This window comes from Elgaria multicarinata, chromosome 2 (assembly GCF_023053635.1).
Source record: "Elgaria multicarinata webbii isolate HBS135686 ecotype San Diego chromosome 2, rElgMul1.1.pri, whole genome shotgun sequence".
Taxonomy (NCBI): domain Eukaryota; kingdom Metazoa; phylum Chordata; class Lepidosauria; order Squamata; family Anguidae; genus Elgaria; species Elgaria multicarinata.
The window spans coordinates 83,474,423-83,526,554 of NC_086172.1; the positions used below are offsets into that span (position 1 = coordinate 83,474,423).

At 42.2% G+C, this 52,132-nt stretch overlaps 2 protein-coding genes across 3 annotated transcripts; both read right to left on the minus strand.

Annotated features, from left to right (window-relative positions):
• Positions 1-506: 506 nt before the first annotated feature.
• On the minus strand, positions 507-20,702 carry LOC134392593 (NACHT, LRR and PYD domains-containing protein 3-like). 2 transcript variants are annotated; one of them, XM_063117034.1, is made up of 12 exons: positions 20,455-20,702; positions 16,108-17,785; positions 14,904-14,990; positions 11,384-11,554; positions 9,904-10,077; positions 8,054-8,224; positions 5,917-6,087; positions 4,415-4,585; positions 3,480-3,650; positions 3,188-3,358; positions 2,230-2,400; positions 507-872 (listed from the first exon to the last, which is right to left on the minus strand). In XM_063117034.1, exons 1-12 carry the CDS (start codon positions 20,471-20,473, stop codon positions 785-787), a joined length of 3,243 nt encoding a protein of 1,080 aa, XP_062973104.1. In that variant the 5' UTR covers positions 20,474-20,702; the 3' UTR covers positions 507-784. The 2 variants fall into 2 exon arrangements, with proteins under 2 accessions (XP_062973104.1, XP_062973106.1); XM_063117036.1 differs by lacking the exon at positions 14,904-14,990.
• Positions 20,703-24,026: 3,324 nt separating this feature from the next.
• On the minus strand, positions 24,027-45,558 carry LOC134392595 (NACHT, LRR and PYD domains-containing protein 12-like). The gene is made up of 8 exons (XM_063117038.1): positions 43,896-45,558; positions 41,414-41,497; positions 32,601-32,771; positions 28,926-29,096; positions 27,979-28,149; positions 25,237-25,407; positions 24,857-25,027; positions 24,027-24,175 (listed from the first exon to the last, which is right to left on the minus strand). The coding sequence occupies exons 1-8, from the start codon at positions 45,545-45,547 to the stop codon at positions 24,073-24,075; spliced, it is 2,694 nt and encodes an 897-aa protein (XP_062973108.1). The 5' UTR covers positions 45,548-45,558; the 3' UTR covers positions 24,027-24,072.
• Positions 45,559-52,132: the final 6,574 nt, after the last annotated feature.

Consider the following 52,132-nt stretch of genomic DNA (forward strand, 5'->3'; position numbering starts at 1 on the left):
ATAAAGGTTCTGCTTTTTAACACCAGGTCAGTTATTGACAAAATTTAAGTCATCCAGGATTTAATTTTGGATGAAGATGCAGACATGTCATGAAATTCTTCAACTGATATGGACAATATTCAGCAGATCCCGGCAGCTCAAAGGTCATTGTCAGGCCATTTTAGGAGATTTTTAAAGTTTTCTTTAATTTACAAACTAATATACTTCTGCATACAGGGTAGGCAGGAATCACTATCGTATTTTTGTGTCGCCCAATTTTGCTTCCATTTTGCCATGTTCTCTGATCACACAAGGAGGATGTTCAGAACAAAGAGAAAGAGATTTGCACTTTCCATGTTTTGAGTATACACAGAGTTTGTATACTGGTACATGCTAAGGCACTGGGACATGATAAACATGGCAAAAGATGAAACTAGATGCAAAGGAAAATTGGGAGACACACTGAGCAGAGCAGAAGGCACATAACTCTCTCATACACATCAACCAACCAACATAAAACAAGAGATAATTTTATTATTTGTTCAATGAACAAAAGACACTCAGCTTCAAAAACACTGGAGAAAATTGGCTGTTGAAACAGAGCAGGAGGGGGATCTTATATAGGTCGGGACCTATTCCTTGCCATTTGGCTGTTGCTTCCATTATTAACAATAAGAGACGCCCGGATGTTGGTTTCATTGCTCCGTATTGATAGAAGTAGATAACGAGTGGTGGAATCCCAACAGTGTTATCCTGGTACTCTATATTTTTCCATTGCTGCCCTCTGTCATCAGTGTTGCTCCCTCTATGTGTCTAAAATAAGATCAGGCTTTATCTGTTTCAGGCAACTAAGCTCTCTCAGTGTGTCTTCAGTTAAGTTGTCAGTATCCAGCCTGTAAACACAAGAGAAAGAAAAATGCTTCCTGTACATGGTAACAGAGACTTTGCATAACTTAAGGGTGTTTCTATATATTCATATCTATAAATATATCTATACAGACTACAAAAATTACTATCATTGCTTCCCACTCAAGGAACCCTGAAATTTGTTGGTCTATGTGGTGGTACTGAACATTTTCTGATAAGGAACCCCATCTTAATCACCAAGTAAGTTTCCTGCGGTTCTACAGGACAGAAGCTGTGCCATTTGAACCAGTGTACATTACCAAGATAGATTTCTTATGACGCATTGTCCCATTCTATCTCAGCATAACCATTGCCATGTGCATCTGCTGGAACAACGGTCATTTTAGTCTCCTGGTGCTGAGAGTTAAGTTCAAACGTATTTCAATGACATGGGGAAAAGGCAGATCTGCAGAGATGACCAGTGGGCCTAGTCTGGCTACTTGTAATCTTACTGATCAAGCATTTGTTTCCTTGTTTAGTTAAACACCTAGATTTCTTGTTCATGCTCCATGAAACTCTATAGGACTCCTCCATGCTTATCAGAACAAATAAAGACTGTAAAAATCTAGGTCAGGGAATAACATCTAGGTAGAAGCACAACCCCATTGTTCAGTGAAGGAGCCTAGACACAAACACATATATCATGAAGCTGATTGGTGGGAGATTCAGGTCAGATAAAAGGAAGCACTTCTTCACACAGTGCATAGTCAAACTAAGGAATTCACTACCACAAGATGTAGTGATATTTGGAAGGCTTTAAAAGGGGGTTAGATAAATTCCTGGAGGAGAAGGCTATCAGTGGCTACTAGCCCTGATGGCTATGTGTCAGAGGTAGTATGACTATGTACACCAGTTGCTGGGAACATGGGCAGGAGGGTGCTGTTGCACCAAGTCCTGCTTTTGGGTTCCTGGTTCATCTAGTTGGCCTCTGTGTGAACAGAATGCTGGACTAGATGGACCCTCAGTCTGATCCAGCAGGGCTCTTATGTTTTTAGCATGGCAAGGCACTTTTTGAATGTTTAGAAGCTGATGTGATGCATTCTCAAATACACAGGAAATATATTCAGGGTCACTGTGTGTGTTTTCTAGCAATTTGGGAAAGTACAATCCAGTGCTTCAGTAAATATTGCCTGTTATTAATGACAGGATATATTGATGGTCCTTCTGATATATCTAAAGCAACATGATCCTTGTGAAATGGACCATCTATAGGGCTTTCATGATCTCTATATGCAGAATGACAGTACAATACATTTCTCTCTGTAGTTATACTATATGTTCCCTTCAAAGCCATGTCTGCCCCGGGAGGTTTTATTAGTCACAAGGAAACTATCTGGGACTTACCCTATTGTCTTCAGTCTGCAGTCTGGGTGTTTCAGTCCCTCACACAGCAACATCACCCCTGAATCTCCCAGTTCATTGCCCTCCAGCTGCAGTTTCTTCAGACTCTGGCTGGTGCTGAGAACATCACAGAGGTCTCCACAGCAAGCTGCACTGAATTTGCAATTCCACAACCTGTAAAACAAAAGCAACACAGAATGACTGCTTATTGGTCCTTTATTTCTTGTAAATATTTCAGGGTATGATAGCCATTCAGGGGACCGTCCATGGTAAGATCCTCAGTCAAATCTCGTAATTACTCAAATTCTTTGTATTTCCCCCCACTATATTTCCTGCTACGTCCATAGTTTATATTTGTGGAATAGAAAAGATTGGAGAGGCTTCTTCTCTTTCCCTCTGAAACACACTGGCTAGATGGGCTTTTTAGCCTGTCTAGCAAAAATGCAGGGTGGGAGGACAGGGAAGCAAGGATTCCCTCCACCACTACTCCTGCCCTGCATAGGATGATTGTAAGCCTCTATGTTCAGGAGCTAACAATCATGAAGGACACAACTCATAGGATTGCACCATTATTAGGCCAACCCAAAAGTCACAAAAATTTGCAAGCTTTTGATGTCGCCAGATCTCTTCATAAGAAAGTTGTTACAAAAAGCAGGTTTGGCAGGTGGGTGGAAATTGGAGAAAGGAAAAAAAGGTTGACTTGATGTTAAAGTCTTGATGTCAGCATAGTTATACCCCAAAATGGCTGTTGGAATTTTTCTTATGGCCAACATGGCTACCTTTGCTTTTTGTTAAGTAGTTATTATTAATTTGACAACATATCACAAATTAATTGAATCATCTACAATGATTTGCAATACAAAGAAACATCTGCAAAAAAGCATATCCACACAGATGGGTAAAATCAGTGCTGTAAGAATGCTTCACATCTTGAATCTTGAGAGGCAGATTTCATACTTACGACAAAGTGTGAAGCTTACTGTCCGGGTGTTTGAGACCCTCACACAGCAGCCTCATCCCTGCATCTTCCAGTTTGTTGTTCCATAAATCGATATCTTCCAGCACCTGGTTGGTGCTGAGGACTGACGAAAGCGCCCCACAACCAGCTGCTGTGATTTCACACATACACAAGCTGCAGGAGACAATGGGAGAGAGCTTTTCCTCATGAAAATGAGATTGCACACCCATACACAACAGGACACACAATTTCAGTGCCCATGATTAGAACTTGAAGGAACCCAGTTCTCCCTTACCACAACTTCTGTAATGTGCAGTTGGGATGATTCAGTCCCTCACACAGCAGCTTTATGCCCAAATCGCCAAGCGTATTACCTCCCACGAGCACTTCTGTCAGTGTCCGGTTGCCTCTGAGGACAGAGGTGAGATCCCCACAGCAAGCACTGGTGAAATCACAACTGAACAAGCTGCAGGAGACAAGCAGTGGCTGCGTTATGCTCACCCGAAAGCCAGAAAAGGCACTTCAATGTCCCACAGCACCTGCCTTTCACTTCACATGTTGCTGCAGCAATGCTAATTTCTCTGTAAGGTTTAATTCTGACCTGACAGTGTAGAGCTGCCAGAGCATCAATGTTTCACACACAGTATCCCTCGGCTCTCTTCTGACTAAAAGGAATGAAGAATAAAGACTCTCCCCCTGCTTCTTCAGTCACCCCATTATTATTATTCCCCACCCCCCACAAAAGCGAGTCATTCCTGTAATGCAGAGTGATATTCTCCAAAATCAGACAAGAAATAATACAACTGCTTTCTTGGTCACCCCTCAGCTGTTACTAATCCTGCAATTAGAAAAAAACTGGTTTCGTGTTTTGAAAAGAGTTTCTTGGAGGTGGAGAAACTTCCTACCCTGAAACTTTCACAGACAACATTGGGGGTGATGCTGCTACTGCATGGCAGCAGGAAATGAAAGCCTAATTCTGTCAGGGGTGGCGGTGGTGAGAATCTGCTGATCCTATGGAGAATTAATACGACAGAATCAGAGATTTGGAAAGATCATCTGGTCCTTCTGAACTCCCTAGAGCAGGAAACTCAAAAGCAATAGGTCTGATCCAGCTTGCACTTGGGTGTAGCATTTCTAGAACCATCCCTTCATGCTCTTTGGAAGGCCGTGAGGTAGGTGGCTTCAACAGTGCTCTCCACCCCACAGAAATCTACCCAACGTGGTACTTGCTTTAGTTTCTGCAGCCTGCAACGTGGGTGCCTGAGTCCTTCACACAGGAGCTTCACTCCCGAGTCTCCAAGTTTGTTACATTCCACGACAAGCTCTGTCAGAGTCTGATTGATGGTGAGAACAGACGCAAGATCTCCGCAACAAGCAGCTGTAATGCTGCACTGTGCCAGCCTGCAGAAGGTAGGGAAGACGTATGAAAGAAACTCGTCCCATATTTCCCGCAGTGCTTTCTACTGGCTACAAATTCTGAGGCCTTTATTCATGGCTGGTGTGAGAATGAAGCCACAATGCCTCCTGCACATCAATGCTGAGGGACTCCATTCCTTGTTCCAGTCGCACCCAAGATTGCACAAACATTGCATGCATGCTTAGGGATAATCTCCTTTATTCTTGTGTGTTGCCTTTTCACATGCAAACACAAGGTATAACTGCACGCTATACAAATTGTATGGTTTGCAGTACAAAAATCACCCCCACCCCACCAAGAGCCAGGAGGAGGACCCTGATGTCCATCAGGACTGCAGGGTGCAGGGATGTGAGATGTAACCTTTCCCCCTAAGGCTGCAGTCACGACAAAAATCACCCCCATGTCACATTTACCTGTTTGGTTTTTTAAAGCTATTGGTGCCTGTGGGAGTTTTATTTTCCATTGCTTATTGTGGCACCAAGGTGGGGAGGGGGAGTGGATTTGTCAATATTGGGGCTGGGGAGGAAAGCCTTAAACTCTCCTCCACGCACATTGATTTTCTGATGTACATCTCACTCATTCAATGGCTGGGTTTGCATAGTTGAGTGTGGGTTGTTTCTGAACCATGGGTTGTATGTCAAACTGTAGGTTAGTGTGTAGTTTGTTAACCATCCTGAACAACCCAACCACAATCCACGAGTTGTCAAGGTGACATGTTTGAGAAAAATGAGCCATACTGCATGGTTAAAAAGCCACCCTGTGGAAAATGTCCTGGGTTCAGACAAAACACAGTATTCTATGATTCTATGAGTGTGGGTTAGCATGTTGTGTGAACAGCCCCTTATTTTTCTTGAACAAGCCACCTTAACTGCCATTGGCAGGATTTTGGGGAGGGGGTAGGAGAAATCAAGAGTAGACGAAAACTGGTTGGTTCTGCTCTTCTTGGCTACAGAAGGACAACTTTGTATGTAATGACACAGTCCCTTTGAAGGCTCATCTTTTCCTGCTGAAATAGAAATGGAAGAGAGAACTGCAAAGCCTGTTGTTGTTGTTATTATTATCATCCCAATACTGGGCCTCAAGTTGAATCTGACACAGGGAGCCAACCTCTATAACACACCCATGTCATGATTACGATGCTGCATTTCTTTCTTTGCAAAATGCAATTTACATCTGGAAGGAGGGTCTTCCATTTCTCTTGAGACCTGACTTCTTTTTGGGCAGTATCCTGTATTCGTTACTGGAGAACACCAAACTGCAATAACTCCACAGCACTAATCAACACTGAGAGTGAAGAAATCCAGCTGTTGCTTACCCCAATTTTTCCAGTCGGCAGGTTGACTGCTTCAGTCCCTCACATAGCAGCTTCACTCCAGAGTCTTCCAGGTTGTTATATTCCACAGCCAGCTCCGTCAAGGTCTGACTGGTGCTAAGAACGGAGCAGAGATCCCTGCAACAGGCAGGGCCGAGCTCACATGTGGAGAGTCTGCAAGAGGAAGACAAACAGATGTAGCCAGTTGCAATCATTGCTTAGTCATTGGCATTTCTTGAGATTGTGAATTAACAGAAAACAGCAGTGTTTTTCATTCTAGCAATATGTTCCAGCAATAAATTTAGTTCATCTCTTCCCTTTTACAGGCCAGATCTACACCTTGTATCAAATCATTACGAATGTGGAACAAAAAGCAGGAGGAGACTCGTCAAGTTAACAGTCTATCAGCATTTAAGAAAGCTATTAAGACTTAATTAATATAATAATAATAATAATAATAATAATAGAAAGAAAAGAAAGAAAGCTATTAAGACTTAATATAATAATAATAATAATAATAATAATAATAATAATAATAATAGAAAGAAAAGAAAGAAAGAAAACTATTAAGACTGATCTCTTCCTGCAGGCCTATCCAGTGTAATTTTAGGATGTTTTAAAATGATTTTAGGATGTTTTAGCAATGTATATTATGTTTTAATTCAGTTTTATGTATTTTATATTTACTGTTGTTCCCTGCCTTGATCAGAATGGAGAGGCGGGTAAGTAATAAATTATATTATTATTATTATTATTATTATTATTATTATTATTATTATTATTATTCTACAAAAGCAGTATATGGAATGGGTTTATGCCTCAACAGCTATCAGTGCACTTCAATATCACTATAAAGCAGGAGTGTAGATCATGCAGTGCATGATGTAGGGAGGGTGGTCTGTCTATCCAAATATCTTTAAAGCACCTGAACTTAGCTGTGGTTGGGCATAAGTCTTGAACTCAGATCTCTTGAGATAGGATCTTGCTCTTAACATTACATTCACTGTAGCAAAATCTCACTCTCAAATCTAGGGATGAGTGAGAATTTTGTTCACTCCATGTTTTGATAATAATTTACCACAATTTGCACATTTCTGTATAAACTGGACAGAAAGAACTTGAGACTGAACAACTGTGAATGTGGGAGAAACTAAAACTGATGGATTCTTCTATCCAGGTCCAGGGCTTTGAGTGCTTAGCTTTTAGGGTTGCCACCTCATTTTCCTGTCAGCCTCCTCACTTTAACAGCTGCATGGGCAGCAGATACAGCATGTGTTGGGAATAGTTATACCTATTAAATTTGGCCAGTGCAGATGGGTCACAATTTAATTTTGGTTCATATTTTAATCAGAGCTTACCAAAATTTGTAAATTTCTTCTGAATGTGGGGCACGCCCATCCCTATTCAGATCTTAAACAGCACCAAGTCTTATCACTCTCTTCTCTGGACCCAGAGGATTCTTCTGGATGTGTGAGACCTTGGTCTGCTCTAAAGGGAAAAGCTGATTAATTCCTGATATTAAGGGCTGGTTTAGTCATCCATCCCAGCTACCATGTGAGCTCACTGCACACATCAACTATGGGATGGAGGAAGCACCTGTGACCCAAATATTCACATGTATACTCCATTTCAGGAGTCTCTGCAATTGCTTCAATTTTAAGAGAAAAGTCTCACTGCGATTGTGAAAATCCGTTCAGTGTAAGTACATGTGTACACCTGAACGTCCAAACAATAAACAATGCCTTCACATGACTGCAAACCTAAGAAGAGGCACACAGTGGAGTTCACATGGAGAGCAGTTTGAATGTGTGAACTGCCTTGAAGGTCAAAAAATGAGTGGTTTAATTCCTTTTCAGGCAACAGGGATTAATAGGCATTTAAGATATGGCAGATTTCGATCCCTCCCTTTCATAAAGCCTCAGGGTGATTTTTCCTGTGTTCTGTCAAAGAAAGTCACCTTTAACACCTTTTTCCTGATGGAAAGGTGGAGCATAAATTGAATAAGTAACTAAAGAAAGCCCTGATGCTGTAGCACTAAGAGACCAAGTTATGATCTCTGGTCCTGTTGATCGCCGAAGGACTATTTTGGAGTAAGCTGTCTAAGGGTTTCAACTGGAGAAGGGTTTCAGATCACACTTACAATAAAGTTTGAAGCTTGCACTTTGGATGTTTGAGTCCTTCACAGAGAAGCTTCACTCCTGCATCTCCCAGTTTGTTGCTTTCCAAGTTCAGCCTCATCAGTGCTTGGCTGGTGCTGAGGACTGTGGCAAGATCCTGACAGGTAGCAGCTGTGAGATCACACGCATCCAACCTATGTGGGAGAAGTGTGTGAAATTAATTATGGTTCCTTCTTGAGCTGCTTGTTGAACCTGCCCTGCTTTTACACTTGAGTTGCTTCCAGTCTGCACTGTGGTACAGAAAGAACAGCTGAGGACATCTCCCTTTCCCCATGTGGTCAAGGCTATAATTCCTCCACTGAAACTCACATGGGCCATTTATTGTGCCAGAACACCATGATGTTTGGGCTGATGTGAGTGAATCTCTTTCTTTTCTCTCAAACTGTACTCACATGGATCACCAGTGTTCTTGCAATGGCTATTAAAGTGTAGTCTTTTTGAGTTGCTCATACATTTTCTCTACAATGTTCCTTCAGAAGGTGATTCATATTCAGTGAGGTCATGTGTGGATTTCCTGGAATCCTGCCCTGGCCTTTCTCCTGTAATCTTTGTGTACAACAGAACTGAAAGATTAGGAAGCAAACTCTTCTTGTGCTATTAATCCACATCATAAGAGAAAAAGGGGCTCCCAGAGGCATCTCCAATATGGCAATGTGCAGAGCTGGTCCTATACTGGAAAGTCATAGGAACATAGGAAATTAGGTCTCAGCTATGCACAAGGCCTCAGAATATACGTATACCCATTTATTGATGCTGTTTCCCATGCATCCAGGCCAAGTTATTGAGCATGTGACAACCAAATTCCAAGTTTTCTTTGCTGAAAATAATTATCTGGACCCATTTCAGGTCTGCCAGACCTCTCTTCAGCTTTTGACATCAATATGTCTTTCTGGATCAGTGGACAGGAGGCTTGGAGACACTGTTCTGTGGTGGTTCCAAATCTAGCTAGAAGATAGATAACAGGAACTAATGCTTGGGGGTTCCTCTTCTTCTCCTCAGGCTTTGGTCTATGATGTTTCTCAAAGTTCCACCTTGTCTGCCTGGATGGTGAATTATAGCCTCAGCTAGTGCATGGGCTGTGACCTTTTCTGAAAAAGGCAGATCTGGCCGCTGTTACACATGCCTATTCAGTGCTGGTTCCAGGTTTTTGAGCACTCCTGGACAAGACACCCTCAATGGCCCCACTCCCTCAGTGAGTTTACCTTCTCACTGCCATTGTCACCAGCTGCTATTGCTCCTCCTCCTCTTTCTCGTCATTGCTACCATGTGTTTGCTTGAAAGAGCAAGCGAGCCAGGGAGCGAGTTTACAGTGGCATCTAGGTCTCCTCCTCCTCCTCACCACCACTGTTTTTTTAGGCCAGAGTGAGAGGCATGTAAACAAGCAGGTTGCAATGGGGAAGAAGAGGAGCAACTCCAGGGGGTTCTTGTCAGTGGGCCCCTGCTGGGGTGTGGGCCTTTAGCTAGCCACACCCCAGCATGGTTGGGCAGCCCTTAGCTACCCAACCTTGCCTATTCTTGATGTCAGCCCTGAGACTTTTGCAACATGCACTATGTGTTGCTGCCATGGAAGAATGTTCAGAAACTGCAGGTGGTGCTGAATGCTGCTGCCAGGTGACTGATGGTGGCTATCATTCAGAGCTTGTCATCCCAATGTTCTGTGATAGACATTGGCTCCCAGTATGTTTCTGAGTGATAGCTATTACCTTTAAAGGTCTAAACAGTCTGGGTCCCAGATATTCAAAAGATCGCCTGCTTATCTGGAAGCAACGGTCCTTCTCAATCAGAGGACAAAGGAAGTCATCTTGCTACTCACTCTAGGCTCTGCAGCTTGCAGTTTGGGTGTTTTAACCCTTCGCAGAGCAGATGAATTCCTTGAATTCCCAAGGAAGAATTACAACCCAGCTTGAGCTCTGTCAGTGTCTGGCTGGTACTGAGGACAGCGGAAAGTTCACTGCAGCAAGCCTGGGTCAGGTTACAGTCTGACAGTCTGAAGGAAAAACAGAAGAGTGATTGGGAGAACATGACATAGAAATCACAACTTATGATGCCACCTGCCTCACTTCTTTTGTCAGGGGCTCCTGGAGACGGACCCCTGAAGATGACCTTAGGGTTAGGGCAGGTAGAGATGAGAGGAGACGATCTTTCAGGTAACCTGGCCCTAAGCCATTTAGGGCTTTGAACCTTAATACCAGCTAATACTGGAAGCCATCATGTGTAGCAGTTAACTCTTTCCCTTTGAAAGCCATCTAAGTCATTGCCCTGGTGTGATTATTTTTAAAACGAATTAAAGCTGGTGCCAGGGGGTGGGGGGAGTATGCAAATCAGGTTCATGACACTATAGGGGGGATACATGCCCCAGGAGGAAAGCTTGTACTAACGGGATAGAAAGTTTCCTCCCTGGACAAATAGTGGAGCAGGATCCCCTATTTGGATCAAGACCGTGATGGGGGCAAAGAGGTAAAGCCCCCTCCCCTTGAGCCGTGATCTCAATCTGGTTCACTCCCTGTGTAGCTGCTATTAATTTAAAAATGCACAATGAGACATGAGCTAATGATGCAATTAATATCACATCTAGTTTGCCCCCCGTACTCTGACTGCTGGCCAGATATACCAGCATTGTGATCAGTCAGGAGCCACTGTAAAATCCTGTTTAATTCCCTCTAAACGGTTTGATCAATCAACATAGGAAGAGGCCCCAAATCCTCAGTTCCTCTGCTGAGAGACACCAGGTGCTACTGCTGCTATTCCTGTGGTGCCTTACTTGGTTCACATTGGTCAAGAACAACTATGATTAAATATGTTTGGATTTTGTCTTGAAAATGGCTTTTATTATATTGCTTTTAATCTTGGAAGCAGATTAAAACTATGAGATACAGGAGAATAGATATAAATATAGATAGATAGATAGATAGATAGATAGATATGGGAAACCGCATACAAAATACATACATTAGGAGAAATTCTGTACAAAAGAAAATATGCATTTTTGTTCATTCTTTTTTTTAAAAAAATGCAGACTGTTGCGGAAGTTGGATGGAACAGACTTATGACTGAAACATGTGAAACTGACATGGCGGCTGGCTATCTCTACCTACAACATACATCTGGGAGATAAGCTTCAAGGGTCATTTTCTAAGAGGGAGAGATCGCCCTGCAATTATTTTTCATGTTTTAAAAACACAATTGTCTGATAGTCTGATCTTCACACCTGAAGAAAACTGATTTTACTCCTCCTCGACACCCATACATTCTGTTGAGATTGTTAAGGCAGAGAGTGTTTCTTTTATACTCACCCCAGTTTTTCTAGTTTGCAGTTTGGATGAATCAAGCCTTCACCCAACAGTCTGACTCCTGAATCCTTCAGATTGGTTGTCTGTAAATCCAGTTCTACCAACATTTGGTCTGTTGAGAGGACAGTGGAAAGATCTGCACAGCAAGAGTCGGTGAGCTTACATCCATCAAGCCTGCAAAGTGGGACAGAAGCAGTTCTATTGGCCCAGCTCTTTTTCTGGGTACCCAGTGGACAAATGCTCTTAAAGGAGGTTGTTTCTTTTCTTTGAAGGCCACCTGACTCCTTATTAATCTTTATGCTCTCTCTCTCTCTCTTCTATATTTTATTCCTTTGGTGGTCCACATGCACACAACAATTCCCCCCACCCCGAGATCACATCAACGTTTTGAATAGAAAGGAAGTTGCTGTAGACAAACATAAGCCATTTAGAAAGCACTTCTACAAACAAATGTACGTTACTGAATTTAAACCAGATGTGTAGAATTGTTTTAACCAGCAGCCAGTCTCTAATTCTTAACTGAAAACATGGGGAGGTAAGATGGGCATTCAAGTGAACACCCAGCTTGGCCCTGCTGCTCATTCCTTGGGCCTCCCCTTTCCCCCTGTCATTATTATGGGGCAGCCTTTGAAGACGGTCCGGAAGCTGCAGCTTGTGCAAAATGCGGCGGCCAGATTGATAGCTGGAACAGGGAGGTTTGAGCATGTAACACCAATTCTGGCCCGCTTGCATTGGCTGCCTATATGTTTCCGAGCCCAATTCAAGGTGCTGGTCTTAACCTATAAAGCCCTACATGGCTTGGGACCGCAATACCTGATGGAACGCCTCTCCCGACACGAACCTACCCGTACACTGCGCTCAACATCTAAGGTCCTCCTCCGAGTGCCTACTCCAAGGGAAGCTCGGAGGATGGCAACAAGGGAGAGGGCCTTTTCAGTGGTGGCCCCCCGACTGTGGAATGATCTCCCCGATGAGGCACGCCTGGCGCCAACATCGTTATCTTTTCGGCGCCAGGTCAAGACTTTTCTCTTCTCCCAGGCATTTTTAACAGCATTTTAACAGCATTTAACAACGTTAAGTTTGTTTTTAATGGACCCCACAATTGTTGTTTTTAAATGGATACTGTTGTTTTTATACTGTTTTTTATGTGTGTGTGTGTGTGTGTGTGTTTTTAAATTGTATACTTTTAATGTTTACTATTTTTAAATGTTGTAAACCGCCCAGAGAGCTTCGGCTGTGGGGCGGTATATAAATGTAATTAAATAAATAAATAAATAAAATTATTATTATTATTATTATTATTTATTTATATACATGGTGCTGTACATGGCCCACTAACTTTGCGTGGCCTTGGCAACCAAGCCAAAAACACAATGAGTGCCAGGTGTTGGATCCTGGAATGGATCCTGGTTATGTTTTTCCATCGATTTGTTAATTGCTGAGGAGCTGGAGGAACAGAAGATTCAGCAGAAAACTTAAAGGTCAACTCTGCACCTGGACATTGAGTATCATTATTATTATTATTATTATTATTATTATTTATTTATTTATTTATTTATTTATTTATATAGCACCATCAATGTACATGGTGCTGTACAGATTACACAGTAAATAGCAAGACCCTGCCGCATAGGCTTACAATCTAATAAAGTTGTAGTAAACAATAAGGAGGGAAAGAGAATGCAAACAGGCACAGGGAAGTGTAAACAGGCACTGGGTAGGGTGAAGCTAAACAGTATAGAGTCAGAACAAACTCAATATTTAAAAGCTATAGGGAACAGAAAAGTTTTTAGCTGAGTTTTAAAAGCTGTGATTGAGTTTGTAGTTCTCAAGTGTTCAACCATAATTGAATAATTGGTTAAATGATTGTCTTCAATTAAGGGTTGCAAGGAGTTGCATCATTGTACAGGTAGTCTATAAAAGGAAATGTATTTTCATGTGCATCACATAACTGAACTGATGTGAAGCTGTATTGACTGAACGTTTGTAAGTATTATCTGTTTTGCCATAACTAAATTATATTTTTATATGCCAGTAAAAAGGTTTGTTTTAACCAATACAAATCTCTGTCTTAATTCATGTCTTTTCTGACTTGGCTGAAAACCGCTGTAATACTCTGCTAGTTTCTGTATGGGCCCAAACAAACAGAAACTTAATACAAAAGGTTATTTGCCAGAAGCCCAATCTGTGCAATAACTAATAAGCTTGTAAAAACCCATAACTCAATACCAGGACCTGGTTTAGCCTTGTACTGCAGTGTCCCATCAGCTGTACTTTTAATTTTAATTTTTGTGAACCGCCCAGAGAGCTTCGGCTATTGGGCGGTATTAAAATGTAATAAATAAATAAATATAAATAAATAAATAAATACTTTGAGGTACGGCTGGAGGGGAGCTCAGTAGTCTGGCCAATTCAAGGCGAAACATGTTGGGTGCCTCAGTACTGGATTGGCTAAATTGGCATTTCACCAGCCATCCTTGCCGGAAAGTCTGGTGGAGAGCTTGCCTGTTTGGCTCTTCTGAGGGGGAACACATTGTGTGGGTGACTCAGCAATGACACAACCAAATAACTCACAGCTTCCCTCCCAATGATGGAGGTGGAAAGGTGGGTAGGGTCACTGAACAATTGTCAGGATGATCCCAATTATATGGGTAGCTCCAAGATTGAGAGGAAGGCTACTTGCTTGTCATGCTCACTGGAGAGCACCATGATGAATGAAAATGTAGAAGTCAGAACCCACTGCTGACTTTATCCATCATGTCTCACACACAAATATTATCCAGTCCCAGGAAGCAGCATAGACAAGACCTCAAGCGTAAGACGGGACATCTGACATACTTGAGTAACTTGGTGTGTATTTCTTAAATTACATTTTTCTTAAGAAAGGGCTAATTGTAACTGTCTCTATGTATATTGTCTACAATAGATTTGCACTGCAGTCAGTTATTGACTATTGAATTCTGCTCCATATTACTAGAGTAATATGGACTATGAGATCTAAAATAGAAAGTCCTCTCTACCATTCCACTTATTTCCACTTGTCAATCTTTCAGCTCATCTCTGTTAGTATAACTCTAGGCTGACCATATGAAAAGGAGGACAGGGCTCCTGTATCTTTAACAGTTGTAGAGAAAAGGGAATTTCAGCAGGTGTCATTTGTATGCATGCAGCACCTGGTGAAATTCCCTCTTCATCACAACAGTTAAAGCTGCAGAAGCCCTGCCCTCTTTTGTCATGCTAGGCAGGGCTCCTGCAGCTTTAATTGTTGTGATGAAGAGGGCATTTTATCAGGTGCTGCATGCATACAAATGACACCTGCTGAAATTCCCTTTTCAATACAACTGTTAAAAATACAGGAGGCCTGTCCTCCATTTCATATGGTCACCCTAAATACCTCAACCCCAAACCACTATTACTGTGAAAATACTTGAAGTGCAACATAACACAAAGATTGGATATCTGCATCCTTATCAATAAACTAGACTTTTTAGGTAACAAGAAGTAAAGAGCAATTCTTACTTACTCCAGTTTCTTTATTTTAATGTATGGATCCTTCAGTGCTTGACAAAGTAAGTAAATTCCTGAATGCTTCTCTGTCTCCTGATGTTGCCTAAAAAGATAGAAATGTTCACTCTATTCACTTTTCTCATATAACTGGAGTGTCATGGATGACATAGGCTTATTTATTGATTGCCCTAGTGTCTCTGTATATCAAGGCAGAAAACAATTCTTAATGCTAGTCTATGCTGCACACTTTAAACTGGTTTGAAACAAGTGTAATTGTCACTTGCTTCTTTGCAAGAAACACAATGACTTGTAGGTTGTAAGGATGCTGGGAAATCTTTGTTAGAGAGCCCTAGGCCTTCTACAGTTCCCAATGCACCATGGCTGATAATCCATTGTGAGAAGTAAACTTGTTTGAAAGTGGCTTAAATTTGTAGCGTAGACATGTCGATTGCATTGGATCCAGACTATGATAGTCACATTTTGGTCCCATTGAAATCAATGTGGCTTAAGTTAGTCATGCCTAATTTAACCCATTGATTTTAATGGGGCTAATCATGACCAATTTAGCCTGGATCCAAAACTCTGTGTCAGGGGAGAGGACCCTGGATTGGCTGCCTTGAATGAGTGTCATTGGTCAACTGCCTGGACAACCTCACATCTTCGATCCACCTCTTCATTTTGCCATCCTTTCCCTCCCCAGCATCACATCCATGCTCTGCCTCCCTCATGCTATGCTGCCAGGGCATGTGTATCAGGCAGATATGAAGGATCCTCTGAAGATAGATTTGCTCAAAATAGGAAATGCAAGTCTGTAAGGACTGGACCTCTAAAAAGCAACTAGAAGAACCCTTTCTCTGAAAGATAGTGGCATTTGAAAGAGAAGCTGTCTCAACAGTCACATTATAAGTCTAAATAATGAGACAATCGCAGGGCAGAAAAGTTCTAGAAGGTTATGTCCAATGCTCTCTATGGCCAGAGTCCTCTGTTCAAAAACTCCCCCAAGCTTAACATAACCATAATCCAGGTAAAGAGAAGAGCAGGATCAAGTAATAATGAATTTCAAAGGAAAGGAACAAAAAACAACAACATACAAATACTTTCTCTTTGCTGGAAAAATTCCAGTAACTCCAGCAGAACTCCTGTGCTAATATTGGAAAGTAGGAATTAGTAATATAAAATCAGCTAAATGTAAATAAATGTAAGTGTTCCAAAGTACTTACTGATATGATGGATTGGAAAATCCTGGATGTACTTCTGCTTGATCTTTCGATTGAAACAAACATCTATACAGGGAAAGTGTCTCCAAATTTAAACAGTTCTTTATGCAAAAAGAGAGAACCACTTGGTCCATTTGAGTAAATGTCAATGCCTCCATATTTAGTTTAGTCAAATGTTCTAGAGCACTTTTAACAAATTCTTCTTCTTGGATCTCATACAAATAATGAAAACGCTCGAGTTGATTGTAATTTGGATAAACATACTTAATCTGTGTGTCCATTTTAAACCACTCCAATAAATCAATCTTAATTCTAGATGAAATTTTCCACCCAAATTGTTCTTTTAAGTATGTCATGATTTTTTTGTTTAAAAGGCCAAAGATGAATTGTGCGGTTAAGGTCAAATCTCCTTGGTCTGAGCTACAGCTGTCTAGCAGTGTTTTGATGTCTTCCTTAGTACTTTGAGAATCTTTAGATACAGGTTCAAAAACATAGAACAAAGCTGCAAGAAACTCCTGCACACTAAGGTGGATGAAGCTGTAGGTGCCTTCACAATCAAAGTCTTTCTGAAAAAGAGCCTGATGCAAAGCAGATGGGAGAAAATCCAACTGAACTAAACTTTGCTTCTGCATTTCTTTATCTTCAAACAAAGTTTTCTTTTTCCAAAGCCCATCAGCAGCCAATGAGCAAAGTCCTTCCAGATTCTGCTGTTCTGAACCACTGCAAAGAGACTCTGTCAAATGGGAGAGATAAAGTGCATACACTGCAGTGAGTTTTTCAGACATTGGTACAGGATGTTCCTTGCCCTCATCTAGCTGCTGTTTCATCACAGTGCAGATGATCCAGCATACACTGGGGACAAAGGACAGGGCAAAGAGTGCTTCATTCCTTTTAAGGGAACTCAGAGCCTGTGTTGCTGGTTCTTTAGCTCCAAAGAACTTCAGGAAATATTCTTCTCTGCCCTGCTCAGAAAAACCCAGAAGCCTCACATAGCGTGGGGTCTGCAAATGATCCTCAAGGCGCCCAAGAACACTTGGCCTGGTAGTGATTATCAAGCAAGACTCAGGAAGAACACGTCTGTGAAATAAGTCACTCAGTAGCACCCTCAATGGCTTCCTCTCACAGGGATTGGTGCTCAGGTTGTCTTCCTCCTGCTCAATGGAGCAACCCAGTTCCTCAAAGCCATCCATTATGAAGAGGCATTTGCCAGGATTCACTAGAAGCTCTTCCATTGCTTCACTCGGTGTCAGTTCAGGCTCATTATTTAAAACCAAGTCAGCCCAGTTAACTTGCCCTGTAACTAGACTCGTTTGCCTGCAACTTACGTAGAAAACGTAATCAAATCTTTTGGGAAAGAGTCTTCCAGTTGCCCAGTCTAGCAGGATCTTTCTGGCCATTGTGGTTTTCCCCACCCCAGCCACTCCCAGGAGCACAACTGTCTGTGGTCTGTCATTGTCAGCATCAAACAGGGCATCTATGGTGAGAGCAGCCATTTGCTCGGACAGGGCTCCAGTATGTCTCCATGGCCTGTTCAGTATTTCATGCTCTCTTCCATTTTCATTTGCAATAATCAGTTTAGTGTATGTTTCATTTAGGGGCACAAGGATCCTGTGGCCAGATTTCCCATCTTCTGGTCTTTGGTATTTCTTGATAATATGTTGCCTATATTTTGCCCTGTAATCTAATTCAAACAATATTCACGATTAGATACATTGCACAAGTTTAAAACGAAATTCAAGAAGCATCATGTATTGAAGCAAATAATTAAGCTAGCATCATGTATTGAAGCAAGTAATTAAGCTATCACTATCATGCACTTTCTAAAAATCCTTGGCACAATAACACAAAAGCAGAGTGAAATCCTCACTGCGCTTCCAGTAGTGGGATTCTCCTTCAAAAGTAATTCCAATGCTTATAATGGGAACATTGCGAGCTCCATCACACCAGCATTATAGTCTGCTGTCATGGTGGGTTGTATGCAAAGGACTCAGATGACATCCACCATGTCCTGCTGAACAGAGAGCCTTACTTCTGAGTAAACACATATAGAACTGATTTAGTGTGGTCACTAAGAAGCTTTCTTTTTTAAGTCTTAAAGCAACAAACTGCAAAGAAGTGCTCTGAAACCCCATGCTTACTTCTGAGGTCTTACTTCTGTTTACTCTCTGTTTAATGGTGTTTACTCAAAGGTAAGCCTTGCAAATATACATTGCCAGTACTTAGGAGAGAAAAAGTTCTTTTCCAAAACTGTTCAGTAACAAGAGAAGTTACTCCCAATGAAAAAGCAGTGCAAGCCCTGGCTGTTAGTAAGGATGAATGGAGGGGGAGTTGTCCACCTTCCACCTACCAATAAACTGTAAGGGGGAGATACAAAGGAGATCAATGGGCGGAGGCGATAGTGAAAACAACAAGGTGAGAGTAAACCTCAGTGGGATAACAGCGATGTGCAGCACACAGTACAGGAAAGGTGTAAAGACGCTTGGAACTTACAAGCGCACAGGTGTAAGTCCGCAAGCTTTCATACGCTATGGAAACGGCAGATAATTTGAGGGTAAACCAGGGCAAACGTGCAGGTGTGAAGGAGCTTTCTATATGTGAATTGATCTACAGAGAGAGCTGTTTCACACTTGCTGGTGTGCATGTGGCACAGTTCTCTAACAAGACTATACTAACCAGGGCTGGTGCCAGACTATTTTGCGCCCTAGGCAAGTGAGCTGCTTTCATCCACCCACACCCACCCCAGCGTACCTGGGCGCGGGGCGCCATCTTGCCCACCCAGCCAAAGTGAAGCCAGGACACTGGGGTGGGGGGGCATCTTCAGAACGGCACACCCGTTCAGAAACCGCTCTGGGAGAGCGACTTCCAGGTGCGCTGTTCTGAAGCCCCCCCCCCAGTGTTCTGGCTTTGCTTCGGCGTCCACCCAGCCAAAGCGAAGCCAGGACGCTGGGGTGGGTGGGTGGCTTTGGAACGGTGGCCTGGAAGTCGCCCTCTCAGAGCCGCTGTGGGAGAGCGGCTTCCGGGTGCGACGTTCGGCGCCCCCTTACCTTGGTGCTCTAGTGGCCTCTATGGTAGTACCGGCCCTGATACTAACTCAGCCTTTACACATGACTGTTTGTTTGCTAGTGCCCCCATGTTGCCATTAGTTAGCACATCAGTGAGAAATCTTTGAAAGAAGAGAGCATACAGGTGATAAAACAGCTTGCTTGAATCAGAAACAGCTTGGTTGAATCAGATCTGAGACCCACTCCATAGTGGGCAATCAAGCTATATAGCAGCAGTGAGAAACTTCAGACCATGGCGTAAATCTAGCCCACCTGGAATCTAAATCCGCTCCTCTAGAGATGGGTGTGACCCCTTCTCCTGACACCACCTTCTTTCCCCCCCAACCACCTTTCGTTGGTGGTTCCCTGGCTTATGTGCAGCCCCCTGCCCCATTCCAAAAGGTAGAAACACCTCTCTTAAGGTTCAGTTACTGGTAGCAAAAGCTTTAAGCTAAAATATGCTGGTATTTTTGGCTCTCCTTTGCCTTCATTCCCATCCACTGGAAGGAGACCTTCTCTAAAGTTGATTTGCATATCCCTACTACCAGGAGCGGAGTAGGTGCTCTTTCTTAGCTCAGGATGGGGGTGGGCTGTTTGAAATCTCTTGTGGGTTTGTTCTTTCCTTTTTTGCTGTGAGTTCAACGTGAATGGTGTCTCTTACAGTTTGAATTGTTTTGCGAATTGCATAATGCGAGTATAATGTTCATATTAATGACACCAGATACTGTTAACAAACCTGCTGGTATGGCTTGAGCTAACTTAAATGAAACATAATTCAGTAAACGTTGCACTGTAATGTATTATAGTTCCGGCTGTTTTATCTTTCTTTCCCTTCCCCCACCTTTTTTTTTAACGAGCCATTTTGAGCACAATGTATTGAGGAAAATACAGTATATAAATATTGAATCTCTTTGAATAAAAAGTTGTCAAAAAGATTTGCTGGTTTCTTGGTTGTAATCCTAGTGAACTCAGTATGTCTTTTTAGTAAACATGCACAGGATTGCATAATGTAACCTGCTACAATCAGGCAAGCGAAGCCTGCTTTTCTCTGCATTGTTGAGACAGCATACTGACTTGACTTTTCCCTACAGACGGACATAATGCTCATATCTCTGAAAGCCCCACTTTTACAACACTGACTGTTCAATCAACAGCGGCTGCAATCCCACCTATAATTTGGCAGTTTATGTCTCCCACAGAAGTCTATGGGTTTAAAGCACTGTAAGGGGACCATGGGACCAATCTAAACAGGATAGCAAGCAATGCCTTTTCTGGTGGTAATTTATAATCCCATTCTGCCCTCGCTTACCTGGCAGCATTGGTGACATTTCTGGACTTGAAACCGAGGCTTATTCCTCTGGAATTCGGAAGTAAACTATCTTCAGGAGGCTGAAATACACTAAAGCGATTCTTTTCCGTCTCTCACAGTGAAAACAAACAACCTACTGGTAGAAATAATTCCTTCCCATTCTTGTTTTGAACTAAATATTTAAGGCAGACTTTCCACGAGGAGATCTAAGATGACAATGCGACCAGCCCTTCTAGAGTCCGCGTAAAGTTTGAACGGTCTCTCTGTTTACAAATGACTGCGCTGAGGAATAAGGAAGTTCGATCAGGAAAACCCCCGGAGATACAGGAACTGGGTGATGTTACAAGGAAAGAGCGGCATCTGCTGGTGGAAGTGAATGTCAGTGTGACCAAGGCCGTAGCTAGACCTAAGGTTTATCCCAGGATTGTCCTGGGGTCAAACCTGTTCATCTAAGTGCCACACAGGGCATCCAGCGCTCAGGCAGGGATGAACCCTGGATGATCCTGGGATAAACCGTAGGTCTAGCTACGGCCTAAGTCAGTGGCGAAGCTCGTTTTTGCCTCACCGGCCGGGCCTCATACGCCTGTGTCACCTTTGTTATTCATATCTAACGCCTCCACCTGGCACAGCCAGCTCCATCACACCTGTTAGACAAATAGCCTTGTTCTTTCATCCTAGGGGTGGATCCCATAGAAAGGCACAGACCTCCAAAGAGATTATAAGAGATTTATTGAAAGTTGCAACTTTGGTGCGAAGGGCAATAAAAGCACTTCGGACCCTGTTTACAGATAGTAAAACATTTTTATACTTCTAGCTAGTATCCCCCTTCCTCCCTTCTCCCAGCTCCTCCTCTTTGTTTCATCAAGAGGCGGGCTGGAGTTGGTTTGAGCTAGGTGCTTTTTACTAATTGGATTGATTCATTGCTATGACATAGTCTCTAATGTAATACAAGTTTGGAATGCTTGCTTGTTAGCAGCTCCAGATAAGGTACTAGGCTACATCCTGTTCCTTTGAAGTGCATTCTGCTTAACTTGGCGCCAACTACTTTGAAGATGCAGCTAAGAGAAAAACAGCAGAAGGTTACAAATAGGGCATACCCATCATGCACAGCAATCATTTTCTAAAATGGAGTCACTTTTGCTAACACACCCAAGGTTAACACGCTCCCTACCTTTGCTTCTCCGCCTATTTTCGTTCCTCAAGTTACTTCCTCTTTTCAAAAGAGGAAGTACAGAACGAGCATGAGGCCCAGTGAGTCTGCTGTTCTAACGGCGCTGCTTCTGCTGCACACAGCAGGAGAGAGTAGCGATTCCGAGTTTTAAAAAACATCGGACTTAGGCCAGATCTACACTACTGCTTTAAAGCGCTTTATAACAGTTCTGAAAACAGTATAGGGAGTGTGTCCTGGGCCTGAACAGTTGTCAAAACTGTTATAAAGCGCTTTAAAGCAGTAGTGTAGTGAGGTTTTTGTTGTTGTTGCACAAGGAGGGGCAGAAGGCACACGGGAGGCAGGCGATGTCATGTGAGGGACCTGAGCAAACTCTGTGAGTGCCCAGTAATGAGCATGCAATAAAATGCTCATCGGATGGAGCTTAGAGTCGCTTCATCCAGGTGAGGGTTGGGCAAAAAGATGGCTGGGTCAAAGGCTAAGGGGGTTAAAACAAAAAAAACTTAGTCGCACAAAAGAGGGGAACCTATGCGATTTCGTCCTTTCTTAAATTTAAATGGATACTGTTTTTAAATCGATACTGTTGCTTTTATACTGTTGTTCTTATGTTTTAAATTTTGTATACTTTTAATGTTTACTGTTTTTAACTTTTGTAAACCGCCCAGAACACTTCGACTATGGGGCTGTATATAAACGTAACAAATAAATAAATAAATATCCCATCTTTCTACTAAAATCAGTGCTCATGATAAAAATACAAATAAGAGTTATAATTACAACTCAAATAAAAACAGATCAATAAAAAAGAAAGCCTAGAGTAAGGAGAGAAATTTATTTTTGAAGGGTGAAATTGGATCAGGAAGTGTGATCAAGATAAAAGCATTTGTTATTGCAATGGCCAATGGCTTGGTGCAAATAAAATTTGATTGATAGCAAAAGCATTCGTTCTCTCCAAGTAATGGAACATTTCTTGAGAGATTATGTCCAGTGGCTCTTAGAGTATTCATGAGCTGGTGTCAGTGAAGCAAGGCAGTGGGTGATTTAAAAGATCCTTGGAGGCATGATGATACCCTGCTTCTCTCTTCAAATTCATCTTCAAAGTCCTTTTTTGTAAAGCCTCAGCTTCTGGATACACATAAAAAAGGTTTGTGGAAACCCTGTCCCCCTCCCCAAGGTGAAAATTCTCCAAATTTTCCTCCCTCCCTGCGAAGGAGGCAGAAAAAGCAATGCCTCTTTCACAGGGAGAAAGTTGCTGAAAATAAGGGGCACGATTCAGCCCAGCAATAAAATTTATATTTATATATTTTAATTGTATATGTTTTTATCTTATAAACCACATTGAGTCCCAGTATTGGGGAAAATATGAGAATACTAATAAGTCCTGAATTCTCTAAGCAGTTCACAACACAATAATGTATAATACAGTATAAAAACCAATGTAAAACCAGTGCAAGATATATATATATATACACACACACACACACACACACACATAACAAAAAAAAAACATAAAACTTGACATGAAGTGACAAGAAATGTTTTATTTATTTTTTAAAACAATAATTTTAATGATGGTACAAATCAACTGAAGGATTTGAAAGACGTCACAAACTGCATACCATGACCTACTTCCAGAATTAAATTAAATTCATTGCGTTGTGGTGGGAAGGTGGAGAATTCTTTACAGGGACTCTGTTTTTGGTGGAATCCCCATAGAAGATGGAAGACCTAGCCCAGCTCTCTGTGTAAAACCTATTTCTGGTGTTGTGAAGTGATATGAAAGTTGTCATTGGCATTTGATTTGCCCATCCACTCACATATCCAAGTCATTGTGATGTTGCACTCAGTAAAGATCAGCAAGTGCAGCAAGCAAGGAACCTTAATTTTAAAAAAGGTAATGATGGCACCATGGTTTCCATTTATACACAATGTGGCAGCCCTTCAAACTTCTGATCAACGTCCAACCATGTATAGTTGCTTTTATTTTTACTTAGACAATCACAATCAATGACACACTACTTACATGCTTTAGATTAAAACTTACATGCTTTAGATTTAAAACTTATATGTTCATCTATCAGTATACAGTGAGCTTCCACTTAGGCTAGCAGTTCCACAAGCATATCAGTGATAGACTATTAATCATGAGTTTCTTTATTTCATTAGTGATCTTGTGGTATTGTTATGTCTGTTCTTTTTGATGCCTTTATTTTAAAATTTATTTCAAAATAAAATCAAAATTGCACAAGAAAATAATAATGAAAAGCTATGTATTTGAACTCTGTTCTTGGAATGTATGATTGACAGGTGTTTAATGATCTTGTATGATCTCTTTTGCAGGAACATCATCACTTTATTCATCTCCAACTGACTGTCTGATAAAATTGAAGCTGGATCGGTTGAGAATTTTCACTTGCTGTTTCTCATCATAACTATCTTGTTGAGACAAATTATTCATTGCAAGAATTAAAGGCTCTCATATAAACCTTCATCACCATTTCAGGATTCTTCATGGCTGCTGTCATTTCCTTGCTTATCCCTCCTTCATCCACACTGAAATGGAAGAATATAATTATAAAGCATCAACAGAGGACATGCTGTCGATCCTTTCTCTGCATTGCAAGGCGATATTGTGTTCAACAAGCTGATATGCAGCTGACAGCAATATGAACAAATCACAGTCTGAAAAGAGCTTATGAAATCACTTTGCTTATCATCTGGGTTTTAATGACCTAAAATAATGCAGTTCAACAGGGGTGCAGAACCCTTTTGGATCTGGGGGCCAGTTTCCCTCCTTCCTGGGATGCATCAAAAGGCTGTATGACATAGGGGGCTAGCCCGTCTCCCTGGAGCTCCTCCCCTGACATCACCACTCCTCTCCGTACCTCGCTTTGAATGGAGAAAGGGACTCAGACTTGTTATCTCCATAACAAACTCCGTAGAAAAGTTTCCAATAGAGTAATAAACACACTAAATTCAAACCCACTCTAAAAATTAAAATGAAAACGCTCTTGAGATAGGTAGTTGGAAGTGGACTGCCTTTGAGACAGTTTATGATGAGTGCTGGAGAATTAACAAATCAGAGTCACACACACACACACACACACACACACACACACACTTGTACAACTCAATGTAATTCATTGAGCATTTAAGCATCCAAAGCAGCATATTTAAGAACAGTCAAGAGAGAGCAACAAGAGTCATATTACAAAGGAGGCACTGAGGACTTACTCTGGTACCTGTAGATTACACTTTGAATGTTCTAACCCTTCACGTAGCAGCTTCACTCCTGTGTCTTCTATTGAATTCCCAGACAAAACCAGCTCTTTCAGCCTCTGGTTTTCAGTGAGAACTTCAGCAAGAGCCCTACAACAAGCTCCTGTCAAAGAGCAATGAAACAAGCTGCAGGGAACAGACACAAAGGGAGCCAATGGTGGATGAGTTGAGTTATGAATAGTTTCAAAAACAACAGCAAACCATATAAAAGGAAAAAGGGGGATTAAATTATTTGTTAAAACTAAAACTGGCTTTCTATGTTTAAATTTCCCCAAGTTAAATAGACAGGAAATGGTTATTCAAGTCAAACTGAAAACAAAGTTCTGATGACTTACTTTAGCACCTCTAGTTTACAGTCTGGATGTTTTAGCCCCTCACACAGCACTTCCACTCCTGCGTCTTCTATTTTATTCTGAAACAGACTTAATTCTTTCAGCCTCTGGTTTACAGTAAGAGCTTCAGCAAGATCCCCACAGCATGCTGCTGTCAAACAGCAATCCATCAAGCTGCAGGAAACAGCCAGGAAAGGAGTCAGTGACGGATGGGCTACGAATAGAGTTTCAAACATAATAGTTTCAAGCAATATGAATCAAAATAATGGCAATGAATTGGATGATTCCTCTGAAGCAAGGTTGCCCTTTTTGTTTTAATTTTCACTTTGAAAATGTATAGCTTACCAAAAGCATTGTTCTCCATGCTGATCTACATAGCAGAGCGTCAGAATTTGTCAAAGGGGAAACGTAATTGCCTTATTTGAAGTATAATTGTTTTACAGACCCAACACCCCCAATGCAATTTACATACAAGCAAGTGCTTTATACCTGCAAATGGTGTAAAATATGTCAAATATGCCCATAATAGTCCCATGACATAGTTAACAGCAGCTGCCATTAGCCTATCGTGCCTTTATAGAAGCAGAGAGCTGCCCCACATACTCCAGTGGATGTGCCAGGATGCTGAGGAAATCTGCAGGGCCCCAAGGAGCCCAGATTTTTCCATGGTGGATGGTCCCTAGATTGGATGTCAGGGGGAGGGGGTTCATCCATCCATATCTTATACATGTTGCAAAAAAAATAAACATGCTTAGAGCTCAGGAAGACCTTCTTGCCTGGGAAAGACTCAGCTGGAACAGGAAGCCTAAAGACTCCTTCCTGCCAAGATGTGTCCAACAGCCAGCTTAGTGGGCAGAGCCAGTCCAGGGCCAGAAGGTTCTTCTCTGAGAAGGCTTCCATATGAAGTGTGGTGGTGCACCACGCAGTAGCTCCTGACCGCATTCCCCCACCCACCCCATGCCAGGGCAGGGTGTACCATATCTGTATGGAGCAGGTTTTTCAGGGTAGGAGTGGTTGAACACATGGGTTCTTGCCAGTACATGCACATCGCTGGTTCCGAGAAATGATGCCCAGATCCACAGCCTTCCTAGTCAATGAGGATCTCAGTCTATTTAGAGTTCAGGACATGGTGCATGTGGTGTATAGACTTGTGAAGAAGCTTATTAATGTGAGCATGGATGTCTGCTTGAGCACAATTGGATAAAAAAAATTTCCCCATTTTTTCTTGTTCTCCCACTATTTTTTCTTTCTGTTTTTAACCTGGTGTCATGGGGGCATCAAAATGATATGGGGAATTGAGGGGTGTGAAGAGAACCCCCTATGCTTTGCTAATTTGTTTTAAAATTATTTTATTCGTATATTTTGGTAGATTTTTTTTTAAAAAAACTCTTAAATAAAAATTATTTTTAAACCTGTGGTTACGTTTTTCTGTTGTGTGCAGCAGGGTGCTGCTGGGGAAGAAAAATGTGGGTGCAAGGCAGAAGCTTTCTTTAATATTGCACAAACACATGCAGAAGCACACCACCCCATGCACATGCAGGAGCATGGCACACACTAACCCAAGCTGCAGCCTTCACGAGTATGCCACATGTAAACCCAAGGAGAAGCATACCAATTGAAGGGACGACGGGTTTGGTCTGCAAGGGCAGAAGACACCCCCACATCTGGTCCTTACAGACCCAACTGGACACATCTGGCGCCAAGGTGAACCTGCACCCAAGTGCTCACGGTCCCCATAAGCACTCAGGCATGGGTCTGTCCTGACTTTCAGGATAGTGCCATCCCCCCTGCATTAATGGTGGCCACATTAACGCAACAGATGGAATTGTGCACTTTCTGGGACTCCAGAAAGCACGCTTCCACCTCTGCTCCAATGGGGGCTTTAAAGGCCCTCTTAAGGCCAGGGTAAATGCTTACCCTTGCACTGAGGGCCTTTAAGGCCCCATTAGAGCAGAGGAGAAGAAAGCGCTCTTTCTTGAGCATCGAGAATGCGTTCAGTTCCTCCTGCCATGCTACCGGTGTCCACCATTACCGCAGCAGGGGGAATTGTGCATGTTCTGAAGACTCAGGAAAGCACACTGTTACCTCCCCCACTTCAATGGGGGCCTTAGGGGGCATCTTAACTAAAGGATACCGTTGCATTAAGGGGGCCTTTAAGGAGCCCATTGAAGCAAAGGGGAGGGGCAAGTGTGATTTCCAGAGGCTCTGGAAAGTGCGCATTTCCCCCAGACACACTAATGGCAGCTGCATGTTGCTGCAGAAAGTGCGCATTTTCCCTGGCCACACTAATGGCAGCTGCCATTAGTGTGGCCAGGGGAAATGTGCACTTTCTGGAGGCACCGGAAAGTGCGCATTTCCCTCCACTGCATTAATGCCAGCTGTCATTATTGCATTGGGCCGGTGTGAGTGGGCACTGAGTGTGGTGGGGGCTTGTGAGGCCTGGTTTATGGGGGTGGGCTGGAGCGGCGGTGGGGCTAGCTTTCGCTATTTTTGGAAATCCCCAACCAGTTGCAAACCTGGGCAGAAGCCATCAGCAGCTTGCCCAATGCAAACATGCCCCAGAGAGTGCCAGATGGAACAATACATGCAGCAACATGCAGGAACCCCCCACACCACCTCTCTCAAATCAGGAATTCACAGAATTTCTTATTTTAAGCAGCCACTGTAGCATCCTGAAGAGTAACAAAAGCACAGATTAAGTAGTCAGGAGATGGTTCTACAGAAAAGGGAGAATGGGTGACTTACAATAGCTTCGTTAGATAGTTGTTTGGATGTTTTAGTCCCTCACAGAGCAGCTTCACTCCTCCATCTTCTAGATCATTGCCAAACAGATCCAATTCCTTCAGGCTCTGGTTTTTAACGAGAACTTGGGCAAGATCCCCACAACAAGCCACTGTCAAAGAGCAAACAGCCAAGCTGCAGGGAACAGTCAGTAAGCAGTCACAGCTGAGTTACGAAGACATGTTACAAATCCAATAGAATTCAAAAGACTTATAATAAATTAAATTATTGGCTTAAGCCAAAACTGCCTTTCTCTCCTTAAGCTCCCATAAGTGAAACAGTTCAGGAGATGGTTGAACTAATACTGAAAAGGAAGGTCGGTGAGTTACCTTAACCTCTCTATTTTACAGTCTGTATGTTTTAGCACCTCACACAGCACTTTCACTCCTGGATCTCTTATTTTATTCCGAGAGAGATTTAACTTTTCCAGTCTGTGGTTTTTGGTGAGAACCTGAGCAAGATCCTCACAACAAGCTTCTGTCAAAGAGCAGTCAGACAAGCTGCAGGGAACAGGTAGAAAAAGAGCCAAATTTGGGTGAGTTACAAAGACATGTTTCAAAACAATGGATCATTTCATTCAAAATACTTGCAATGAATTTCAATAGTTTTTTTAAACTAAAATGTAACAATGCTTTCAATAATGTATTAGTTTTAAATGTTTTAATTAGTTATATGTATTTTATGGTGTTTTCATTTGTGTTGTACCCGCCTCGATCCAGAGGGAGAGGCAGGTAACAAATAAATATTATTATTATTATTATTATTATTATTATTATTATTATTATTATTATTAAGTAACAAACTGAACCAAGTTAAATAGTCAGAATGAAAAGAAAGTACTGATGACTTCCCATAGCTTACAGTTTAGATGTATCATGAAAGAGCAGCACACAGAGGCCCTGAGGACTTACTGCAGCACCTGTAGATTACACTTTGGATGCTTGAGCCCTTCACACAGCACTTTCACTCCGGTGTCTTCTATTTGATTCGTAGTTATGCTTAACTTTTGCAGGCTCTGGTTTTCAGTGAGAACTTGGGCAAGATCCCCACAACAAGCTCCTGTGAAGTGACATTCATAAAACCTGCAGGGAACAGGCAGAAAAGGAGCCAATAATGGATGAGTTACAAAACAGCAATGTACCATATAAAACAAAATTCTTGTCGTTCATTTAAATGAAAACTGATTATTTTAATATGTTTCTGTAAAAAGTGCATCTTACCAAAAGTTGTTGTATTAGTTGTATTATTATTATTATTATTATTATTATTATTATTATTATTATTATTATTTGCAGTCTATGTTTTTTTTTACATAGATGGAGGGAAACAATACTAATGGATTGGGGTGGGGGAGATATCATTTGGAATCTGAAAAACAGATTGCCCCTCTGCAACTGTGGTTCTCCGAGTGGTCACCTTTGCAGTCCTACAAATGAGTTCTGTGCCTGTGCAGCTAGACATAGACTTGGGGCCAGAGCCCAGGGCCTCGCAGCCCAGAACTACTCAAAGGACCACCCAGAGAGGGACAGATGGTGAGGGCATCTGGGCCAGAGAAGCAAACTCTATTTTATTCTGTCATAATGGTGCTATGATTTAAGTGAGTTTCAAATGTAAAACTGCACATGCTCAGAGTATTTTTAAAAAAATCAGGCTTGGAAGAGAGTTATTCTAACATATCGGGAATGTAGAGGCAGCTGAAAGCAAAGAATGTGGTTGTGGGATGGAGAGAAATGTTAATTTTGCCCCCCACAACTGCAGTAATACACATGGCCATCTAAAGTCCTCACCCCACCCCAAGACCATTAAGTCCAGGTTCTTTTTTTTAAAAAACTTTTTTTCTTTTTGTTATGTATTTAACAAAACAGAAAACATTGTGAAAAGAAAAATGAAAAAAGAACAAGTAATTACATGCATAGTAATAACAATATTCCATCAAGTCCACCAGGGGAAGAGCCTCCAGTATGGTGGCCCCCTTCCTATGGAACTCCCTGCCTCTGGAGGTCAGGCAGGCGCTAACTTTATATTCCTTTCAGCGCCTTGTGAAAATGTCATTGTTCCAGGAAGCCTTTCCTTAATTACCAGCCATGGTTCACAGTTCACCTTTTATTGTGCTTTTAAAAACCTATTTTAAGGTGTTTTATTCTGTTTCTATTGTATTTTATCTTGTACACTGCTCTGAAATTTTGAATGGGGAGTGGTATATAAATATTGTAAATAAATAAATAAATAAATTTAAAAAGTGGAGGGGGAGATTATGTGCAAGTTTCAAGAAGAGCAGACCAAATATCTATTAATCCACTTCTGAGTGGCGCTGTATTCAAATATTGATAACATTATTAAGTCCTCAGACCATTGCATTAGGGGAGTGAACATTTATCCTTCCAATTTATCCTGTCTAATAATAGTCTTTTGGCTGTCATGAGGGCTCAGAAAATCCATTTGGGCTGACTATGTTAACTTCCAAGAAATCAGTAAATAGTTTAGTTGGACATGAACATCATCCAATATTCAAGAGTGTTCCAATACAAAGTTTATCCATATTACAACCTCTTCCCAAAAGAAGTCAACTATAGGGCATTACCAAAACATATGGATAAAAGAAGCATTAGGTACATTACATTTCCAATGATTATGCAGAGTAGACAACCCCTTATTAAAAAAAATATTGTGGAGTCCAATAAATCCAAAACATTTTTTTTTCTGCTGAATATAGCGTAGCCTAAGATCCATGGATACCTCAGGTACAGACGCTAAAACAATGATTCATTGGTGAAGCAAAATTGAGTGCTTCAGTTCTCCAATTCCATTCCTGTCTTAGATCTTGAGTATCATATTTATTTACTGATAACAAGTATTTATATACATGGATCATGGGTAGATATGCCTGTTCAGCCAATATAAGTGTCTCTGATAACAATGGGGACTCTGAAGCTGTAAAAGTGGATGGGCCAAACCTAGATTCCAGCAATAGTTGCAACTGCACGTATTGCCATTCAGCCTTCACGGGTAGGTTGTTTTTTACATTTAAATCAGAAAATAACAAGAACTTATTGTCCAGACCCAAGGTTCAACGAATACTTAGCTGGACCAATGTTGTGCAGAGCAAAATTTGCAAACTTATAAAGCTAGGTGGTAACAGTTTTGACAGGAGGCCCATCTCCATTCCTCAAATCAAACACTCAAAGGGGTGTAGGTCCAAATTTCCCACTCAGTTCCTAATGGACCACTACACCAGCTATACAAAGCAGTGCTAGAGCAACAGGGAAGGAGGGTGGGTTGTGTGACTGCAAATGACCACTTGCACAGATGACCACTTGAACAACCACAGTTTCAGTGAAGGAATCTGCTTTTCCTCTTTGTGCACTTTCACATACGGGAGAATAGCAAGCCAAGTTCCCTAGAGGTGGGGCAGGAAGCAACCACCAAGCTCAGTACAGCCTGTCCAAAAGAGAGATCCACTTGAGTCTGGACACCCAAAGTGTATTGTCTGACAGGTGCCAACAGCTATCACCGAACAGGCAGGGCAAAAATTGGGGAGAGAAAGATTTCTCTGAGGAAAGCCATGGAAGAGGCATGTGTGTGTTTGCCAGACAAAACTGGCAAACATTTTGTAGCATAGCCTGATAGGGGATGAAGCCCAACTTGACAGGCAATAAGTGTGTAGAAGATATTATTGATCCACCCCCAATTACAATCATTGGTAATTCTCCTGACATGAACAGAAATGGAAGCAAGTAACCATGTAAGTCTAAACTTCTGCCTTATATTTTCGTTTTTCGAAAAACAAAACCTTGAGAATGGAGATGGGAGGCTGAGCTTATACTGTGACTCAAGGATGCAGAACATTAACGGGGAAAACCACACTCCTCTCTCCCAGAAAGATGACACATGGATCTGGCATGGAAAACCTACTAAGAACTGCATAGTCTTGCTCATGAGCCAGGGAGATAAAAGGAACCTAGAAAAGCAAACAAGAGCAGAAGTGCTGGAAGACCTGTCAGTTTGTTAGGCCTGCAAGAGTTAGAGAGAAGGGACCTGCCTTAAGCTTATTGAACTTTAAGGACAGAGTCATTTTTATGGTAACCACTATTTATTTTTAATTTTTTAAAAAAAACCCAAAAAAGGTCCAAAATGCACAAATTATCCATGGAGCACCCCTAGATGACACAGGAACTACGTGGTATGCCCACTAGCCACCTTGCACCAGATTGCTAGTGGGTATGAGTAAATAATCCATCATGGGACGGGGAACACCTGCTACATGACACACTAAGCCACTGTGGGTTGCATTACTTCACAACTCATCATGGCTTAGGATGATGTCTGAACAGGGTCTCTGAAGATAGTCAGAGGGAGATGTTGGATCCAAGCACTTATTTTTCCATGTTTTTCAGACTTTTCTTGAAAGTTATGTTCTGGCCACACTTTCACAGGAATATACCTAGGAACTTCCTCATTAGAGTCAGAGCTGACTTTCTTTCAGCTGGCAACTGAACTCCTGGGTAGCAGCAAAGGGAGAAAATTAACAGGGAGGTCTTTTCCCAATAAATACTTCCCTTTTTGCTCTTCTCTCCATAGATACTCACGTGAGCTTCTGCAGTCTGCAGTTAGGGTGTTTTAACCCACTACACAGTAGATGGAGTCCAAAATCTTTCAAAGAACATCGCAAAAACACTAGTACTGTCAGGGTCTGGTTGGTACAAAGAACAGAGGCAAGATCCCCACAACACGCTTCTGTCAGATCACATTGCCAAAACCTAATGCAAACAGAAAGAAGAAAAAGAAGATGTTTATTCACCACCTTTTCCTGTTCTGTTATCAGTCTCTATAGAGAATCTGAATTCTGCCTGCATTTGCACTGGCATTTTACTGTAAGAGCTACTGTTATATCAGTCCCTACAACTGAGAGACAAAGAATTGTACATAGGGGTGTGATCCGCTTCTCCTCAGACCAGAGAAGCAACAGCGAATTGGCCTGATCCGCCTTGCCCTGAGGCGGAGGAGAAGTGAGTCGGGGGGCTGGAGGGGCATGGTGAAAAGAAGCGACCATAGGCGGAGCGCTCCTCTTTTCGCAGAGCGATCCGCCCACCATTTGGGATTTTTTCGCCCATAGGATTGTATTGCGGAAAAGATTAGCGGATAACTTTTTTGTTTTTAAAGCTATCTATTTGAAACTTGGTGTGATTACAGAGTTGTGGGTGGGGGTCATTTTGAGCCTATTCTCAGCACTCTGTGTGGTGCGGTTTGCTTGCAATAATTTCCTAAAAAATAGGGTAAAAAAAGCGGGAAAGGTACCTTTTTGAAGTGCTGAGAGGCAGATTCAACTCCCAGTCATGATCACCTGATGAAGCATCCTCCAATCCCAAAGTTGGAGAGGGGGATAGGCAAAACAGGATACTTAGTAACTTGGGATACTGGGAAACTTCTCCTTCTTAGTCTCTGAACGGACTTTTCCCAGTGTTTTTTAAAACAGTAGCCCCACCAAACGCACAAACACAACCTGAAATCATATACTAAGCAAATAAATAACAGATAGGAAACACAGCACTGCTACCCACCCTAACCTTGGTGAACAACTGAATAGATGTGGTGCAAGGGGATGAGGTCCCCTAGGGCATGTGGACATGCCCAGTGCACACACTGGCCTGCCCTTGGAGGGTAATCAGGGCCCTCCAAAGAGTAACCAGTGGAGACTGGAGAAGCTAATGCCTGTCATGAGTTGAAGTAACAGGTAGCTTCTTAAAGACTGGTACTTACTTAGGGCCAGTCAAATTGGCATATCCCCCTCCCCCTGGGCACGTCCACTTTCCTCTTACTGGTAAAAGACAGATATAGCCTTTTTTTAAAAAATTCTTTTTGTTGTTTATTCAGCAACACTGCTGCTTTTAATTCCACCCCTCCTTTGTTTATTTATTTATTTATTCCAAATATATATATATATATATACACACACACACACACACACACACCATAGCCCAAGCTCTCCTGGTTTTTCCTCTTCAGTGAAGTCAGGCAGGCTTTCATTGTGGTTTAACTCCTTATTGTTGTTGTTGTTGTTGTTGTTGTTGTTGCTATTAATATAAATTAGTCCTGCTATTATTAACATTATTATTGTTGTTGTTGTTTAATAATGGCTGTGATCACAGTGCAGTCAATCAACTCTGAAGCAAGGATCACAAAGCTTTACTCTTATCCTCCTAGCCTCCTAGTTATGGGATGCAAAAGAAAAGGCATCTCTCTGTGCTGCTCCCACCTCACAGGGATGGTTTGCATTACTGGCTTTGAAACAATCCTTGGCTCACTTCCTTGTGCCCCCAGAAATGTCTGCTGCCTGCCTGCCTGCCTTCCCCCCAGGGTGCTGCTGTGGTGGGGCATCTGCCAGGACTGACTCCCCCATAGATCTATGGCATATCTCTGCCTGCCTCTCTGCCCGCCTGGTGCCTGGGAGCTGTACTACATGATGGGCTTTGTGGTTCGTGCCCACCAGCCTCCTGCATGCTTGCTCCCAGTCCTCCTCCTCTGTGCCCGCCTCGCAGGGTTAGTTTGCAATGCATTACTGCTGGCTTAGAAAGAAACAAGAAATCCTTGCCTCCTCCTCTGTGCCCACCTCGCAGGGTTGGTTTGCAATGTGTTACTGCTGGCTTAGAAAGAAACAAGCCATCCTTGCTGCACTTCCTTGTGGCCGCCTCACAGGGTTGGTTTGCAATGCATTACTGCTGGCTTAGAAAGAAACAAGCAATCCTTGCCTCCTCCTCTGTGCCCGCCTCGCAGGGTTGGTTTGCAATGCATTACTGCTGGCTTAGAAAGAAACAAGCAATCCTTGCCGCACTGCCTTGTGCCCCCAGAAATGTCTGCTGCCTGCCTGCCTTCCCTCCCTCCTCCCTCCTCCCCCTGGGAGCTGTACTACATGATGGGCTTTGTGGTTCAACCCCACAAGCCTCCGGCATGCTTGCTCCTCTCCCTGTCCTCCTCTGTGCCCGCCTCGCAGGGATGGTTTGTGTGTGTCTTGCTTTGATTATTATTATTATTATTATTATTATTATTATTATTATTATTATTATTATTTATATAGCACCATCAATGTACATGGTGCTGTACAGATAACACAGTACATAGAAAGACCCTGCCGCATAGGCTTACAATCTAATAAGTTGTAGTAAACAATAAAGAGGGAAGGAGAATGCAAACAGGCACAGGGAAGTGTAAACAGGCACCGGGTAGGGTAAAGCTAATAGTATAGAGTCAGAACAAACTCAATATTTGAAGGCTATAGGGAAAAGAAAAGTTTTTAGCTGAGTTTTAAAAGCAGTGATTGAGTTTGTAGTTCTCAAGTGTTCTGGAAGAGCGTTCCAGGCGTAAGGGGCAGCAGAAGAAAAAGGACGAAGCCGAGTAAGGGAAGTGGAGGTCCTTGGGCAGGCGAGAAGCATGGCATCAGAGGAGCGGAGAGCCCGAGCGGGAGGGGATAAGTCCTTCCTGCGCTCACTTAGACTTTTTGAAGTTCCAAATAAATTTTTCAAGTGTGGAAGAAGATTCATATTTAGGGTTATCTACTCCCCAATTCATGACATGTTGGGATTTCCTTTGAAATGGCCATGAATAAGGAAAGCCCATTGAGCTGTCTGCAGCTAATCCCTGAGATACTGGGGTGTCCGATTTTCAAAAATTCCCCAAAAACCAGGGGAGGCTTGGATTTGCTTGAGGCTTGGCATGCATGTGTATACGTGCATCAGGTGTCATGGTGCCTAATTCGACGTTTCTAATGTGAAAATTGATGGAGATATCGAAAGGGGTGTGAATTGGGGTTAGGGGTGATGTGTTAGAGGTTAAAGCCCCGCCAAAAATCAGGGGATGATGGGATTTGCTTGAAACTTGCCATGAATGTGGATGTGCCTGCTTCCAAGTTTTTATCTGTCAAAATGTCGGAGAAAATCCCATGTCTGAAAATGGGGTGTCCGATTTTCAAAAATTTCCCCAAAATCAGGGGATGCTTGGATTTGCCTGAGGCTTGGCATGCATGTGTATACATGGATAAGCTATCATGGTGCCGAGTTTGAGGTTTCTAACGTTAACAGAAAAAAAAGTTGTAGGCTTTTTTGGATTTCAATGCAAGCCTACGGGGGTGGGGGGAAGCGGAGCTCCGATTCGGAGCTTCGCAGTGAAGCGGAGCGTACCGTAGGCGGAGCGGACCCGATCTGGAAGTTGCGGATCTGGAAGAGAAGCAGATCGGGGGGTCCGTGCACACCCCTAATTGTACAAATTGGACATATGCATTAGGGCTGTGCACTGCATCGGTTCTGGATCCATTTCCGAACTGAAGCAAGCTGATTTGGCCTGTCTCAGTCCGAATCCAGATCGGGCCTGGACTGGGCCAAAGCTGGGTGGCGCAGATCAGACCAGACCTGAAGCACTTTGAGTTTCTTTTGCCTATCTAGGGTGATGGTGAGCCACTGCCCCCGCCGCCTGCGAGACTTACCTGACCCATCCGGCAGCCTCCCATCCTTGATGATAGCTGCCATTTTAAAGGAAAATTATTATTATTTTCTAGTTCTAATGTTGAAACTACAGTGGCCCATAAAGGGCCATTTCCAACAGGGGCAGCAGCTAGCCAGGTTCGGGACACAAGCAGGGAGTCCAGTGGACTCTGGATTGGCCTTGCATACTGGAACCCACAACATCTGATCTCGCTCCAGATCCAATGTGGGTTGGAATGGGCCTGAAACAGCCTGAGGTGAATCAGGGCCAATTCAGACGCCCCAAATCAGATCAAGGGATCTCTACATAGCCTTAATCTGCACATAGGATGTCACACATTTCAGTGTATAAGAACTGGGGGAAATGCACACATTCTCCCTGTACCACATATTTATGGAGTGGCTCTGTTTGGAAAGCATGTATCCCCATCATGCTTCTAAAGGCAAACAGATCCACCTCCCTTAAAACTAGAACATTATAAGTGGTTCCCTGTGAACACAGTTCAAGGAGAAAAATCAAATCATGTTTTATGGATATAAATTCCCGACTTTGAACTACAGTAAAAATTGTTGTTATTCACACAATCTGCATGTGAATAGGTGTTTCATGAGAATCGGTCAATGGTAAGGCAATCAAAAGGGATGATGAACTAACTCACAACTTTGAACTGCATATATAAGATTGTACTATAACCTTATTTCATAAATGGTCATTCAAATCTCTATGCTCGCTTATCCCCTGAAAAGTTGTGAGTAGTTAAAAAAAAAAAAAAAAACTTCCATTCCATTCTTTTGAAGGAGTGGTGGATTAATTAAGATGGTTTGTGCTTAGAAACCTGTCCGTCTGGGCTTTCTGACAATCCTAGGGGGGTTTCCAAATGCTAGGGATGGACAGACAACCTTGCACCTGCCCCCCATACAGACCCGCCCCCAGTCACCTGACCCCAGCGAGCAGTGCAAGGGCAGTCTGTGAGGAGGGTGTCAGTGGTGGGTATCCGGCTCCTTCTACAAGACCCCATTCCATAATCCTCTCCCTTTCTATTTTATCCTCACAACAACAACCCTGTAAGGTAGGTTGGGCTGAGATTCTGTGACTGGCCCAAAGTCACCCAGTGAGGTTCCATGGTCGAATGGGGACTAGAACCTGGATCTACCAACTCCCAGTCCAACAAGGAAGCACCATTTTAAGGTACATGGGGCTGATGTTGTTCCACCAAGCAGCAGCTTTCAATTAAGAGCTTATATGTTTTAGTGTCCACAGCCCCACCCAGGACTCAGCTGCAGCGCAACAGAGGCTTCTAGAAGAAGTCCTCCTTCTGAGGAGGACCCTACTCACACAAGGAGTCTTCATAAGAGGCTTCCTTTGCAAATGAGCACACCTTCTCACAGGTATTGTTCTGACCTGCCTCTTGAGGCACCTACACTCTCTAGAGCAAGGAGGTTGCTCAGCCCCTCCCTCACAGGCAGAGTTTCCTGCCTCTTGTGGGGATGGACCCATGGCCTTGTCCCCTGAGGCTCCTCCTGGCACAATCTTCTCCTCAATCCTGCTTGTCTCTAGGAGCTCTAGCTCCTCCTTAGACAGGAATTCCTCCAGCAGAGAAATATCAACCAGGGAGTTTGTGGTGATCTAGACAAAAGGTCAGTGGCTGGAATATAACTAGAAAATGAGCCAAGACTGAGCACACAGGCTAAATCTCACTTTCAAGTAGGATAAAACTTGTTGATCAGGATAAAAAACATAGCCTTCAGCATATTCTGATTAACAAACTAGCTAAAAGTGGGCTAGATGGAACAACTATTAGGTGGATCCACAGTTGGCTACAGAATCGGACTCAAAGAGTACTTATCAATGGAACCTTCTCAAACTGGGGAGAGGCAACGAGAGGGGTACCGCAGGGCTCAGTCCTGGGCCCAGTGAACTTCAACATTTTTATTAATGATTTGGACGAGGAGGTGCAGGGAACGCTGATCAAATTTGCAGATGACACAAAATTGGGTGGGATAGCTAATACCCTGGAAGACAGAAACAAACTTCAAAGTGATCTTGATAGGCTGGAGTGCTGGGCTGAAAACAACAGGATGAAATTTAATAGGGATAAATGCCAAGTTCTACATTTAGGACATAGAAACCAAATGCACAGTTACAAGATGGGGGATACTTGGCTCAGCAATACTACAAACGAGAAGGATCTTGGAATTGTTGTAGATCGCAAGCTGAATATGAGCCAACAGTGCGATATGGCTGCAAGAAAGGCAAATGCTATTTTGGGCTGCATTAATAGAAGTATAGCTTCCAAATCACGTGAGGTACTGGTTCCTCTCTATTCGGCCCTGGTTAGGCCTCATCTAGAGTATTGCATCCAGTTCTGGGCTCCACAATTCAAGAAGGACGCAGACAAGCCAGATTCCAGCTGGACATCAGGAAAAACTTCCTGACTGTTAGAGCAGTACAACAATGAAATCAGTTACCTAGGGAGGTTGTGGGCTCTCCCACACTAGAGGCCTTCAAGAGGCAGCTGGACAACTATCTGTCAGGGATGCTTTAGGGTGGATTCCTGCATTGAGCAGGGGGTTGGACTCGATGGCCTTGTCGGCCCCTTCCAACTCTGCTATTCTATGATTCTATATCCTTTCCACTTGCCAGCACAAGGCAATTTGTTCTAAGACTCTCTGCAAATGTTTTTATAAGTGACTATGGACTATTTTAACTGTTTTATATTGTATCAATGTATGCACAGACCTTGCTTGCTCTTCTCATTGCCAAAAAACATTTTATTTATATGTTGTCTCATGCAGAGATGTAAAATTTTCAAAAATTTTGAAGCCATGAAAAAAATGGAAATTTTCAGAAAAAATGAAAGTCACTTTGTTACTTTAGGAAAATAAAAAGTAATTATGTACAAGTTGGTTTGGAATAAAATTATCACATTTGGTATATTAAAAGTATAATGTATTCAAACAATTATTACAAATTGAATTTACTTTTTTAAATTTTTTACTTTTTTGTTAGAAATGGAGCTACAAGCTCCTGAACTGTAAGGAACCTCTTTGGTTTTGCAAGTTTATGAAGAGCAGGCAAAAAACAACTTAAAAACAGAAGAAACCATCAACATTAGTGACAAAGAATGTCAAGCAGACATAAAGCACCCATTCCCACAAAAGGAACTGAGAAAAAGGGGGCACCGAGATTCAATGAATATGCATAGGGTGACCATATGGAAAGGAGGACAGGGCTCCTGCATCTTTAACAATTGCATAGAAAAGGGAATTTCAGCAGGTGTCATTTGTATATGTGGAGAACCTGGTGAAATTCCCTCTTCATCACAACAGTTAAAGCTACAGGAGCCCTGCCCACTTTTGTATCTGGTCAAGAGGGCAGAGCTCTTGAGGGAATTTCATCAGGTGCTGCATGCATGCAAATGACCTCTGCTAAAATTCCCTTTTCTATACAACTGTTAAAGATATAGGATCCCTGTCCTCCTTCCCATATGGTCACTCTAAATATGCATGAAATTTAATCAGACTCATTTTCTGAGCTGGAGCTATCACTATCAGTTTCTGCTTCAATGGCAGTGCCCCATAGAGGCAGAAATGCATCTTGCTCTTGCATTTGAGAGTTGTAGTCTCGGTTTGCAACCCAGGACTTGCTTGTCCTCAGACTCATAGTAAAAGCAGATAAAAATTACACCCAGCTAAACCTAGCACTACAAAACGAAAATCAAAGATGACCACTTGCACTCGCAGAGAAAATAGGAAAATGGGCACAGGAAGCACTACACAGGAAGCACTACAACATTATACAGAACCCACAAATAAACAAAGAACAATCGTACGAATGGCTTAGGAAGGGCAAGTTATTTACTGAAACTGAAGGATTCCTAATAGCCATACAGGATTAAGTTATAGTGGCCAAGAACTACCAAAAATACATCATAAAAGATAACAGTGTAATGACAGATTTATGTAGGAAATGACATAAATTCCAAGCAACAATAGACCACGTAACAGGAGGATGTAAAATTCTTTCAGGAATGGACTATGCAGGCAGACACAATAATTCAACAACTGGCCATCAAATCCAACCTCATCAAACAACGTACACTATACTATACATAGTCACCCAAAACAGTCTTGGAAAATACAGATCATAAAATATACTGGGACAGAACAATTCATACAGACAAGACAATACCCTGCAACCAACCAGACATAACAGTTATAGACAAAAAAGGAAAAAAAAACACTCACCTCATCGACATCAATGACAAAAATGTTGTAGAAAAGAGGAATAGACAGAAAAAATATATACCATTGGCTATCGAAGTTAAAGAACTATGGCAACAGGAAAAGGTCACAATTATTACATTAGTCACATCAGTTACCAGCATCACATCCAAAAACTATATAGAAAACCTTCAGAAACTAGGCCTACTAAAATACATCCACACCAACTTTGAGAAAGCTGTCATACTTAAAACATGTTCAATAGTCAGGAAATTCCTGATTTAGTAAAAGACAGCATGACCTGGCAAAGCCCATTGAGTCTGTCTAGAAAAACCAGGAGTGAGGAAAAAAGAGGAGATGATGATGACGATGATGTTATTGAAAAGAATGACAGGACAAGATCGTGCTCTACCTTGAGAGCCTCAACATCTAGATTTTGGCACAAGGGAGAAAAGAGCAGATGGGGAGAAAAAGGGAGGCAGCAATAAGAAGGGGAAGTATAGGTGAGTGTCAGGGAAATCGAGCTTCCTCCATCCTCACACATCTCAGCTCTATTTATTGACCCAGTGGGAGGAGGGCAAAATCCATCAGGGCTGTAGTGCTCATGGATCTGTTGGGATAAGTCTGCAAATCGTTATCATAATAGAAACACCTGAGGTCTTATAGTACTAGCAACATTCAATAAAATGCAAGCAGTTTCTTACCTCAGTTTCTTTAAGTTACTCCTTGGAGACGTCATTGCTTTGCAAAGCTGTTCCAGATTTTCTTTATGATTCAGCTGCCTTTTGCTAAAGAGGGAGGAAAGAAATATTCTTTGTTGGTCTTAATGCACAGTCTTACCTGTTCCTTTATTTTTAGAATAAAATAGCTTTGCAGATTCCATATTTGTATCTTAACCATTATTACTATGGGTGTGCAAAGTGGGTCTTCACTACCTCAAAATCTGATCTGGAGCTTTGTAGAGGTGATTCTCTGCTTCAATTTCAGAGTGGCTCTCCTCTTCCCGCCTCATCAAATTACCCGTTGAAGAACTGTTCAGTATTCGGGTAACTGGTATTAACAGAAATGCTTACAGCTGCCTCATTTTAAAAGATAAAGAGATAAAACTGAGCATAGTGATAGCTCTTAAGGAGAGCTTTAGCCATGCCAAGTTTCAATCAGATTGGTTCATCCATTGATTTTTTAGGAATTTTTAATTGTAAATTACAAAAATACATACATTTGAGTAATTTTTATAGATAAAGAGACAAACTCAGCACAGTGATAGTTCTTAAGGAGGGCTTTAGCCACACCAAGTTTGAATCAGATCCATCAGATCATTCCATCCCCCGGTTGTGGAAGGAGCTCCCCAGAGAGGTCCGCCTGGCGCCTACACTGTACTCCTTTCGTCGCCAGTTGAAGACCTTTTTATTCTCTCAGTATTTTAACACTTAATTTTACTGTTTTAACTCTGTATTTTAATTTTATATCAATTTTGCTGCGTGGTTTTTATCCTGGTTGTGCTTTTTATACTGTATTTTGTATTTGTGCTTTTAACCTGTTGGTTGTTTTATTATGGTTTTAATTTTTGTGAACCGCCCAGAGAGCTTCGGCTATTGGGCGGTATCGAAATGTAATAAATAAATAAATAATTTATGCCTTTATTTTTTAAGATTTTGTTTTTTAAAATTCCCCGTTCCAGCCTTCTCCAACCTGGTGCCCTCCAGATCTATTGGACAGAGCCCCCCACCCTCCCCTGAAGCCAAGCCACTGAAATAAAAAGGCTGCCTGTACCTGATTCACATGTAGACGCTTTCTCACTCAGCAGCACTTTCATACTGTGGAAATGTGAATGATTGACTTCTATGAGTCCGAGCAGAAATGCTCCCCTCCCCCCACAGCCAGAATCAGCAGCCAGTTAGTGTTTCCCACTCCCCCAAACACTGCGATTGGAGGAGAACACAGTCAGGGACAGTGCTATGGTTATTCCTAATTGGTTAGCCACAGAAGTCAATATCAAAGCTACCCCTCATCCCACTCAGCATCTTCCAAATATGGAGATATTCAATTTAGACACACACAGAGAGAGAAGGAGAGGGAGAGCAGGATAATTCTGCAGATTTTAGAAACACGTCTCTGCTCTGATGGTAATCAATGAGTTAGGGTATTAGGGAAGCAGCCAATCTCTGCTCTGGAAGATCGAATGCTCTGTGGATGTTCACAGTTACCACATAATTCTGAAGCAGAGTGCGCACCCCTAGTGCATAGTTGGGCATATTTCAAAAAAGCTTTTAAGTCCACCAAAAAAGGATTGACTTCAATCCCCGGCTGGTCAACAACTCACCGCTACTGGAGATTTGCATCTTTTGGGCTGGGGATCCAAGTCAATCCTTTCTTGGAGGACTTTTTGAAATATGAGGAATAAAATTCAACGAATCCGCCTTTCCCCAATCATAAGCAACAATAAGCTGTTGTGATATTCTGATCCCGCAAAGCAGTTGTGAAAGAGGTCGAAGTAAAACCAGAGGCTTGTAGCTTAACCATTCAATTATCACTGTTATTGTAAACTATTTGAGTTTGGTACTGTTGACAATTTGTTCAGTTACGCTTGATTATTGTTATATAAAATGTTTGTTCACTTATGATAAATTTGTTTTCCACCCCAGTTGCTTTGATATCATTTAATATTTTAGCAGTTGTGTGCTGTTAGCATTTTTCCTTTTTGTCATACCCGACTGCTGCCTTTTGCATTGTTGTACGGTTTTTGTAATAGCCAGAAGTGCAGAATGAGATACTGCCTGACCCAGGGTTCAGCCAACTGAGAGTCTGAATTTTTCTTTTAAAAAAGGATTCTAGCCTTTATGGCTGCAAAGATGTCATTGGAAGTGTGTGTCATAATGCCTGCTGAAATCTCAGCATTTTATTTCTTTGATGGTGATGTAAAAAAAATGTAACCTATCCGTCCTCTTCTTCAATGTTTTTGACTTTATTTTACTACATGTGCATGGAGTAGAACATTAACAAGTTTCCCTTTCCAGACACACAAAACATGCTACTAACAAGAACCACAATAACTAAGCCTCACTTCTAACGCAGAGAAAAAGTTAGAGAGTGTTCTGGTGACAAGGAGTCATCCGAAGCAGACAAAATTCAATCAGAAATGGAATGGCAACAATGTAAAATGTAAATGATTTATACTTAGCTAACCGTAGTTCTGAAAGGAGTTCTTCTTTTTCTTTTTCCAGATATTGAAAACCTCCTAAATCAAGGAACTCCAAGCAACAACAGTGCTCTAGACAATACACTATTGCCATTGTTTCCATCTGTGACAAACCATGGCAATATAATTCAGTTATATGTTCCAATGCATGTTTCACAAAATGTTCATCTTGGATCTCATACAAACACTGGAAAATTTGTGCTTCTGACATTTCAATTTTCCCATTTTTAGTGGTGTTTTTCACCCATTCCAGTAAGACTTCTTTAATTTTAAGTGAAAATTTCCATTCAAAGATTTCTTTCAAGCTTTTCATTCTTTTCTTTTCATTTAAAAGACCAAAGATGAAGAGCACTGTTACTTCTAAATCATATCTTGAATTCTGGTAGCTTTCTAAAAGTGTCCTCACATCTTGATTAGGCTTTTCTGATCTCTGCCCTTCTCCTTCCTGTAGTACATAATGTAAAGCAGCAAAAAACTCCTGGAAGCTTAAGTGAACGAAGCTGTAGGTACAAACACATTCAATGTCCCTTATGAAAATATTCTCATTCAGAAAGAGGGGGAGGGAGTCTTCCTGATCCAAGCCGTACTTCTTGACTTCTTTTTCGCAAAATAGTATTTCCCGTTTCATAATTCCTTCTGCAGCTAAAGAACATAAACCTTTCCAGTTTCTTTGGCTTTCTTGCTTGGATTGGCTGTGATGGTACTTGAACAAACTGTAGAGATATTGCATATAGACTGCAGTGAGTGTATTTGATGCCTTCCCAAGATCTTCACCTCTTTCCATCTGTCCTTTCATCACTGTGCAGATGATCCAGCACACAAGGGGAATTAAGCACATCGTGAAGAGTCTCTCATTTTGTTTTACTTTTCTGAAAGCTTCTGTTGCTTGGTCTTCATTCTGAAAGAATTTGTGGAAATATTCCTCCCTGTCCTCCATTGAAAATCCCAGGATCTCAGCATAACGTGAGCACTGCAAGTACTGTTGGATTTTCTCCAGGGCTGTTGGTCTTGTTGTAATGATCAGATAGGATTCAGGAAGAAGTTTTTTCCGAAATAAACTGCTCAGAAGGACATCCATCGGCTCCTTCCTCCAGGGATCAGTGCAAAGGCAATCTTCCGGCTGATCGATGGAAAATCTTAATTCATCAAACCCATCAATTATGAATAGGAGTTTCTTTGGATTCTGCAATATCTCTTTACTTAACTCTTTAGCTTTATGTTTAACTTCATGTTCACTGGGCAACCATTTCAACATTATGTCTACAATACTCTTTTCCTCAGTACAGAAGTTCATCTCCCTGCAATGAATATAGAAAGCATAATCAAACATGTCTTGATAAAGCTGTTCAGAGGCCCAGTCAAACATGATTTTTCTTGCTGTCGTTGTTTTTCCAATTCCTGCAGCTCCTTGTAGAATAACGACTTGTGGAATCAGTCCATATTTGTCAGGCTTAAACAGCTTTTCAGTGGTGGTAGAAGAACTGGCTCTCTCCTTCATGATTTTATCATGTTCCCGTCCTGAGGCCTTGATTTCAAGTTCTCTCTGCTTTTCAGGACGGTGATTATCTACGATGATTAGATTTGAATATCTCACATTTATGTGCACATATTCCCCAAGGCGAGAATTAGGGTCTTTCATTGTTTGAAATTTTGTTTTAATATGGTTTCTGTAATCTAAAAGAAGGCCATACAGAATTAGAAATATTGGAAAGTCATTCTGGATAATAGAATATTATCTCTGAAATATTTCAATGAATAAATTGTAATACTTCATGGATTTGGTTTTGCAGAATTCCTTAATGTAGAATGATTCCTACCTGATATTCCAGGAACTTCGTCAGGACCAGCATCTGAAAGGGAAAGGCCATAAAATACAGGAAATGAGCAATGAGAGTTTGACGTAACTTCTTGGCTTTCACAATCTTCACAAAAGATTCATCAGGAGGCAGAATTGGGAAGAAAGGGAAACAGAGGAAGAAAACTGTTACCACACTCAAAGGTACCACCAGCAGTATGCTCAGCCATTCAGCTGCTGTGTGGGAATTCTGCTTATCAAAGTTAGTCAAGGAAAAACAAATACTGTAATTTGGAACGGTGTGCTGCTGGGCTGCAGCCTTGACCAGCTGCTGCTGCACTGTCTTCGTTTCCTGGGACAGTAGGGGGAGCTACTGCCCCCTCCCAGCACTGCTGCCTACCCACTGCCCTGCCCACAGCCGCCATCTGGGAGCAGTGTGGGAGCCCATCAGACTGTGGAGCCCTGGACATACATCCTGCAGTCTAACCCTAGTGGCACCTCTGATCACACTTGCTCAGGACACATATCTCTGCACACATCTGAAACCAACTTTTCCATGTGCAGAGAGTCGGCCCTTCTGGAAGAGGAAGGACTGGGTGGGGAGATAATTCCTCTGTGTACACTGATAGGGGGAACTTAGCTTCATTCAGCTAGGCTGGCTTGGATCAATGATTCCACCCAAAATGAATGAAAATGAGCAAGTAGAAACATTTTAGAGCAGGGATGGGCAACTTGTGGCTCCGTCCAGATGTTTCCCTACAAAACTTCCACAATCTCTTAGCATTGATGGGAATTGTGGGCCAAAACGTTTGCAGAGCCAAAACCTGTCCATCCCAGTCTTAGATAATATATTGGACCAATCTTTATTTTGATGAATTACATTTTGTCTTATTCACTATTTCTAAAAAGCAAACAAACCAGTGCCTGAAGAAATACATGACTAAGAAGTAAACAAACCAGTGCCTGAAGAAATACATGACTAAGAAGCATATGTTTAATGAAGCTCTGACTGATTGCTGGACAATACAACAAAATGCCTTTCTCCCTCTCTCTGTGATCTTTTGTTCATTGCAAGAGCTCTCTTTGCATAAGAATAAAAGAGATAGACTGGAGTTCAGAGAACACCAACGGTGGTTTAAATAGTCAATGGTTGATTATTTAACCCAACATGGGTTATTGTGTTGTGTGGAAGGTTTTTTTAAACTAATGGTTGGTTATTTGGCCAAAATGACCAACGCAAATAACCGACACTTTGCAGAGTTGGCTATTTGAACCACTGTTGGTCATCATATTGTGTGGAGGGTAAAATGGATATTTCCTCAGCCACAGTAGGTTATTTCATTGGCCACAGAGTTGCAGGGCAAGAGTATCAAAGCAGTAACTACTGCTCTAGTCCAGCCAGCGGGATAAATTTTCAGCAGCAATGCAATGGCTGATGGGATATTAGCGGGAGCATTGTGGGGGGGAGGGGGGAATGAGCGAGTCGATTCATTGCAGACTATTAGACAACTCAATGCTGATCCTAATCCACGCCACAATTGATTACTATGATGTTGTGTGGGGAGTATCCCCTAAATAAACAACTGTCAAGTTGATTATTACCCCAATATTGACATTCATGTTGACTGACTGCAGCCATAGGCTGATTTGTAAGTGACTAGAGTGATCAGAATCAGATTTACTTGGGAGGAGGTCCCATTGGAAGGACCATTGTGACCTCACTTTGGAAGGAAAAAGTTGGACAGCCACTGCAGAGTTTAGAAGATGTATAGACAGCCCCACTGTTAGTGAGTGTTTCTTCTGTTCAGATGGAGGGTGATCATCCTGTTCTGTACAGTGTTGTCCTTCCCCAGAAGGAGCATGTCCATAGGTTGGGGGTTCTCCTGCAGTCACCTTGTTTTTAGAGGCTCAGGTGGCCTCAGTAGCCAGAGTGCTTTCTACCAGCTTTGGTTAGTGAACCAGATATGCCCTATCTGAACATGGATGACTTGGCTTCAGAATTGTATGCTCCAGCATCCTCCAAGTTAGATTACTGCAATGTGCTCTACATGGGGCTGCCTTTGAAGATACTTCTAAACCTGCAGCTTGTGCAAATTGTGATGGCCAGATTGATAACAGGGGCCAGATGGTGCTAACATATAACAATGATTCTGGTCCACTTACAATGGCTGCCTGCACATCGCTGAGCCCAATTCAAGGTGTTGGTTTTAACCTATACAGCCTTAAATGGCTTGGGACCACAATACCAGATGGAGCGCCTCTCCCAATCTGAACCTACCTGTACATCATGATCAATATGTGAGGCTCTCCTCCAAGATCCTCCTCTGAGGAAGGTGCGACACACAGCACACAGTATGGAAGGGGCAACCACACAACCGTATCTGGCTCTGTGATGGCCTCAGAGTGTTACCATCACTGGCAGGAAAAGTCTTATTTATTTATTTATTGCATTTCTAATCTGTCCAATAACTAATGTTCTTGGGCGGACAAGAAACAGTCATTTAATACAACATTTACACTGAAGGTGTTTGTGTGTTTCTCCTCAGGTTGAATAGCTGAGCATCTGTGAGGGAAGCCTGGAAGAATTTCTCAGGGGGGCTCCCAAAAGCCATAGACATCATGTACACCAAAATGGGGGTGGTGCGTGGGAGCTGGCAGGAATATTCTCCACCTCTTCTTTTTTGTGTCATCTTCTTAAGATTGTACATCATCAGATATCCCCACCCCCAGTTTTGTGAGTATTTTCAATCTATCCAGCTGCTGTAGCATGAGAGAGAGAGAGAGAGAGAGATTCTCAAACATTAGTGGTTCAGGATTGCACTGACCTGTGATTTTCTCCCTAACCCTATGGCCAGGTTCAACCCTCAGCACCTCCAGGTAGGTCTAGGGAAAACCACAGAGAGTCCCAGCCAGTCAGGGTAGCTAGATGGACCACCGGTCTGACTGGAATAAGGCAGCTTCCTGAGTCACAAAGGTGATGATTAGGCTCCCTGCTTTTGTCTGGAGGTGATCTTCTTGAGCACTGGAGGTAGAAAGGCAATCAATGCCCTGTAACATGCTAGGTTCCTTACCTTGCTGTACTGCTTCTTTGAGTGTTGCAGCAACATCTCTCACATTGATCTCTTCAAGGACACGAATACATACACTTAGAGCACGATCTTCTCCATAACAGCCACACATGAGATCTACAACATTTCGTTTCTCAGCTTTCTCCAAAGTACCTCTGGAGATTTTCCTTTTCTCATCGTAGTCAATGGCTGGTAGTCTCCATTTAAATTCTTTAAATTGATCTTCCAGGAGTTCTTGGAAGGCAGCATAGAGGGCACACCTCACATTTTTGTTCATGTCCATCACTATACATTATATATAATATGAAAATAAAAAGGGAAGGTTACACAAATATTGCTCATGGAGAAAGCATTCCTCTAAAGAGATTTAGCTCTTCCTTTAATAAACCCCGAAATGAGCAGAAACACTTGTTTCTGGATTGGGAAAACTTGGTGGAGCTGCCTTGTGTGATCGCTGCCAAACTCCCCATTCCAGAAAATAGCCTTTCCACTCCTTTGCAGTTCTGAAGGTGTGCCCTTCCCTGCCCTGCCCCTTGCTGAGAAAATGAAACTGACCAAAATATTGACAATGGGAATATGAAATAGATAAGCAGACTTGCACAAGACCACTGATAACCTTTTTAAAAACAAAAAATTGCAACCCCATTTCCTCAAATTTAAAGGCACAGAAAAAAACCACTATCTGAATTGCACAAATTTAAAGACTCAAATAATAATAATGATTTTAAAAAACAAGATCCTATTTGCACAAAGCATAGGGCCTGGGGGGAAATATCTCAGCCCCCAAACCTACCCCTGGCAGTAGGCATGAGTTAGATGGGCTCAGAAGCCTATCTAACATAAAATGCATATTTTGAGGATGGAGAGGCAAGAATAGCCCCATTGCTCCTTCTGTCCTGCCAGCCAGAGCCTGGAAGTGCTTAGAATGGATGGAGCCCTCCATCATTTAGGCCAAACACCTGCAGGGTTGCACCCTAAGACACAGAGAGCAGAGGGAATGTTAGGAGAACGTATTATAAGGTATAATTAATTAATGGACTGATTGATGTCATGCAACTGTACTAAAAGCAGGAATGAAATGAGAATGGCAACAAAAAGATAGGGGTTAGAAATGGTTCAACATTCAATATAGGGAAAAAGAAGAATGAAGTAATACATGGTGAACCATCTGGAAAAGGAAGAAATAAGAAAGAACGAGAGAGAGAGAGAGAGAGAGAGAGAGAGAGAGAGAGAGAGAGAGAGGAAGAAAAATACAGGGATGCATCTCTCTCACACACACTGACAAAAAAACTGTTGGAAAACTAAATTCAAATTATCTAATTACTTTTTTCTAAGTAGGAGAGGAGAAAGGATTCACTGCCTAATTCTACATAAAGACAAACAATCAGGCAGCCACACAGAACTGTTGAGAAATCAAAGGGAACAGCAACAGCAACAACAAACCAAGCACACTGCTTCCTTCTTCCATTTTCGTCCTGCGATTGCATCCGCTCCTTTCACGGGCGGCCACAATGGAATACTTCCTATCTCCGCCTTGAGTTTGAGCTTCCATTCCAATCAATAAGACATCAGCATCTAGCGGCAGAATTATAGTGCAACGCTTCCTATATGTGGGGCAACTGGGATGGATTTATTTTATAAAGCTGAATTACTTGTGGTTTCTCAAAGTGGGATAAGGGGGGAGGGGGAGGGGGGACATCCTGCCTGATGATGCCATTAATGGCCAGGTAGGAGTGGGATATAAATTGCTCATTTAGAGACAGCCTGACAGAAGGATTGAGTTTAAACAGAAAGGGAGGATTAAGTGAAGCAGAAAGAATGCAATCATGAACAAACAAAACATGAAGCCAAGATGCTCTACCCCACATGAAAACCCTATTTACTTTTTCTTCCCAGCTACCCAGTATGAACAAGAGAGAGAAATGGAAGATGGTGAGGATTAGAGCCCCTGATAAAACGTGCCTTGGGATGACAAGGTGGGCCTGCCAGTCATTCATCTGCACTCTCTCAATCTCCCTCCCCCTCCCTCCACTCAGTGGTTAAAGAAACAAAACTTAGAGATGCAATTCATTTGTGTTTTGCAAGACAAATAAAATAAAACTCCACTTCTCCAGTGACCCCAAAAGACAAGGTGCTCATGAAGCCTGGTTCTGGAGGGGGTTCAGTTCTGTTGCCTTTGGAGGAGTGCCCACTTTGTCTTGGGAAGCAATAGAACTTGATGAATATGGCCTGATTCTGCCTGAGCTTTGGCCGTCATCCAAAACCAATGCCCATCCCCACCCCTATTTCAAATATTGCTAGACCGCAGACCAAGGTCTCTGTGCCAGATGTCAATGGGTGAGCAGGAGCATGTAGGTGCAGGTGGTTCTTCAAGTATCCTGGGCCCCAAATCATACCCTGTCTTTGTAACAGGCTCCAAGTAACCCCCATCAGCAACCTGGCCACAATAACCTGCACCACTTGTCATTTCAAATACCTTTCAAAGGCAGCCCCATGTACAGCACATTGCAGTAGTCTAAATAGGAAGTGACCAATAAAAGTGTGACTGTGGCCACATCTGTCTTGTCCAGGATGGACGCTGTTGGCGCTCAAGTCGAAATTGGCTTGTTTAAGCCAGCCCATTACACAATTTTTACCCACACAGTAAGCAGCAAAAGCATTTTAGCAGAAGTGAAAGCACTGGGCTAATGTGTTCACATCAAAACATACGGTGAGACTGATCCTGACTCTAACTACAATGAAATCTGGATCCAAACTATAGGAATCACCTTGCTAAATCAGACCAAATGCCACAAAATCTTGTCCACACTGGGTCCAGCCTGATGTCACTGGAAACATACAAACAGGTAGTTTTTCAGCTAGTCTCATTCAATTTGATAGAAAAGAAATCAAAGGAGAAGAACATTTAGGAGAAATTATCATCGATGGGGTTTGGGTTCTTGTGCGTACCTTACTTGTGAGGAACCTGAAAGGAGTGTGTGTGAGTCTTTCATTGAACAACCATCTCTGCAGCCTAGAGCCTCCCCAGCTTCCTGCACTTCAGTTAAAGCCCAGGAGAACATACGATGAGGTACCCACCCCACACCTGAGCCTTTTTTAGATCTAGAAATAGTGGTGAGCCAAGGAGGCAGCAGAGCAATGGAGACTAATAATAGAAAATAAAATAAAGCAGAGGCCACTTGCACATGGCTCTTATCCACAACCTCAGTAGCGTTTAGCCCTCCAACAGATGCTCCATTGTGAGCTGAATCTTGGGCTGAGAGCAAGTGCCTCTCCCCACGCAGCTCCTGAGAGGAGCTTTCCTCTTCACGTGGAACATGAATCCTGAAGTACCTTTGCCCTCAAGTAGGGTGACCATATG

Coding starts and splice junctions, on each gene's coding strand:
- LOC134392593 (XM_063117034.1), bottom strand. Junction 11,555..14,903: donor ATTAAAATAAAGAAACTGGA/GTAAGTAAGAAT, acceptor CCCACTTTGCAG/GCTTGATGGATGTAAGCTCA. Junction 3,359..3,479: donor TGCACATTACAGAAGTTGTG/GTAAGGGAGAAC, acceptor TGTCTCCTGCAG/CTTGTGTATGTGTGAAATCA.
- LOC134392595 (XM_063117038.1), bottom strand. CDS start 45,547: ATGAAAGACCCTAATTCTCGCCTTGGGGAATATGTGCACATAAATGTG. Junction 41,498..43,895: donor GAACTCCTTTCAGAACTACG/GTTAGCTAAGTA, acceptor CTCCCTCTTTAG/CAAAAGGCAGCTGAATCATA. Junction 32,772..41,413: donor AGTAACTTAAAGAAACTGAG/GTAAGAAACTGC, acceptor TGTTTGCATTAG/GTTTTGGCAATGTGATCTGA.